This window comes from Miscanthus floridulus, chromosome 17, assembly GCF_019320115.1.
Source record: "Miscanthus floridulus cultivar M001 chromosome 17, ASM1932011v1, whole genome shotgun sequence".
Classification (NCBI taxonomy): domain Eukaryota; kingdom Viridiplantae; phylum Streptophyta; class Magnoliopsida; order Poales; family Poaceae; genus Miscanthus; species Miscanthus floridulus.
This window is the reverse complement of record NC_089596.1, coordinates 78,595,298-78,667,386: the sequence shown is the minus strand read 5'-3', so window position 1 is coordinate 78,667,386 and position 72,089 is coordinate 78,595,298. Positions and strand designations below refer to the sequence as shown.

General features: G+C 45.7%; 2 protein-coding genes and 1 pseudogene across 2 annotated transcripts; 1 reads left to right on the top strand and 2 right to left on the bottom strand.

The window, feature by feature from the left end:
* Window positions 1-11,072: 11,072 nt before the first annotated feature.
* LOC136515831 (protein FAR1-RELATED SEQUENCE 5-like) lies at window positions 11,073-13,699 on the bottom strand (annotated as a pseudogene).
* A 2,158-nt stretch (window positions 13,700-15,857) lies between these two features.
* On the top strand, window positions 15,858-19,055 carry LOC136517286 (protein NRT1/ PTR FAMILY 3.1-like). The gene is made up of 3 exons (XM_066510827.1): window positions 15,858-16,061; window positions 16,575-17,388; window positions 17,899-19,055. Exons 1-3 carry the CDS (start codon window positions 15,965-15,967, stop codon window positions 18,821-18,823), a joined length of 1,836 nt encoding a protein of 611 aa, XP_066366924.1. The 5' UTR covers window positions 15,858-15,964; the 3' UTR covers window positions 18,824-19,055.
* A 24,306-nt stretch (window positions 19,056-43,361) lies between these two features.
* On the bottom strand, window positions 43,362-47,495 carry LOC136518746 (protein NRT1/ PTR FAMILY 3.1-like). The gene is made up of 3 exons (XM_066512435.1): window positions 47,375-47,495; window positions 46,357-47,179; window positions 43,362-44,313 (listed from the first exon to the last, which is right to left on the bottom strand). Exons 1-3 carry the CDS (start codon window positions 47,466-47,468, stop codon window positions 43,407-43,409), a joined length of 1,824 nt encoding a protein of 607 aa, XP_066368532.1. The 5' UTR covers window positions 47,469-47,495; the 3' UTR covers window positions 43,362-43,406.
* Between the last annotated feature and the right edge of the window lie 24,594 nt (window positions 47,496-72,089).

Here is a 72,089-nt window from a genome sequence, read left to right as displayed (position 1 = left end):
AGGAAATTCTACTACCAACCCTCAAATCATTAATGATTTCGGTTAAGTTGCTCGAACTTGGAATACAATTCTTAGTCCTTGGTGTCACCCGAACCTTCTTAGCATAATTCTCCATGGCTAAGGGCATCGGCTACGATTTCTACTTCTCCAGGTGATAGCACTTCTCCAAGTCATAATTAATTTCATTTCAACGAAGATATCACAAGCTCAAGACCAACTTGGTGCAGATGTCCTATAGATTCTTGTGATCCTCCTAGATGTCACTCTTACTTGCAAGAAGATATTACTTCCATGCTCCATAATAGATAACTCCAGATAACATGTTAGGTAGTTTAACTCATGCTTCCTTAATTGACTTAATGAACAAGCCAATTCTTTTCTTCTCATATAAGGACACATTCCACACCTTGGCAAGGTGCATCATTATAGATATGAAGCTCTCATCCAGATCTGGCAAAGCTAATACATAGGTTTTACTTCAACCTATTCTTGAGCTTCTTCAGACACTTAGCTGAGGTTTCTTAATCCAACTAACTTAAAACCTCTTCCAGTAGCATTATCAATATCTTGATGATCTTGGTTAAACCTCTCTTGAACCTTTAATCAAACCTCATTGAGACTTTGAGTTTCTCTCACATCTTTGGGTACCACCACGCTTCCGCTGCGTAATCTAGAACGTAGGACACTTCACCTTGCAAATTCTTCAACTTGGCTACCCCCTTAAGAAAAGATAAACTAAGGGACACCAAGCATAGCTTGCACATTCTTTTAGATGAGCTAACTAGTATGAAGTCATTCTGACATCCCGATGGTACTCTTGTATATGGGCAAGGACAAGAAATTCTAAAATTCCTCATGAGCAGAAAAACAACAGCGTAGTCAAATAGCTGTAACTCACATTCTGTTAATCCAATGAAGTTGTAACTTATACCATTGGAAAGCTTATAAAATTATCCACAACTTCCTTATAGAACACGTTTCTAAATTCTACAGTTCAAGTAGTCGAAAAAAGTGCAAAATAGAAACTGTTCCAGGTTCCAAACAGCACAAATGCATCGCCTTGTGATTTTTGTATCTCCATAACCTAAATACCTATCAAGCTGATTCTTGCGCTCAGAGAAAGATATTGAAGTCTACTATTGTCTAGAATTTTCTCATGATTTTTTAGCATCTAAGATTAGAGGTATATGCTGAAGAGTGCAGGCTGCTCCGAAAAGACAGGATAGAGGAAGCAGAAGAATACCATAACCCAACTATTTATTTTACTAATTCTTATACCTTAGGCCTATAAACTAAATGAAATTATGAAAACACCCAACAAGATCATTGCAGTCATCACAAAGATATAAAATAATCATAAGCATAATAACAATTCAACAAGACAGTAAAGATGCACAATTCGATCATTGACTCAACTTGCGATACTATCGTCCTCATTGTACTAGGGTTAACAATCCTAAGACTTGTCTTTAGATTACACAAGAAGGTGGTGAGTTACAGTTTAAAAGTATATCAAATCAAGGAATGAAGATAAGAACAAAGGCTTAAAACAAGTATCAAGGAGGAGATAAATATCAAGGATAGATATATAGTAGAGAAGAAAATATCAAGATTTATAGAACAAGGATTTTATAGCAATTTCAAAACCTTAGGACGGCCAATTTCTAACTAGGCTTGTGTCCTACAGTCAGCATTGCTCTGATACCACTTTATAGCACTCGGTTTTAAGAACAAAACCAGATACACACTATATGTGAGCCCAGGAAGTCAAATCTCACATATAGCTACAAATAAAGGTAATATCAATAGATAATGCTTAAATACATAGCGTATTAGTGTAAGGAATATAACCTTAGATATCAAACAGCGGAAAGATAACTCCGATATTTGGGTCAAGATTCCAATTCCATAGGGACAACTGACTGGTTGATCACAAGCCTAATTCTTCCAAACTCTAGCAATTTGGTACCTATCTGGGATTTTTATCCAAATAATTGAAAAATAAAGCAAGCGTAAGTACATGTCATACTCAATAAATATAACATGGGGTTCATGAGGCTCAAAATGGTGACACTGGTTTAACTGTGATTAGCTTTTAATTGTCATAATTTTAGCAATTGAGTAGCAACAAGTTTATCACAAGCCCATATAAACACATGATCAGGTAAACATGAATAATGAATAGCATAAATAATTAACCATTAATGAGCATCTTCATCATCCATATCATTAGTATTCATCATCTATTTCGTAAATGTTCCAAGGCCACTCATGACCGTGAGCACGACTGCAATACTAGTTTTACACTCTGCAGAGGTTGTACACTTTCACTGTGAGTCGTGATTTACCCTTTCGCCCGAGGTGATCAGCCTCTCGACCCACTACCAAGGAAGGTCGGCAGGGTTCACTATGAAACCTTTCAAAGGTTCGTCTAATAAGTTAGTGTCATTAGATTCACTCGACAAACAGATATAGAACCCCCCCCATCGAATGGCACAATTCCATCACGGCTATACACATAAGAGTAGAGGCTGTCCTATACCCAATTCGGCAAGCCATTCTTATGCCAATAAAGGTAACAACTAGTAAGCTAGAAAAGATCCTTATACTGAGCTAAAGCTAGAGCCATATAGCTCTCACAGTTGTACTGTAAGTCCCGAATGATCACTTATAGATAAGTTCTTAGGGAGAGGAATCTAGAGCACCATAAAACAACCTAAAGCTCTAGCCCCCATGTTCCATGTTGCTAGAAAACATCTTTTAATGTTTATTGCATATTTCATTAGTCAAGTTACAAGATCATGGCTTTTAATTGAGCGCTAGCATCATACTACCCAATGCAATAACCCAAAGGTATCAAGATACAGGGTAACAAAGTACTAGAAAATCCTTAGTGGCAGTCAAGGTAGACACATGTATGAATTAAATGATTAAAGGTGTATAGGACAACAAGAAAGATCCCATACTATACTTGCCTTAAACTTAGATCCTTCTTCAAGTCCAAAACTTCAAAGATCTATTTCTTGATTCACCACGTATACCTCACCGACTGGACAAGATCATAAAGCACCACACAAGCATCCATGCAATCATACACGAAGCAAACAATAGAACTAAATCAGAACAGTACACCAACACATAAAAAATAAGTAAAAGAGTGTGAAATACGATTCTACGCATCGCTATGAATACACAGTCGTGAGCAATGTTTTCCTAAACGGTAAATGATCTTTACACGGTCGCCCTTCGTTTAGCGTTTAGGTTGTTTACACGGTGTTTAAACGAAGTTAAACGGTCTAAACGGTTTTATACTTTAAAAAATACATATAATTATATATGTATATGTAAAAAATCAAGTATTCTAGCATTTATATATATTTATCTAAGTAAAAATCAATTATTTTGGTATGTATATATATTTATGCATGTGAAAAGAACTAAATATAGATATTTATGCATGTAACATATCAAGTGTACACATTTATAAATATAATAAACTTAAGTATATAAATTTATCCATATAAAACTGAACTAGATTTACCTCGTGTTCGCCTAAACAGCCGTTTAAACAGCTATTTAGCCCATTTAATGCTGTTTATCTCCGTTCCGTTTAGGCCATTTAGACCGTTTTTTTTTATTTTTTGACCGTTTAAACGGTCAACCGTTTAATATCTGTTTACCCCCTAAACAAAATAGTTTACCACCGTTACCGTTTACTGGCCGTTTAAACGGTCGTTTAATCCGTTTAGGCGAACACTGATCGTGAGAAGCACTCTAATCGGAGCTACGGTTGAAAAGAAACGGCTACTGAAAGATTTACTTTAAAAATAAAACTATAGGCTTCATTTGTTTTAATAATTATATAAAACATGTATAAGATATTTCAAAGAAACTTCTAAATCAAATTAAGACAAATTTATATTTGAATTAGAAAACTAAAGTAAAATTAATCATATTTTATTTATAAACCAGATGCATAATCATTATTTAAGTTAGAATTTAAACCATAAAAATTCCAAAGCTAGAGACATGGTAAACATTGTTACTAACACGTAGATTATGTCGTAATGAATCTAACGTAACTTGAACAGGTCAAAACAAAGCTAAAACGTAGAAGATATGGTCTAAACAAGATAGTGGCAATTTTGCAAATACCTAGAATTTTATTTTCAGAATAAATCAAAATCTGATTTTAATCTCAGTCTGGACGGTGGGTGGAATGTGTAGGAAGCTGAGGGTCACCTTAGTAAAAAGGCCAGCGAAGGGTATCCTCTAATCTGAAGCGTCGATCTAAAAACGGAAGCCTCACGATGATTAGATGTATATGTGTATTTTCATTGTATTTCTGGATTTGTTTTTTAAAGGAAAACGGCCACAAAACATATACATGATGTCATGTGATGTCATCAAGCTAATCGGAACACCTAAGTGGAGCAGGGCATGGAGCACGCACGGTGCACGGCATCAAGAGCTTAACCAACATATAAAGGATATACATGCTTACATGGGGAACAGCACGTAACTTGCAACAGGTAAGATAGTGGTGAGCTTGCTTGTGTATGTGGTATAGAACATGGTTGGTATGTACTGATGTACAGGGGCATGCGAATATGTAGCGTAACTTTGGCAGTTGGATAGAAAGAAATGGCGGTCAGGGAGGCTTGCCGGAGAAACATAGACGATAGATGGAACAAGAGTGTTGCATAGGGCACTTACCGATGGCCGAGAAGCAGCGAGGATGACCGGGCTGGTCAACACGGCAGCTACTGCGACGGCGAGAGAAGGAGGAGAAAAATCTAATTTACTACATGAGGGATTTTCCAAACTAGGGGTTCCCCTTCTGATAGTTTTGGTGTGCTTTGCCCAAAAGGTTGGTACATATTTATTGAAAGAAAAACTTTTCACATCTACATCAATTAGCAATATGGTACTATTATCCAAAATTTTCTCATGATTTTTGGTCATCTAAGATTAGAGGTATATGCTGAAGAGTGCAGGCTGCTCTAAAAAGACAGGATAGAGGAAGCAGAAGAATACCATAACCCAACTATTTATTTTACTAATCCTTATACCTTAGGCCTATAAACTAAATGAAATTATGGAAACACCCAACAAGATCATTGCAGTCATCAGAAAGATACAAAACAATCACAAGCATAATGACAATTCAACAAGACAGTAAAGATGCATAATTCGATCATTGACTCAACTTGCGATACTATCGTCTCGTCTTCAGATTACACAAGAAGGTGGTGAGGAACAGTTTAAAAGTATATCAAATCAAGGAATGAAGATAAGAACAAAAGCTTAAAACAAGCATTAAGGAGGAGATAAATATCAAGGATAGATATATAGTAGAGAAGAAAATATCAAGATTTATAGAACAAGGATTTTATAGCAATTTCAAAACCTTAGGACGGTCAATTTCTAACTAGGCTTGCGTCCTACAGTCAGCATTGCTCTGATACCACTTTGTAGCACTCGGTTTTAAGAACAAAACCAAATACACACCATATGTGAGCCCAGGAAGTCAAATCTCACATATAGCTATAAATAAAGGTAATATCAATAGACAATGCTTAAATACATAGCGTATTAGTGTAAGGAATATAACCTTAGATATCAAACAGCGGAAAGACAACTCCGATCTTCGGGTCAAGACTCTAATTCCATAGGGACAACTGACTGGTCGATCACAAGCCTAATTCTTTTAAACTCTAGCAATCTGGTACCCATCCGGGATTTTTATCCAAATAATTAAAAAATAAAGCAAGCGTAAGTACATGTCGTACTCAACAAATATAACATGGGGTTCATGAGGCTCAAAATGGTGACACTGGTTTAACTGTGATTAGCTTTTAATTGTCATAATTTTAGCAATTGAGTAGCAACAAGTTTATCACAAGCCCATATAAACACATAATCAGGTAAACATGAATAATGAATAGCATAAACAATTAACCATTAATGAGCATCTTCATCATCCATATCATTAGTGTTCATCATCTATTCTGTAAATGTTCCAAGGCCGCTCGTGACCATGAGCACGACTACTATACTAGTTTTACACTCTGTAGAGGTTGTATACTTTCACTATGAGTCGTGATTTACCCTTTCGACCGAGGTGATCAGCATCTTGACCCCCTACCAAGGAAGGTCGGTAGGGTTCACTATGAAGCCTTTCAAAAGTTTGTCTAACAAGTTAGTGTCATTGGATTCACTCGGCAAACAGATATAGGAACCCCCTGTCGAATGGCACAATTCCATCATGGCTATACACATAAGAGTAGAGGCTATCCTATATCTAATTCGGCAAGCCATTCTTATGCCAATAAAGGTAACCACTAGTAAGCTAGAAAAGGTCCTCATACTGAGCTAAAGCTAGAGCCATATAGCCCTCACAGTTGTACTATAAGTCCCGGATGATCACTTATAGATAAGTTCTTAGGGAGAGGAATCTAGAGCACCATAAAACAACCCAATGCTCTAGCCCCCATGTTCCATGTTGCTAAAAACATCTTTTAATGTTTATTGTATATTCCATTAGTCAAGTTACAAGATCATGGCTTTTAATTGAGCGCTAGCATCATACTACCCAATGCAATAACCCAAAGGTATCAAGGTACAGGGTTACAAAGTACTAGAAAATCTTTAGTGGCAGTCAAGGTAGACACATTCAGTATGAATTAAATGATTAAAGGTGTATAGAACAATAAGGAAGATCCCATGCTATACTTGTCTTAAACTTAGATCCTTCTTCAAGTCCAAAACTTCAATGATCTGCTTCTTGATTCACCACGTATACCTCACCGACTAGACAAGATCATAAAGCAGCACACAAGCATCCATACAATCATATACGAAGCAAACAATAGAACTAAATCAGAATAGTACACCAAACATAAAAAAATAAGTAAAAGAGTGTGAAATACGATTCTACGCATCGTTACGAATACACAGTCGTGAGAAGCACTCTAATCGAAGCTACGGTTGTAAAGAAACGGCTATGGAAAGATTTACTTTAAAAAGAAAACTATAGGCTTCATTTGTTTTAATAATTATATAAAACATGTATAAGATATTTCAAAGAAACATCTAAATCGAATCGAGTCAAATTTATATTTGAATTAGAAAACTAAAGTAAAATTAATCATATTTTATGTATAAACCAGATGCATAATCATTGTTTAAGTTAGAATTTAAACCATAAAAATTCCAAAGCTAGAGACATGGTAAACATTGTTACTAACACGTAGATTATGTTGTAATGAATCTAACGCAACTTGAACGGGTCAAAATGGAGCTAAAACATAGAAGATATGGTCTAAACAAGATAGTGGCAGTTTTGTAAATACCTAGAATTTTATTTTCAGAATAAATCAAAATCTGATTTTAATCTTAGTCTGGATGGCGGGTGGAATATGTAGGAAGCTAAGGGTCTCCTTTGTAAAAAGGCCAGCGAAGGGTATCCTCTAATCTGAAGCGTCGATCTAAAAATGGAAGGCTCAGGATGATTGGATGTATATGTGTATTTCCATTGTATTTCTAGATTTGTTTTTTAAAGAAAAACAGCCACAAAACATATACGTGATGTCATCAAGCTAATCGGAACAGCTAATTGGAGCAGGGCACGGAGCACGCACGGTGCACGACATCAAGAGCTTAACCAAAATATAAAGGATATACATGCTTACATGGAGAATGACACTATGTAAGATAGTGGTGAGCTTGCTTGTGTATGCAATATAGAACATGGTTGGCATGCAAATATGTAGCGTAACTTTGGCAGTTGGATAGAAAGAAGCAACGGTCAGGGAGGCTTGCCGGAGAAAAGTAGAAGATAGATGGAACAAGAGTGTTACGTGGGGCACTTAGCGATGGCGAGAAGCAGCGAGGATGACCGGGCTAGTCAGCGCGGCGGCGAAGGCGGCAGCTAGAGAAGGAGGAGAAAAATATAATTTACTACATGAGGGATTTCTCAAAATAGAGGCTCCTCTTACGATAGTTTTGACGTGCTTTGCCCAAAAGGTTGGTATATATTTATTGGGAGAAAAACTCCCCACATCTACATCAATTAGTAATATGGTACTAATTGATGTTGCACCATCCACATTTACTAATTGGCCTAAATAATAATTAAAACTCATTAGTAAATAAATGCAAGGACTTTTATGATTTATTTGGATTATTGCACATGGGCTTTGAGCGTTGGAAAAAATGAGAGATTTATTATTTTTGGAATTAATTAATTTTGTGGATAAAATAATTCCAGAAAAGTCCAGAATTGATATTTAAGCCGTGAAAAATACTCCGAAAGCTTTGTAAATTCGGAGAAAATTCCTAGAGACATTATGGAACATTTGGAGCCCATGAAAAAATTATTGGGAACTTGTAACATAAAGATTAAGGTGAAGGAGGTAGGAATTAAATTCTAGAAAGAAGCTAAAAAATTCCTGGAGATAGATATTCGTCTCCTAAACGTATAAAAAACACACATTTTACACATAGAAACACGAGGTGCGACTATCATGAATGCAACAAACACGTTTCAACCTTATGATAAATTTTAAATTAATGAAAAATTTTATTTTCCTATGTTTTCATGAGCATAAAAATACAAAATTAAATCATTTTAGCTCTATTTCGAGAGAAGCAAATTTTAGGGTGTTATACGTCTAACTACGGCTAAGTGCTTCTCCTTAGCTGTCATTGGAGGGGAGTTAGTGGGAGGTGGAACCCACCGCTCGAAGTGCTCTCGTGGATGTCGCCCTCTCCACCAATCATTGAAAAGGAGGTACCTGGGATCAAACTTGTCTGCACCATCGATCCACTGAAAGAAAAAAGCACCTCTCATAGGCCTACACTACAAAATTCTAACAAAATATTAGTAACCTAGTAATACAAATGAAGAAAAAATATACGGAAACAATTACTTACATTAAAACGACTGCATGTGTAGAAGCAACGAGCCGCTATGTCCGGATGTCTCGATTGAAACACGTCGGTCGGACGACCACAGTCACAGTTAGGGATAGGGAGTTCAGGAGGGACGGGAGCATCTTTACTAGACTCGTCGGGATACAATTCTCTAGGACGACCCCGTTTTCGCCACAACTGCTCCCAAAACATGTCTTTCATCTAATAAAATGGTTCAAATTAAACATCAATCAAAACAACATAAATTAATGTAAAACATAATCATTTGCATTGCAACTAAAATAATATAACCAACACTTATAGCAACAAAAATATATATGGTAAACATACTTCTAACTAAATAATTAACCTTAACATTAACAAAATCAAACTAATATCTTTCTCCAAACCGTAACTCATAGTTCCAAACATAATTTTCCTCCTAACCTTAACTCCCATTCATAATATTCCTATCCACCATTTAAATAAAAATAAAAAGTGCGTCATTACCTTGAACGAGGACGAGGAGGGAGGGAGGCGGCCGGAGAATAGAAGGGAGGGAGGCGGCAACGGAGGCGGTCAGGCGCGGGCGGGCGTGGGCAGGCGGGACTGCCCGCGGGGCTTTTATTTGGCTCTGCCGCGCCAAGATCGGTGGCGCGGCAGGCCCTACCACGTCACCAGTCAGCATTTCCGGTCGTCGCCACATCAGCCACCCGCCGTGTCACCATGCATGGCGCGGCACAGGCTTTTCGCCGCTCGCATGGCAATAGATGCGCCCAAAAATATTAGTTTTGAAAAAAAACAGTGTTAGATTTAAAATTAGTTAAAAAATGTTAAAATTAAAAAAAATCACCACGCATGTGCTGTTGTGCACAGCACAGTGATAGTAACCATAGCTTAGCTATGAGTTGTTGTGTCCGCCTGCAGTCCGGTTCACGGTTCACACAGCCTAGCCAGTGCCGAAGGCACGCACGCGCCACCAGGCACCACCCTTCGCCGTGGCACGGCCTCCGCGCAGATTGCAAACGTCCAATTCGCTTCGTTTTCCTAGCGCAGCTGATGGGCAATTGGGCATGTTCCGGTTTGGTGCCTGTCTCTATAGTCTGTACGCGCTTCTTGCCTTCGCCTCCGCGGGAGCCTCAGGGCGGGATGGCAGGGCGGCGCTTTCGGGCGGTGTCAGCTCAGCGATGCCCAGAAAAGGGAACCTGCTGGCGGCCTGGCGCCATCAGCTGTCCGTCCGACATCGGGATGGGGAACGAAATCCTCTGCAATCGCTCCTACCGACGGCGCTGCGCAATCACCAAATCTCAGCCGATTGTTGCGGATCCAACGGCAGCCCCAATAAAGTTACGTAGCAGGCCAGTTTGAGCGGCCCATTACAGCCCACAACGCAGATAAATAGAAACGACCCTTTCTTTTCCCTTGTGCCGTCATCTCCGCCGTCGCAGCCGCAGATGCGCTCCGTCGCCGCCGTCGCCGCCACGGTGCTCCGACCCACACCATCCGCCTCCCTACCCTCGTCGCGGCACAGAGGTGTGGCCCTCCCAGAGGTCGGGGCTGCAGCTCATAGCCGACGCATCAGGTGCGCCCCCATGTAGGCCGTCATACACACGGCTGCTGCTCGTCGTCTGCCGTAGGAAGTGCTATGTTCGGGCCATGGTCGCTGGTGAGATGTCAACGCTCTACTCCATCACAGATAAGGTGAAGCCCCTTTGGCGCACAAGCTCTGGCAATGGAGATCGACTTGAGAGGCACGGTGCTCTTTAGCTATTTGTTCAGCGGCACCCATCTCAGAGTATTAGCACTTTGTGTTTGTAATACATAGCTGTGTAAGCGTCTTCTGTATTGGAAGCATGCAGGAAAAAATAGCAATTTTGTGTAGGAAATTTGTGCAAGAACTAGCAATATCGTGCAAGTATATTGTGTATAGAAACCAGGAAAAAAACAAGCAAGCTGTACAGACTGCAGTTGTGGAATAAATTATTCTCTTTTTGCAAGTTCAGACATGTTCAGAACAGAATATATTTCTGATCTTTGCAAGTTCAGAGGTTTGACAAAATATAGTACTGTTTTCTGGCATCTGTTACAATTGAACAGGCTGAACTTTACACTTCAAGCAAAATACCAAAAGCTATTCTCCGGAACTAGCTCTGTTACTAGAATTCAACATTAATATCACCAGTCATTGCTCCCTGCAAAATAAAAGAACAATAACTAAACTCTGTCCAGATGCTCCAGATCCTCACTAGAAAGATGGAAGATCATGGTTTTTAAATCTTACTGTCAATAACTGAGAGTAGCTATGAATGGTCATGTAAGATTCAGACATCCCTTCCTTGAGACAAGAAGTACTAGGACAAACATTTTCTGCAGAGTAAGGTTCAGACATCCCTTCCTTGGCTACACCATCATCGAACGCCACTTTGACAGTTTGTTGTTCCTTCTAATAACAGAAGAGTAAGATAACAGTTTTTCATTGATACAATTACGGTCTACAGAGAATGTAATATATTTTGTGATATAGTACATACCAATGAAACTTTCTCCTTTTTCTTGGTTCCCTTCTTTGTAAACTTGCGCTTCTTATCAAGCCAAGTTCTCTTGGGCTTTGAAGTTTTTGTTTCCATATCCTTTTTCTTTAAGCATGCTGTACTAACCAAATTACTTACAGGAGTAACATTTGTGGGAACAGTGACTTAATCCACAGTTGGGGTAGTGCAGCCATTGATTTCTTCTTCAATTTTCTTGCTAAGGATGTCAAGTGTGTCATGTACTATCAAGGAGCACCCTGGATGGCTAGCAGCTCGTTGTGCCAAGCTGAGATATTTGTGAGTCATAGATTTGTACCGAAGTGTCTCATCTAACCTTGGGTTCTCTATTATATTTCGACCTTGGTTATCTTGTACTGCTCCACTACGTGCTTCTTTTGTCCATCGCTTCAATACATATTGAGCAGGGAGAGATTTGATATTCATCAAATCAAGGACTTTTATAGCATGGCTGCACAATATTCCAATTCTATTGAATTGACCACAGCTGCATGTACTAGTTTGTTGTAGAGGATCACCAATGACTTTGTACTCCTTCCCATATCTAAAATCTTCATGATATATTGAGACAAGATATTCATTGTTGCCTTCCAACGCCGTAGTGCATGCTGCCATGGACCTTTCATATTCACCTTGAAAAGCTTCAAATATAATAGGTGTGTACAGCTTGCTAACTTGCAGTAACATAGGTGTCCTCATTTTGATTCTAGGTAATTTTTTTCTTGATTCAAATTCAGAATTCAATTCCTTATTTCTTTTACTTTCTACCACTCTTTCAAAATGTTTAAGAAATCGAATGATGCCAAAATCAGATTTGAAATGCCTCTTCAATTCACTATTCAAACTCTCACTTAATTGTGTACTTCTCATCCCTAATGTGAACACATCTTTCATATAACATTCAGCCCATTTTTCTTTCACCTTATATATACTATCCAACCAAGTTTGCTTCTTCACCTTTGTCCTCATGATGTCAAATGCATTTTTGAATGTTTCCTCATCTTCGTATTCATACATACATGCACTAAAATCTACGAGGATATTTGATTCTTCCTCGGTGCCCTCAACTACATCTTCAGAAGAAGTACTTGATTCATCTTTCTTGCGTTCAGCTAAATGTTTCACAGCATTTTGCATAATGTGAAAAGTACACAAACCATGCCATGTCTCTGAAAACACTTTGTGAACAGCTTTTCCCATCGCAGCATCCTGATCCGTGTAAATTATTTTAGGGTGCTTGCCATTATGTGCTTTCAGGAAGGTCTCAAATAGCCACTTAAAGGACTCAAATGTCTCATCATACAAGAGAGCAGCACCAAAAATCACAGTTTCCCTAAAATGATTGAACCCAACAAAAACACCAAAAGGTCTACTCTCCTTGTTTGTTCCAAAAGTAGTGTCGAAACTAACAACATCACCAAAATAAGCATAATCAGTGAGCATTTTAGCATCAACCCAAAATATATTTGCTATTTGTTCCTCCCGGTCCATATGCAATGCATATTGGAATGACGGGTTCTCAGTAATTTTATCTTGAAAATACATAAGCATGCTTTCTGCTTGACCATATGCCATCTCTCGTTAGCGCTTGCCCCTTAAATAGTTCTTGTGGTCACGGAGTGTGTAACTTAGATTAAGTGAGCCACCAACTTGGAGACTAGCCAATTCATGTGCAGCTTTAGGACCAATTCCAGCATCATCAGCAGTCTTAATTTCAAAACCTTGTAACTCTGAAATTTTTCTTTGAGACACCATCAAGTGCGAGGTTTCTGGCAAATGAAGGCTGTGATTGTGTTCCAAAATCAGATCAGACACCTTATAGTTTTCCTTCTCTCGATCCATTACAAGACCCATGCGAACTTTACAATCAGTTCTAGTTTTAGCTCTTGGACACTTTGTTACATGATCCCTTTTATCCTGTTTCCTATGACCCTCACTTGCATAAACAAATCTGTAGGACCGAACCTTCCCATCTGTCTTCCTTTTGTTTGCATACCTTTTTCTAACCTCAAAACCATTTTGACCTCCATAGCTAATCCAATACATCCAGGCATCATCTACAGTACTGAACTATATTCCAACTTGAGGTAATAAACTAGGAAGCAAACCCTCCCTGCTGCAGCAAAAAATAATTACGACATGCCTAATTGATTTGGTGGTAAAGGAACTGAAGTCTATCTAATTTTGTGGAGAACAAGAAACATCGGTCGCATTACAAACCTTTTTTCTTCCATGTCGAATATGCAGAATTGATTTCAACGTGGGCAAGTTGATCTCTCCTTCAATCTTCCATGTGAAATATGCAGATTTTATTTTGGTACAGGACAAAAGCAACCAAATTAGGACCCAACCCTTGCAATCTGGGAAAAATTGGTGAGAAGAAAAAAGAGGAGTGCACTTTGCAATCTGACACACAGAAACAAAATAGAATGAAGAGCGACACACCTGCTGCCATCGAAGGTGACTCCAGCTCCAGATGATCGCCCCCTAGGCTGTTCGTCGCACCAAAATACGAAAAAGGCGCGTACTGCCGCAGCCTCGCGCCAAAAACACTCGCTATAGTTCCAAAAACCCCGAGCAACGTGATGCTCTTGTTGGGCCGAGGCCCATCGCAGCTGACGAAGCGTGTCATGGAAGCTTGGTTGGAGCCCGCAGCTGTTGGATCCGCAACGATCGGCAGAGATTCGATGACTGCACGGCGCCGTCGTTCGGTGCGACTGCAGAGGATTTCGTTCCGGGGATGGAGCGGACGACAGCGATGGGAGAAATGAAGACGCAGGTTGAGTGGCTCCATGACCATGCAGCTTCAGGGCCGGCCGAGTTGGATTGGCTTGTCCTGGGCTCCTGGCTCGATTCTGATTGTCTGACCTACTTTTACTTTAGGATGTACATGTAAGAGCAAGGCTAATAATACAGTCGACTTGTTGGCTGTAAGGTTTCTTGTAGCCTTCTCTCAGCCCACTCATACAGTAGTTAGCTCTTTACAGTTAATACATGACCCACTTATTTCTCTCACAGACTTTTTTGGTTCTTATGCCCAAGCCGGCTGTAAGCTTACAGTCCGCTTCTCCTCTCTCCCCTCCACCTCAGCATTTAGTCGGCTTACAGCCTGCTATTATACTTGCTCTAAACAATAAAATTGACCGCCAGAGACAAGTGGCAAAACCTTGGTCTAACCCGATCTAGCACACCGCGAAGAAACCATGCGTTGCTTGCTTTTCTGTGCACCATATTGAGCATACTTTGGAGATGATTTGAAGAAAGGCACACCTTTAAAAAAGCCACATGCACTGGCATATCGAGAGCATTCTGGAAGCTCTGTTCCTAATTGCAGGGCGCCGAAAGAACTCGGCCAAGATAATAAGATAGTAACGCCCCTAAGCTAAAATCCGCTGAGAAAAAGATGTGAAACCACCGATAGGTTACTTGTATTCTGTGATGCCACTCCAATAAATCTTCTTTGCTGCAAATGACACATCCAGCAGTCCACTTGGTTGCAGAAATCGCCCTACTGCACATGCATGTGCCTAAGCGTAACCTATTCTACCCGTTTTTGCTATTGTGGAGCCATTCAAGGCCTTGTTAACCCAGTCAAGTTTATGAAAATTAACGTAAACTCTCTAACATGAGTCTCTGGATAGTACTCCCTCTAGTCACAAATGACTACCATTCTTGTCACCAAGACATTGGTTTGACCATTGCTTACTACTCCATCAAGTCTAAATTATAAGATGTTTTGAATTTTCTTGATCCATAGTTTTTGCAGTGCACTTAGATATACACTATATGTCTAGATACATAATAAAAATAATGTATCTAGAAAAGTTAAAACATCTTATAATTTAGAACTGATGGAGCATTATGCAATTTATGGAAATATATATAGCATTATAAAATTAAGAAACTATTATAGACTTACAATTTTGAAAAAGCCTCATTTGAATATTTAAATAGATATTGATGTTCAAAGTTTAAACTTTTGCTTATCATATAGCTTAAAACGACAATAGTTTATGACTGAGGGGAATAACTGTAAAATTGGGAGGACTAATCCCTAACAATGGAGGGCGTTTAGTGGTTAATGGTTGTATCCTCCCATTATAACGACGAAAAAAAAAAGAAAAGGAAAAACGGACCTGGGTGTGCCAACATTAACTGGCCACAAAGTAAAATTTCTAAATAATCCTAGGTGCAAATATAAAGCTAATATAAGTATAACCAATCATGATGCACTAAGTTCCTCAAAAAAGAAAAAGAAAAAGTTGCCGTCACACTTGTGGTCTGAACAGCTTAGCAGGTTTGGCTTGCCCCTCGGGCGCCGCTGAGGTGTTTGTCTCGGCGTGTCTATATATATGTGGCTCCATTCTCGCATCAAATGCAGGGGCATGTGAAGGTCGCAGTCGTTCCCCCAAGGCCTTGCTCTGATTGAGCATCAGCAACGCCTCACTCACTCACTCACCACAGGAACCAGCGAGTTCTCTGGCTCTCTGCAGCTTGCCATGATGGGGACCACAACGGCAGCAATGGACAGGAATGCAGATGGAGAGCAGGGTAGGAGGAAGAAGGGAGGCTTCAGGACCATGCCGCTCATACTAGGTGAGGAAATCGATATGCCTGCATCAGCTTATGTTGCAGTTGTTTACACCAATCTGTGGAGTTTGCACAAGTTAAGCACGGTTGTTTATTGTTTACATTTTGGTCGGTGTTTCAGTCCAAAGATGTAGAGCTCTACGCCTCTACTTAACCGGGTTCGCAATTTAATATGATTCCGTTGCAAGAAAACGTACGCCTTCCTGTTCTTGGAAATCTAGATCCGCGGTCATTCCGCTGCCAAAATGTTTGTCTTCTTGTTTTATTTTTTGTTTATTAATTGTTCCGTGCATTTTTCTTTTATTATTATGTCCTCGTCTAATTCTACTGTCAAACTGTAAACGTAGACTGAATGACATATACGGTAAATTTGGTAATAAGAAATTAATTGGTGAACAAACCAAGAAAGCTAAAGACAGATGATGACGATGCAACGAACACTTGGGTTGCAAGTGCAGTTCTTGGCTTGGTGATAGATGTTCTGATGACAGTCTCATGGCTTTGTCCATCGCATTGCAGCAAGCGAAGTCTGCGACCGGTTTGCCACGGCCGGCTTCAGCGCCAACCTGATCACGTACCTGACGCAGCAGCTGCACCTCCCCATGGTGGAGGCGTCCAACCTCCTCACCAACTTCAGCGGCACGTCCGCCTTCACGCCCATCCTAGGCGCGTTCGCCGCCGACTCCTTCGCCGGGCGCTTGTGGACCATCATCGCGGGCTCCGTAGTCTACCAGATCGGCATGATCGGCGTCGTCGTGTCCGCGCTCCTCCCTTCGCTCCGCCCGCCCCCGTGCAAACCACCGGCCACCCCGTGCCAACACGCCTCCGGGTGGCAGCTCGCCTTGCTATACCTGTCTCTGCTGTGCACGTCGCTGGGCTCCGGCGGGATCCGGCCGTGCGTCGTGGCGTTCGGCGCCGACCAGTTCGAGCAGCAGAAGCAGCAGCAGGACAGCAGCGCCGCCGAGGCGGCCAAGGCGGAGGCGGAGCGGAAGCGGCGCTACTTCAACCTCTACTTCTTCACCATGGGGTTCGCCGTGCTGCTGGCGCTCACGGTGGTGGTGTACATCCAGGAGAACGTCGGGTGGGGGTGGGGGTTCGGCATCCCGGCCATCGGCATGTTCATCTCCATCGTCGTGTTCCTGGTCGGCTACCCGCTCTACGTGCTGCTCAGGCCCGGCGGCAGCCCGTTCACGCGGCTCGTGCAGGTCGTTGCCGCCGCGTTCAAGAAGCGCCACGCCGCCGTGCCCGAGGACCCCGGCTTGCTGTACAAGGACAAGGAGCTCGACGCGCTCATCTCCACCAACGGCAGGCTCCTGCACACCAACCAGTTCACGTAAGTCTCCATTTGGTTTCCGGTCTCTTGTAAAAAACGAAAGTAATTGTCCAATATTAGACGGCCCCGGACATACACTCCCCAGGGCCACCAAAGCATATGCCAGTATGCCACCGTAACCTAACCGTAAGATAGCGTGCACGAAAAAAGATCCTGGTCAGTAAAAAAAATCGACTCTCTTGTAGTTGTAGTAAAAAAAGATCCTTGAGTTCCTCGACAAGTCTTGTCAGTAAAAGGCCCGCAACCTAACCGTAAGATAGCGTGCACGTGATGTGTGTCTTACAATGGCGCCTGCGTGCCGGAACGGTGATAGACCTGTGGGCAACTTTTTGTGGTATTAACATTATCAGTGCACAGAAAGGGGAAATGCAACCCCGCTAGCTTAAAGCAACATCGCTCACTGCTTTAAAATAAAATTACCTCCTTTCCGCATTCCTTTGATTGTACTCTAGATTCCTGTTCACTGCTCAGTGCTCGCTATTGATTTTTTTTCTCTGTTGATTAATTAAGGTTCTTCGACCGGGCAGCAATAGTGACGCCGGGCGACATCACCCCGTCCGGGCAACCAGACCCGTGGCGTCTGTCGACGGTGCACCGCGTGGAGGAGCTCAAGTCCATCGTCCGCCTGCTGCCCATCTGGTCGGCGGGCATCATGCTGGCCACCGCCGGCTCGCACAACTACACCTTCACCATCATGCAGGCGCGGACCATGGACCGGCACGTGGGGCCCGGCCACTTCCAGATCCCGCCGGCGACGCTGACCATCTTCTCGACGGCCGCCATGCTCGTCACCCTGGCCTTCTACGACCGCGTCTTCGTGCCGCTGGCGCGCCGCGTCACGGGCCTGCCGTCGGGGATCACCTACTTCCAGCGCATGGGCATCGGGCTGGCCATCTCCGTGCTCAGCGTCGCGTCGGCCGCGCTCGTGGAGACCAAGCGCCGTGACGCCGCGGCGCGGCACGGGCTCCTGGACAGCCCCGCCGCCGTCGTGCCCATCAGCGTGTTCTGGCTGGTGCCGCAGTTCGCCGTCCACGGCGTCGGCGACGCCTTCTCGTCGGTGGGGCACATGGAGTTCCTGTACGACCAGGCGCCCGAGAGCATGCGTAGCAGCGCCGTCGCGCTCTTCTGGCTCGCGGGCTCCATCGGGAGCTACATGGGCACGGTGCTCGTCACGGCGGTGCAGCGCGCCACGCGCGGGCGCGGCGAGTGGCTCCAGGACAACATCAACCGGGGCAGGCTCGACAACTATTACTGGCTCGTCACCTGCCTCGTGGTGCTCAACTTCGGCTACTACCTCGTCTGCTTCTACTTCTACACCATGAAGCCGCTGGAGGTGGCAGATGATGACAATGGTGGTGGTGACCATGACAAGGAGTTTGAGCTCTCGTCGTCTCTCCAGAAAAATGGCGGTGGCGGCACTGGTGGGATGGTGTAAGGTTGATCTATTTGAGGATAATTAACTAGAAGACTAGAAAGAGTGGTCTCTTGTTAATAACTACTCCTTCCGTTATAAATTATGCTGAAATTTGGTGGCACCCTGTTCGCTTATGCTCATACTCATGCTAAAATATTGTGAGAAAAAAACATTGTCCTATGGCTGAAAAGTAGCTCAAGCGAATAGGGTTTCGTTTGACTTTTTTTTTACCCAAAGTTTGACCACTTGTCTTATTCAAATAATCTGTGCAAACATAGTCAAATTTAAGTCATTCTTGAAGAACTTTTGTTAATAAAGCAAGCCACAGCAAAAGTGGTATTTTACACAAATTTTTGAATAAGACGAGTGGTCAAACTTGAGGTAAAGAAGTCAACAAATTATAATTTGGAACGGATTTAGTAGATATAATCAGCTACTGCACATGCACAAGGATTACAATTTACTATAGGGATCATATAATGGCGGACCCAGGATTTGAAACCAGAGTAGTCTTAGTAAAAAAATTTCATGTACAACACGACAAAATTCAAAGAAAATTTTGGTAAAATGGCTATAAATTAACCAAATTGTGATAATACAATTGAAAGGTTCAAAACTTATATAAATAGATCCAAAACTTGCACAAATAGATTATACATAAGATAAGGTATTACATAAATAAGAGATTACAATACAAGTTCTAGTTCAAGGTTTTTGCTTTGCGCTTTCTCATTGCCATGAAAGCATGAACTATGCCATCCTCGCTTACAGTGGAGAATATATCACGCTCAATAAAGGTAGCCAAACAATCATTCAATAACCCGTCACTCATACTATTTCTCACCTTATTCTTCACTAAACACAATGTAGAGAATACTCTTTCAACACTTGTTGTCGCCACTGGTAAGATCAATGCCAATTTAAGAACTAAATACACCAAACCATAAAATTCATGTTTCTTAGTGTCAACAAGCTTGTTAGAGAGCTCACCAAGGAATAGACAACTCTTCATCAACAGCTGGAATTGGTGGAGCACAAGTTGCAACTTTTTTTTGCCTCGTGCTTCTGAAAAAGAAATGCTATATTTGATTTCTTCATGCCTCAACTTCCTGGAAAATTACAACAATTTCCATTCAATTATAAGCTCACAGATGATAGATCTACAATCCCTAAGCCTTCTGAAAAATGACAAGAAATTTAATTTAATGAATTCTATGCTCTGATTTCATTCACAAGAACAAATCCCTAACCAAATTTACATTCCAGTGCTCACTGTCCAAACCTTTACAGTCCAATTTCCAATCTCCGACTGTAAACCTAAACTAACATTACTCAACCATTTAGTTGAAGAACATCAGACCTAATAACAGATTAAGAGCACAAGCACAACTCAGATTTGTTCCTCGAAGGACGAAGCATACTGAACCAAAGTTGACGACGGGCCAGCTCCAAGATTAAAGAGCTTGGGTTGCAAGAACCAGCATTGTCCAGACGATTTTAGTGTGAGAGATAACTTCATCGTCTACTAGGTCTAAATGTACCTAGAATCTCGCGCCAAGCAGCCACCGGAAAGGCTACTGTTACCGGCGGCGATCAATGCAGCGGCCAGGACGGATCTAAACCCCCAAAATCCAGACGGATCTCGGACCACGGACACCCAGCGAGCCTCCAAGTGAACAAATTGAGGAGGAAGAGAGATCTCCAGGACGGCAACTCACCAAGCAGTGCGTCCAGGACAGACATACACAGACTGTGCTGGCCGGCGTTGGCGCGCCACGGCCGGACTTTCGGAGAGGCGGAGCGGAGTGGCTGGCGCTGCCGCGCTGGACGCCTGGACGGCCGCTGGGCGCTGGCAAGGCGGGCCGGCGGGGTGGGGGCGGCGCCGCGGTGGCTCCGCGGCTGGCTCCTTGGTCGCGCGCGCGACGCGCCTAACTCGCGAGCGTCGGGAGGGAAGGGAGCGGAGTCGCGGAGACGGCTTCGCTCGGCCGCTCATGGTCTTGACCTGGAGAAAGAGGAGCAATGGGCCAATATGACACACGATCTGACACCCCTAAACTTTAACCCCTAGATTTAAACATCACCTCATTGGTGAAGACAATCAATAGAAAGCACGAGCGGTTTGAAAAGTAGGCTAATACTACAGTAGAACATATCATCCGTGCCTGTATATAGGGGGTATTTGGGATTACTCCGCAAACTCTGCGGCACAAACTCCACCGTGAAGCAGCTTCACAGAAAATTGGAGTTTGTAGACCACCTCTTTAGGTGTTCTCTAACTCCACCATTTTTTTCTCGAATAGAGTGCGTGGAGCCAAAACCGTTTGGCTAAAAAACATGGAGCGGAGCTAGAAACGTGTAGCGGAGAAGTCCCAAACACTCCCCATAAATGCTCAAAATACAATCGACAAGGATATACAATACTCCCTCCGGTCTATTTTATCTAGCGCACACGCATATCAAGATTCAAGCTTTAAAAACTTTAAACAATAATTAGGCTAATAAATTTTAATTATTACAATACAAACTTTATATGATTGGATTTGTAAGGAATTATACTATCTAATGATTATATGTTTATAAACATAAATAATATAATATAAAGCAAATGAATGGTCAAATTGTAATCTAGGAGACTGTGTGATTCTAACTTGTGCCAGATAAAATGGACCAGAGGGAGTATATCATTGAGTCTAGAGCCCATTCAGGGTCACGCAGTCCGGGCCGCACCTTTTAACTTTATAGAATTGGCTGCCAATTATTTGGTTTAGCACTGGTATAGATAAGTTTCATATCCTCTTAATAATGTTTTAAAAATATACGATTAAATAGTGTACTGGCTTTTTTACTCGAATCTGGCACGAGTAAGATGGCTATATGATGTAGACGCGGTCCAATCTTTCGATAGGTATCTGTCGACAGAATATCATCGGCAGTCCTCCGAGGGGTATCCCACGAAGGTAGATTGATCAGCAGAGGAGCGTGAGATCAAGAACAAAAAGGCAACAGAGACACACGAGTTAGACAGGTTTAGGCCATCAGTATGACGTAATACCCTACTCATGTGGTCTGTTGGTTTGTATTAGCTATCATATGATATTGCGTGTGTTTGGAGGGGGTCCCTGCCCGCCTTATATAGTCTAGGGAGCAAGGTTACAAGTCGGTTAGATCTGAGAGATAACCGAAAAGTAATAACTGATTACAGGAATCTTGGGATCATACATATCCTAACAGATCTCGTAGTATCTTCAGGATATCATCCAGATGTCTTGCGGAAGGCGCCGACCAGAGTCATGCCCCGCAACGCTTTGTCTTATAGGCTGGACCGCCCCTGAGGGCGTAGCCCATGTGGTCTGCCGTGGGTATCCAGGGTCGTACCTCCCATAGCTAGTCCCCGAGCGCCTTGTACCCGTAGTGCAACGCCATCTTGAGCTTGTCCGAGCAGGTGCAAACGAAGCCGAGTAGTCGAAACTCATCGTCCGACCACATTGAAGAGTTGCCGAGCAGTTGTTAGCAGTTGCCGAGCAGCGCATACTGTCACCGAGCAGCACAAACCGTAGCTGAGCAGCATAACCCAAGCACGGCTTGCCATAAGGGTGTAAGGAGTTCAACTTTAGAATCGAAAATTTCTTCGCAATGGAATAAGTGTGCCCACTTAGAGCCCGACCACGAGAAAATGAGATAGTCTTCTTCAACTTCAAGAGGCGTGGAGTCTTTCGGAATAAAGCAAGCACATTCACCGCGAGATGAAGTATGCCCACTTAGTTCCCGAGCCTGACAGTAGATGACGTAGTCATGTGGTGCTAGGGTCCAAAGTAGAAGAATAGTAAAAGACCAGCCACGCAGGCAGCCAGTCCTCGAGCGTAGCCCTAAAATAAGAGAGAGCACATTCACCACAAGGTGAAGTGTGCCCACTTAGTTCTCGAGCCTAATAGTAGGTGACGCAGTCACGTGGTGCTAGGGTCAGAAATAGAAACTAATTAAAAAAACCAGCCGAGCAGGCAGCCAGTCCCCGAGCCGTTTACGGAGATATCTGAAAAACCCAACCGTGGAGAAAAAAATGGAGTAATGGCTGTACAATAACTGTTACTGAGCCTCAATAAATGGCGGAGAAGTCGGCGATTATTCGGTAAGTAATAACCAACGGCGGTGATAAATGAGCGACATGGGTTGTGATTGCGTGAAAGCTCATGCTACGACCCATCAAGCCGCGTCAGAGAGTTCGGAGGGGTGCAAATTGTGGGAACGGTTTCCCAAAAACCCTCGAATGCGAAAGGATGGGGAAAGTGCTTTATAACTGTACCGCCGCATCCCGCGTTCATACCTTTGCCACTTTGCCATCCCGTCTTCATCCTTAGTCCTCACATTTCCATATTCAAATCCATGCAAGCTCCCGACGCTAGTCCCCATCCAGATATGAGAGATGGCGCCAAAGATGAGAGCTGTGAACCCGACGAAGGCGAGCCCAAAAAAAGCAAGAGCAGGAGCCAGTCGTGATAAAGAGTGGGTGCCGTCGCGCACGGGGGAAGCAGAGCTCGAGAGATTGGTGGAGGCGGGCGTGCTTCCTAACCGCGTCACCACCAGATGGTGCCCAGCCAGCGGTGTGCCGTTCCTGATGCCCAACACTGATGAAGCTGTAGTCTTTGAGGATTATTTCTAACGTGGGTTAGGGTTCCCTATTCATCCGTTCTTGCAGGATCTGCTGGAGCTCTGGGCGATTAGTCTGTGCAATCTCCACCCCAACACCATATTACACATCTCGATCTTTATCCATTTTTGTGAGACGTTTCTGGGGGTTCTGCCGCACTTCAACCTCTTCAGACACCTGTTTTGGTTGAAGAAGAAAGGCGGCGGTGGTTCCAAGGTGGTCAGTGGCATATATCTGCAGCTCCGGGATGGAATGGCCAGCGAGTGCATTAATGTACCACTGAACACTTCTCTGAAAGGGTGGAATTCCAAGTGGTTCTACATGAAATAGAGTCACCCTACAATCCGCTACGACGTCCACCATATCTCGGAGAACCAGAGGAGCTAGTTGGAGAAACCGAATAGTGCTGACATGGAACAAGTGAGGGAGCTCCTCGACCTGATTAGAGGCATGGAAATTACAGGCGAACTGGTGGCAACAAGCTTCATAGTGCGCCGCGTCTAGCCATGCAAGGAGAGGGCCCACCCGGGCTTTGACTATAGAGGTGATGACGATGGGACCTGAGAGAGAACGGAGCGGCTGACGAAGAAGAATGTCCTAGAGCGGGCCACAGAGCTGCTCACTCCCAACATTTCATTCATCTAGCCAAAGCAAACGAGGGCCTTCAATTGCACATATCCGCCTCCTTAGGTAACCATCTCGATTTTTTATTCTCGATACTTTTAATCCTGAAGCATTGCCGAGCAGTGAACTGATTCACTTATGCAAAGATCCATTCGTAGGAAAGAGCGGTGTATTTCTCTGGCATGCCTAGGGGTGATTGGCCGAGGGGGTAGATGCCCAGCCACTGGCTTGGCCTGAGGAAGATGCTGCCAGCGCCTCCTCAGAGTTCGGAGGCACCGATGTTGGTCGGACAGAGAGTTCACCCCCAGTGTTAGAGAAAGTCTAGGGGAAGAGGGCAGCGACAGACGAGCCAGCCTAGAAGAAGAGAAAGACGACGGCTGCCGCTCCCCTCAAATTGGGCGGCATCTCTATTGAAGGTGACCAGAGCACTCGAATGTGAAGGACCACGGTGATCGAGTGGTCTGATCACAATGAAACTCCAGTTGCTCCTTCTCTGAGCACACAGGCACCTCTGCGCAGCACACGCGTGGAGGAGCAATCAAGGGGAAGTGAAGAAGTCCCCGAGCAGTGGGCAAGTGGATTCCCCAAGCATCAGGCAAAGGAAATCCCCACGCAGTAGACGAAGGAAGTCCTCGCTGGGTGGGTGACAGGAGTCCCCAAGCAACAGGCGGAGGTAAACCTAGAGTGATGGGCGGGGGAAGTCCCAGAGCAGCAGTCGAAGCAGAGGTCGACTGTGGAGGAGGCGAGACCTCTACCCCAGTGCATAGGAGTTGACCCCACAGCCCCGTCTGGGGGCTTAGGCGGGCATCGCCGATTCAAAAAAATTTACCGACAGACCAAACGGTAAGTATCCTTGTGTTGGAGTTATTTTGCTGTCTTATCTTAACTTTTTTGGCGCTTTGACAAAATGATCTGTTGCAATGCAAGGCATACAGAAGGTTTGAACCCATTTGCCCAGACTGTCGAGCAGCCTCGGGTTGATCCCGGGGTGGAGGCAGCGCCGGCGGTTCCCGTATCGAAATCCCTGAGTGCTCGGTAGCCGGCAGAAGAGTCAACCACCACTAGGGGTGGACTTGGAGACGTCGAGAGGTCATCACCGAGGGGGGGGGGCTGGTCGTTGACAATACCTGAAGCAACGGCGGGTACTGCCGGACCCTTGGGAGCTGAAGCTGGAGTTGCCAGTGATGCACCAGAATCTGGGTCGGCGAATCTAGTGGCGTTCGAGGAGCCAACGGCGCCGCCTAAGGCGTCGCAGGGCATGGTCGGTCCCGCTATCCAGCCATAGAGCCCCCCGGCGGTGCCTCCAGCTACAGCGGAGGAGGACAAAGTGGAAGAGATCATTCATGACGAACCTCAAACCCAATCCGTCTGAATCCTCCACCAGAGCGGCGACAAAGTGGTAATTGTCGAAGAGGAGGACACCCCCAAGGAGATGAGAAGATTGAAATCCACCCTCGCCGGAGTAATAAAACAAATCGAGGTTAGTACTGAATCCTGAGTACTCGTCTTTGACGTTGGAGATCGAATTCCATCATTATCACTGTGCATTTTCAGGGGATAACTCGAACTGCCGAACACCGGCACTAGTTGATAAAGAGGATGGAGCCCCTCGTCGAGGAGAACCAAAAACTCAAGGAGATGATGAACTTCTCAGAGAAAAATTACCAAAGGGCCCGGTGTGAGCGAGACCTAGCTGAGTCCAATGCGCGGGACCTGGAACACTAGAGGGGGTCCTATCTGAGCAGCTGGCAGCTATGTTCAAACAGCTATGGAGCAAGTCCAAGCAGCTGGCCACTGCCTCCACACAACTAAAGGACGCTTCCAAGCAGTTGGAGCAGCTACAGAAAATCTTCAAGAAGAAGAAAGGTACGTGTGATCGGCAAAAGCACTTTGCATAGTTGGATATGCTTATTTTTGGTGACGACTGTTGTGCTTGTAGAGCAAGATGTGGAGCTCGGCCAGCTATGCCAGGTCCTCAAACAACTCCGAGAGGATAAGGCGAAGGAGATAGGGCGAGCGAACAAACTAGCCGAAGAGCTGAACGGTGAGTACTCCCTGGTCAGGGTTACTGCTGAAGTAATTTCCTTGCTTGATGGAACTTTGTAATGCTTGCAGACTACCGTCGGAGGGTCAAGGCATAGTTCGATGTGCTAGAGCAGGACGCCCGGACCCAGAGGGACAAGTTTGATGCCGTAGTTGCCGACATCAAACTAGTACTCGATTGCGTCGACCCAGAAGTGGTTCCTCAGCCCAACGGTAGGCCGCTGCGCCCGGACATCATCATCGAAAGGTGCATGACGGCGTGGGAGAGCTTCAAGAGCTTCAATCGCAACACCGTTGTTTCCACCTCTACCCACACCCTTGCTGTGGTTCGGTCCCCCTATCCATCCATGGACCTTTAGGTGATAGGGGCCGAATTCACCGAAGGGTTGGACGAGGCGGAGACTCAGCAGCTAGAAGACTAGGTGGAGGATGCGGTGAAAAAGCTAGACGGTGACATCGACCTATTTGGTGAGACAGATGGCGATGGTGGAGCTCAGTGATCTGCTCGGATGGTATCATCTGTAACATCTAGATGGGGTAGTTAGAACGCGTGAAAGCACAAAAAACACTTATGTATATGATAAATGTTATAAGGTGCATGTGTATGCAGTTCGCTTATATTTCGGCGAAAAAATCTTCGTAGTTTTAACCATAACGCAATTATACATAGTACAAGTAGCATCCAAGCAGTTGGTTCGCTACTGACCCCCATGGATTCGGCTAGCCCATAGTCCATAACGTCGAGCGTGGAGCCCATGCACGTATAGGAGGAATAGACGTGACCAAGGAACCATAGCCAACCACCCATAACGCAGAGCGCGGAGCCTGTGGCACATGTAGGGAGAGATCGGAGACTGGGTCTTCTCCATAGAGAAATAGAGCGGAACGTATGCTGCTTGGCGGTTATTGAAATAACTTGGAGATATAGATAGTATAAGCGGCGTCCGAGCAATTAGTTCTATGTTTAGCTCTCGGCCTTGGCTAGCCCATAGTCCATAACATTGAGCGCGGAGCCCGTGGACGTGTAGGAGGAACAGGTGTGACCAAGGAACCACAGCCGACCACCCATAACGTAGAGCGTGGAGCCCGTGGCACGTGTAGGGAGAGATCGGAGACTGGGTCTTCTCCTAAGAAAACAGAAAAGAAAGTATGCTGCTCGCTGATCGGCGAAAAATCTTGGAGATTTGGAGCAAAGTGTTCGGTGATTTGGAGAAAACATGTGGCGAAATACGTTAGTGATTTGGAGAAACGTGGTCATCGCAGTTATGGCGATTTCGTATTGGAGTTCGCTATGGAGTAGCATGGAGCTCGACGACCATAAGTGGAGATTAAACCATAATGGAGAAAAAGTGGAGACAATTTATGGAGACTAAAACTTTGTTCATAATAAAGTGGAGAGTACATATCTGGGGCGTTTCAAGGATAGAAACGTATGAGGTGCTTGATGTGCCATGAGTTGGGAACATCGATTCTTTCTAAGTCATATAGGCGATAAGACCCTGGTCGGGTGACCTCTTTGACGATGTAAGGCCCTTCCCAAGGGGAGGAGAGCTTGTGCATCCCTTTGGTTTTTTGTTTTCTGCGGAGAACGAGGTCGCCGACAGCAAATGAATAACCTTTGATGTTGCGGTTGTAGTACCTCCACAAGCCTTCCAGATATTTGGCTATGCAGACGCAGGTGATTAGGCGTTCTTCATCAGCCCTGTCGATGTCCTCTGTCCGAACAGCTGCGGCCTGCTCTTCATCATAGTTTTCCACCCTAGGTGCTAGGAAGGCAATATCCGCTGGTAGTATGGCTTCTGAGCCATAGACCAAGAAGTATGGAGACACACTGATGCTGTGACTAGCTTGAGTATACAGTCCCTAGACTACAGCTGGTAGCTCCTTGATCCATCTGCCCAGGTGCTTTTCTTCTTTCTGATATAGTCTCTTTTTAAGGGCATCAAGGATCATGCCGTTCGCCCGTTCGACCTGGCCATTGGCTCTAGGATGAGCAACGAAGACATATTTGACGGAGATGCAACGGTCTTCGTAGAAGTCCCAAAAGTGATGTCTAGTAAATGTAGTTTCGAGGTCGGTGATGATGCTGTTCGGGAGACCAAATCTATGGATGATATCTTCGAAGAGCTCGACTGCTTTCTTTGCAGTAGTCGAGACGAGCGGTTTATACTCAATCCACTTGGAGAACTTATCAATGGCAACGTATACATACCGGAAGCCACCTGGTGCTGGCTTAAAAGGGCCAATCATGTCCAGTCCCTAGCATGCAAAGGGCCAGGAAGCTAGAATGGTCTGTAGCTCTTGTGTCGGCATGTGTATTTGCTTGGCAAAAAATTGGCATCCTTCACAACGTCGGACAAGGTCTTCTGGATCGGAGATGGCCGTGGGCTAGTAAAAACTAGCTCGGAAAGCTTTGCCGATCAGTGTTCTCGAAGCTACGTGGTTGCCGTAGGAACCAGAGTGAATTTCGAGAAGTAACTTCACTCCATCTTCTTGGGTGATGCATTTTTGCAGAATCCCTTCCTTAGCACTTTTCCTCATCAAGTTGTTGTCCACCAGCATATAATGTTTGCTTCGATGGATTAGGCGTTCAATTTCAGTCTTATTGGTGGGTACATCAGCGCTGGTGAGGTACTTGATGAATTGTTCCCTCCAATCGGCGGCCGACGAAGGTACCACCAGTACCAGCTGCTCGGCGAGGGGAACTTCCTGAACTTCCTTATCTTCTTTAATGGATGGCACCAAGAGATCTTGAACGAAGACCCCTAGTGGGATCGTGGTGTGTGAAGAACCCAACTTGGATAAATGGTTAGCGAGCTGATTCTAGTCGCGTACCATGTGGTGGTACTCGATGCCATAGAATTTTCCTTCAAGCTTCCTGATTTTGGCGCAATATGCATCCATCTTCTCGTTGGAGCAAGACTAGTCTTTGTTAAACTGGTTGATGACCAGCGCGGAGTACCTGTATACCATGAGGCATTTGATGCCGAGCTCAACGGCTATACGAAGTCCATGGAGACATGCTCCGTATTCGGTGGTGTTGTTGGAGGCCGAAAAGTGTATTCAGAGAACGTATCAGAGCTTATCCTTGGTCGGTGTAATGAACAAAATGCCAGCACCAGCACCATTGATGTTAAGGGCACCATCGAAGTACATCACCCAGTGCTCGGGGCAGGTGGCAGCGATGGGCTCTTGGATCTCGGTCCACTCAGCGACAAAATCAGCAAGCGTCTGAGACTTGATCGTAGGCTTGCTTCTGAATTCAATGGAGTAAGTGCTGAGCTTGATAGCCCATTTGATGATATGACCATTGGCCTCTTTGTTACGGAGGATGTCCCCTAGAGGGAACTCGGTGACCACGGCGATCCTGTAATACTTGAAGTAGTGGCGGAGCTTACGCGATGTAATCAGGATGGTGTATAGCAGCTTTTGGACCTAATGATAATGAGTTTTGGGCTCGTTAAGGACCTCACTGATGAAGTATACCAGACATTGCACCTTATAGGTGTGCCTAGCCTCCTCGCGTTCGACCATGATGGCTGTGCTGACGACGCGAGAAGTAGCGGCAATGTAGATCAGGAGAGTTTCGTCTGGCCATGGTGCCGTCATGATCGGAGGCTTTGTTACAAAACAACTTGAGTGGCTTGAAAGCCGTATCTGCCTCCTTCGACTAGGAAAAACGCTTGGAGGCCTTGAGGAGTTTGAAGAACGGTAGCCCTTTTTCATCGAGGCGCGATATGAAGCGGCTTAAAGCAGCCATGCAGCCTATAAGCTTCTGTATATCCTTAACGCATGTTGGCCATTTCATGTTGGTGATGGTCGAGACCTTGTCAGGGTTGGGTTTGATGCCACAAGCACTGACGATGTAGCCCAGTAGTATTCCGGATGGAACTCCAAAGATGCATTTTGAAGGGTTCAACTTCCATCGGTACTTTTTTAGGTTGGCGAACGTTTCTTCGAGGTCGGCAATAAGATTATCGGCGGTCCTGGACTTGACGACCACATCATCGATGTAAGCTTTGACATTGCGGTCGATCTGTTGATCAAGGCACATCTGGATGGCCCTTTGATAGGTTGCCTCGGTGTTCTTGAGTCTGAAGGACATGGTGGTGTAGCAGTATGCACCGAAGGGCGTGATGAACGGTGTCTTGATCTGGTCTTCTTCCTTGAGGGATATCTAGTGATAGCCAATGTAATAATCAAGGAAGGAGAGCAGTTCACAGCTGGCGGTGGAGTCTACAACCTCATCTATCTGAGGCAAACCAAAGGGGTCTTTAGGGCAGTGTTTGTTAAGATCAGTGTAATCAACGTACATTCTCCATTCTTTATTCTTTTTTTGAACAAGAATAGGGTTTGCCAACCACTCAGGATGATACACTTCTTTTATAAATCCGGCAGCTAAGAGCCATTTTATTTCTACCCTAATAGCCTCCTTCTTATCTGGCATGAATCATCGGAGTTTCTGCTTGATCGGTTTGGCGGTCGGCGAGACATTCAAGGAGTGCTTGATCTTCTCTTGTGGTACCCCCGGCATGTCTGCAGGTTTCCAAGCAAACATGTCGGCGTTGGCATGTAGGAAGGAGATGAGTGCGCTTTCCTATTTGGGGTCAAGGTGAGCCCCAATCTTCATGGTCTTGGAGGGGTCGTCGAGGCCAAGGCTGACCTCCTTTATTTCCTTGGACTTGGCTGAGGCACGAGGAGGCTCTAGCTCTAGGATCTCCATGTCATCGGCGGGCAACGTCTTGGCTTCGGTGACCATGCTGGCCATCTAGATAGAGAGGTTGGTGGCTTCGGCGAGAGCAAGACTCTCTATCTCACAGGCATAGGCGATGGAGAGGTTGGCCCACAGGGCCAGAACTCCTGTAGGCGAAGGCATCTTCAGCACTAGATACGCGTAGTGTGGTACAACCATGAACTTGGCCAGAGCTGGCCGACCAAGTATGGCGTGATAGGCAGTGTTGAAGTCAGCGATGTAGAAGTTGATGTGTTCAACACGATAGTTGCTTGCTGTGCTGAACTATACTGGTAGGGTGATCTCTCCAAGCGGTTTGGAGGCCCTACCAGGTACCACACCCCAAAAGGAGGAGTCGGAGGGTGTGAGATCTGATAACCCGAGGCCCAGCTCCTTTAGGGTTTCGGCGAAGAGGAGATTCATAGCGCTCCCACCGTCAATGAGCACCTTTATGAAAAGCACCTTCTGGACGGTTGTGTCGAGGATGAGGGGGAAACGCCCTATGTAGGGGATGTCCACCCACTGGTCGGCCCTACTGAAGGTGATGGGTACCTCAGACCATGGGCGATAACTGGGGTTGGCGGTGGTGTCTTCCGTAGCGACGGAGAGCACCCGCCGTGCAGCGAGCTTTCGTTCTCTTCTACTTTCTGTGGAGGCGAGCCCCTCGAAGATGGTGGCAACCACCTTGTCATGGTCCTAGAAGGTATTGTTGTTGCCCCTAGGTGGTCGGCGGCCTCCGACTCCGTCGTTGGCATCGTCTTCTAGCTTTTTGGCATGAAACTCCTTAGCCAAGCTGAGGCAGTTCTTCATCTTGTGCTTGGCATTCTTGTGAAGAGGGCACAGGCTATCGAGGATCTTTTGGTACTGCTCATCATAGTTGCACTTGGCGTGAGGTTGACCGACGGCGACGATGATGTGGTCTGGCTGGCGACGACAATTTTGGCCAGATTTGGGTCCTTCTGCTTGATCACGGCCGCTATCACGATAGTAACTGCGGTCATTGAAGCGGCGGTCATTGTGGCGTCGGTCGTCGGGGCGGTCATCATAGCGGCGAGGTGGGCGATGAGTGCCCGCATCCTCGTTGAAGCACACCTCGGCTTCCTCAGCATCGGCGTATTGGTTGGTAGTAGTGATCATCTCGCTAATGCCTGTGGGCGTCTTGCGGTTGAACTTGGAGCGAAGCTCGTGATGGTGGAGTCCTCGGGTGAAGGCGGTGATGACCTCAGCTTTCGTGATGTTGGGAATAGAATTCCACATCTCAAAAAAGCGTCGGATGTAACTGCGGAGGAGCTTGGATGGCTTCTGGTTGATGCGGTTGAGATCATGCTTGGTGCCCCGCCGAGTACACGTAGCCATATAATTATCGGTGAAGACTTTTTTTAGCTCTTCCTAGGATCCGATGGAGTCTAGGGCAAGGCTAGTAAACCAGCTCATGGCAGGTGGCGTGAGCATGACGGGGAGATAGTTCGCCATGACACTAGTGTCTCCTTCGGCGGCGCAGACAATGGTGGCGTAAGCCTGTAGCCACTATGTTGGATTCATCCTTCCCTCGTAGGGCTCGACCCCAGTGATCTTGAAACCATGTGGCCACTAAAGTGTTCGGAGCACCCTTGTAAACGCTAGGGGCCCTTCGGGGTTGTGGTCGGTATCGGCCGTAGCGTTGCCGACATTGATTGGCTCGAGAGCTGAGTCTGGGTTTCCATACTCCTGCTCGTACTCCTGGTGGTGGCGTACTTCATCTTCGTGGTGACCGAAGTGACGTTGCTTGATATGCCGTCGTGCATCCTGGAGGTTGCTGAGGTGCACTCGAGCGTCCTATTTGACCTCCTGGTCGTGTTGGCGATGGTGTTCGGCGTGGTGGCCCTTGGCTCCCCCCTAGAGAGGCAGTGACTGGTCGGTAAAATGGCTTTGACTGGGGCGGTGATTGGATCTCAGCACAGCTGATCAACGAATCATGCTCGTAGAGCACGAAGGTATCTTATCCTCATGGATCTCATTAACCTAATAGTGTGCCGCTTTAAGCATGGCGGCGACCTTGGCGAACTTGGGCGTCTGCGGGAGGTGGGCGAGCTCGTTAGCGGCCACTGCCAGATTAGCGCTTGGAGTCTTAAAGATGTCATGGCCATCAACGCAGAGAAATTCTTCGTCGAGGTCGTGGTGGAGCGGGAGTGGCCTTCCTTATGAGTCGAGCCGATTATTTCGAGCAGCCTCAGCACTCGCAATGGCTGCCTCATTTTCTTGGTGCTGCGCGTGATTGATGTTCTGGTTCTCATGAGCGACACGTTCCTCCTCGGTTTAACCATTCCGAGGAGGGCTGTCGACGCTGACGTTGAAGATCGCGCCACCTCAGAAGGGTGGGAGAAGGAGTTGCTCGGTGAAGGTTTCAGCGAGGGTCTCTATAGAGCCCTGAGACTTAGAGCCTAAGTTTTCCTCTAGGATGGTCTAGAGGGACACCCCGAGGCACCGGCCTATGTGTAGCATGTTGATGGCTGGTGGAGGCTAGACGGTGAGCTGGTCGGTGAGTGGATGGGTGTCTTCCACCTGGTTGGCGAATTTTCCCCTCAGGGTGTCTTGGTAAGTAGCGGCAACGTTGGTTAGCCCGATGGGCATAGCCGCAACTCCTAGAGTTTTTTTGAGCAGCCTTCGATAGATTTGGATCAGAGGGTGGTCGGCGCTGAACCAAAGTGTCCAAGGCCGATTCAGCGATGGAGAGGCAATCGGCAAGCTTTAGACCAACCCGATCGATGGACTCGACCAGATCATCGTTGTTGATTTGCCTCCTCTAGTAGCAAGGAGGCGGGCAGCGAGTTGCTGATGAAGGCAACATCGGAGGTGGTTTCAAGATCGGATCTATAGTCGCAGGTGCGGGGATGATCGACGCATAAACGATCTACGTTGACTCGAGGAGCTCTCCGACTCTATCAGCGTTGATGATCCAAGAGATTGATTCGATCGTGAAGATCTAGCCGGGCTATGGGAGGGATGAAGAGCCTGTGGAAAAAACCATCTTGTTCGATAAGGAAACAGCATGCAGTCCCCTACCTGGCGCGCCAACTGTCGACAGAATATCATCGGCAGTCCTCTGAGGGGTATCCCACGAAGGTAGATTGATCGGTAGAGGAGCGTGAGATCAAGAACAAGAAGGCAACAGAGACACACGAGTTAGACAGGTTCAGGCCATCAGTATGACATAATACCTTACTCCTGTGGTCTATTGGTTTGTATTAGCTATCGTATGATATTGCATGTGTTTAGAGGGGGTCCCTGCCCGCCTTATATAGTCTGGAGAGCAGGGTTATAAGTCGGTTAGATTTGAGAGATAACCGTAAAGTAATAACTGATTACAGCAATCTTGGGATCATACATATCCTAACAGATCTCGTAGTATCTTCAGGATATCGTCCAGATGTCTTGCGGAAGGCGCCGACCAGAGTCGTGCCCCGTAAGGCTTCGTCTTGTGGGCTGGGCCGCCCCTGAGGGCGCATCCCATATGGTCTGCCGTGGGTATCCGAGGTCGTACCCCCCCACAGTATCACTAGTAGAATTTGCACATCTATGACAAAAATCTTAATGACGAATTAAAAATGATCATAGAAGATCGATTTTTATGACGATTTTTTTTGTTTCATCATGGATCATTGGTGATGGTCCTCTGACCTCGCCTATTTATGATGAAATCAGATATCATCACAAAAATTAATAATCTAGGTTTCAAACCAAATTTGATTCGAACCCCGCCAACTGTTACACTACAGCTCCTTTGGTTATCAACCACGCACAACACGATTGACCTCACTAAAAGGTCCTAGTTTGGTTTTGGTGATTTAGTGATAACCTTAAGTGGACTAATATCGGTTATATTGAGATACACGAGTATTTAGTCCACATGTACAATAGTGTGAGCAATACTTGAAGGCCATGATGGAAAAGTGGCTTGGTTATGTTGCAAGTGCTTAACTAGTGTTTTGGAGGAGCTCATTGCATATCAACCATGGCATGATGTCATGTGCCTAGGTGGAGAAGATCAAGAGACATGGCTTGACTAAGAATGACTGGGTTGCTAGTGTGAAGGACAAGTCAGAGGCCTATGTGATGGACCATCGAGGCAGTGAAGCTAGAGCGGAGGACTTGGTGCCGATGGACTGGGTGCAATGGGTGAAGAGCAAGAGGTTGCGATCGATGAACCAATAAGGCCATGTGATGTCACAAAGTGGGACATATCATCTACAAGGTATCAAGCCATAGAAGACTTGCGTTGATTACAAGTGGCTTGATGGAGGTTGGATCTTGTGTGGCATCATGAAGATGTAGATCAAATGGAATGCGCAAGGCAAATGTATATTTGTAGGGCATTTCACTTTATTGGTCTATGGTTGAGTAGAAAAGTACTTGCCCAGGTTTAGGATAGATGGCCATACTATCAAGAGTTGCAAATTTGTTTGCATATCGGTCATCTAGTGCCACTTGAGCGATCTAACTTTGCATGTGTTTCTAGGATCAAGCGGGGATTGAAAATGAGTTTGAAAACCATTATGAAAATAATTTTGAAAATGCTAACATAAACTTAATATAAGGTGGTGCTTGTCTTATTTGACAACACTTGAGGTTAGCATGTTTGGAAAAGGTTTGCAAAATGTCATGAGAACGGTGACGAAGACGGTGGAGAGAAAGGAGGCGACGGCTCTACAGTGCTTCATTCTGGACAGCGGTGGATTGTCGAACCCCAAGGTGGAAATTGTCCATGGGCATCAGATTGGTCTGATGCTTGCTAAGGTTTAGTTCTGAACACTGTGGGTGCATTGTTCTCGAGCAAGCAAGTCATTGGTGAACAGTCTGACCCTATAGTTACGGACTGTCTGGTGGCTAATTTTTTGAGGAGCGAAGTTGATGGAGAAATTTTGTCCATGTTGTTGAGGTTGAACGTCGGACTGTCTTGGCCCTAAGGGATGGACTATCTATGGTGACCGTTTCAGCACATAAGATCTAGTTTTGGAATAAGGGCGGACTATCTGGTCTTATAAGGGCGGACTGTGTGGGTTGATAATTTCAGCACACCCCAAATGGCTAGTCGGAGGCCTCCCTTTATAAGTAGAGAGGGTGGCGGGGTATTTAGGGTGCTTAGCACCTTAGGGGAGTGTGCTGGAGCCCTCTAACTCATATATGCTTAGTGGTATATGCATTCGATTGTTTGAGAGCAATTCTAGTGTAGTGCATGAGAGATTGCAAGTGTGGACACTTGGTGATCTTGTTGCAAGCTAGTGTGCTTGTTACTCCTGAAGGTTGCCACCTCCTAGATGGCTTGGAAGCTTGTGGACTCCATGTAGCACGCCTGGAGTTGGTGCGGTGCTCTGAAGGAGATTGCATTGTTGAGGGGTGTTGTGCTCCCCCCCGTGGGAGATCGTAAAGAACAGCTCTAGTAGAAGCGAGGAGCGAAGAGCATCAAGTGGTCTGGCCGAATCGAAGTAATAGAGTTCTTGTGTGGGCACACCTTAAGGGGTGAGAGTGAGCTTGTGAGCACATCGTGAGGGGTGAGCGAAGAGCTCTTGTGTGAGCACACCTTGAGGTGTTTGTCTTCTGTGACAACACTTGAGGTTAGCATGTTTGAAAAAGTTTTGCAAGATGTCTAGAGAACGGTGGCGAAGATGGTGGAGAGAAAGGAGGTGAAGCGCTTTGTAATGCTGGTTTCTAGACAGCGGTGGACTCTCTGGCCCTAAGGCGGTGAATTGTCCGTGGGCATCAGATTGGTCTAATGCTTGCTATGGTTTAGTACCGGACTGCGGGTGCACTATTCTCGGGCTGACAAGTCACTGGCCGACTGTCTGGCCCTATAGTTGCGGATCAGACTATGGACGACTAACTTTCTGAGGAGCAAAGTTGCTGGATAGATTCTGTCTATGTTGTCGCGGTTGAATGGCGGATTGTTCGGGCCTTAGGGGCGGATTGTCCAGTGTAACTGTTTGAACCCAACGGCTAGTTTTGAGTGGACTACACGGTTGACTTGGTTGTCAGCTTGTGTGGCACCGACGCGGCAGCCACATTAGCTACACTGACTGGGCCAGTTGACCTCATTGACCGGCAAAAGTTGATCAGATCTAGGCTGTTAGAGAAGGGTTAGACGATTGTGGGTCGCTCAGGGCGATTGATCCGGGCCGCGTCGGTGGAACGCGGTGGTACAGGATGGAGCACGGTGGAGCTTCATGTAACACCTCGGGTGTTAGCCTTGCATAACTTGACTTGCATAGCATGAGCATGATCATAAAGCATTCATATATAAGCTTTAACACTTGAAACATTGGATTGAAACATCTGCAATGTTTGCTTATTATCGCATGTTTCTTAAACATATGGAACTTTTCTCGTTATTTCATGTCTCCATGTGTCTATGCATATGATCATGAGTGGACACATGTACTTGGTGGATGTGAGTCACACAAACATGTAGCAACACCTAGGGTAGTAAATAGGACCTTATTCATGGTTGCATTTCATGAACCAACACTTAAGCTTTCTTGTGATTACACTAACTAGCCCTATGAGTGACTACTACATGAAATGATTGAATGGCCTTGCAAATTGCTTAAACATGTTTAGAGTATCTTTATGAACAACTTTGATATTCATGGTTAGGGGTAAAAAGGTCATTAAGCCATGCTTTGATGTGTATCATCATGTAAATGTGACATGTTTGACCAAGTTTGAACTAGGTGTTAGAGACCTTGCATGGAGGAGATCACTACAGCAAAGTTGTAGTATTTGACATAAGGAACAACTTTTATTTTTAGGTCATTGACTGATTTAGCTTCTAATCTGCTTGAATTGGTCCCATAAAAGTCAGAAGAATCAAGATTTCAACACTTAACAAAATTTTTCTAAGTCTTGATCACTGACAGTGCTGACAGCCCGACTTTGGATTGATTTTACTCGATGTTGGTTGGGAATTAGAACACGATTATTGAACAATAGTTGAAGCTGGTACATAGGTCTACCAATTCGGTTTAGGATGTTTGCACAACGGAGCCACGGATTCTCAGTTAACTCGATTGCAAAACTCGTCGTTAGGCTCAGCCTTGCTTAACTGAACCGACTGAATCAAAATCTTCAGTGGCCGACACCGGCAGGAACCGCACGCCGCGTGGAGGTCGCGATGGCCGCGCATCGCCGTTGCCCTGACCGCGTAGGCCACGACGTGCCTGAGCGTGGCATTATCACGCCAGCACCTGCCCGCTCCTGTCCGCGCCCTCATTTCGCATTTCTCGGCTCTCCTTCGTCACTGGCAGCACCCGCAGTAATAGCCGAGCATATCCTCGCCTCCGCCGTCGCCATAGCTGTGTGCAAGCTCGCGCCGAGCTGCCCAATCGTCACCGCAGCAGCACCACTAGCTCCCCAGCAACCCACTGCCTCCTCCCGTGCCCGCTGATAGCACTTGGTAAGCCACCGTGCCATGCAAAGCCTCGCCAGAGCTCCGCCGCTAGCCCCGTCACCGTGGCCATGTCGCCACCGACCATCCCAAGCCACGATAGGGTGCTAGCTAGGTCCACCGTAGCTCGGTGATGCTCGGCATAGCGTTTGATTGAGCCGCCGTAGCTTCCACTGGCGTCTCGCCATCGGCCCGCACCTCCGCTCTGCCATGGCCGCCGCCGTCGTCACTGGCGTCGACGATAGGGCCGGCCAAGTGGTTCAATCGATGCGCTAGGTCGAGTAGGTCACGCCGTGAAGATGTTACCGCTGGCAAGTTCGCCGTCGGCGAGCTCTGGCCGCGTCCGTAGAGTAGCGCCGCCGGCTCTGTTTCCATCTCAATGACAGGTGGGGTCAACTGACCAGTGGGTCCCGCTTGTCAGCGACTCCGTGTATTAAAGCCAGTTCATTTTGAATGCAGATTTCATATGTTTTGTAATTTTTGTATCTTCAGTTTGGTAGCTTCAAAAATTGTGAAATAAATTTGTTAGTGTTCCTTAGGAAGTGTAGTATTTAGGAAAAATATGTTCTTGACATTTACAGTAGAAATTTTTGGAGATTTAAATAGGGATTTGAAATATGCTTTTGAATGCATTCAAATTTGTTTATTTTATATCTATAGTTCCTGTGCTCCAAAAATTATGAAATTTTTGTGGTAAGCTAGTCTTAGCAGATATGAGCTCTAGTAAAAATTTAAAGATGAGTGCACGTGTAGAATTGTAGTTATAGATTTTTCTTTTATAATTAGGAGATCCTTGTGTAAATTTTTATAAATTATTTAGGAATCCAATACTCATAAAATTTGTTGGAGGGTATACTAGTAGTATACGGATGCTAAGAAAAATAGGGAATCTGTTGCTTGACACTTTTCAATAGGGTTTTCTAATTATGCTATTTCAAGCATTGCTGCCTTGTCATTTTTGTATAGGATGTTCTACTTGGCAAAATGACATGAAATTTTTATAGTAGTCCTTTGATAGCATTAGAAGGACACTATAAAATTTTAAGAATTTTTGATGCACATTTGATATATATTTATTAATTAACCTATGTATCCAAATAAAATAATAAAGTCATATATAAAGAAATAGTTTAGGCTTCACCATTATGTTATCTTAAATGTATTTGGTATGCTTCAACTGTTGGTAGATTTTATGTTGTCAAATTTTGACTGATTTCATGAAGTAGAAGTATTGTTACTTTGTATTGCAAATTGAATAGTTTCCGGACAGATTCTGGGGTTTGATGAGTTGCATGTTGAAAACGATGTGTACTGTAAAAATAGTTAATAATAAAGTTGTAGAGAATTTGATAAGCTTTCCAGAAAGTCTAGGATCACTATATTTGGATTAGTAGAACTCCAGTTATGAGTGAAACAAGTAGCTACTATTTTGTGGCATAGTCGATGCATTGTGGAAGTAGATGATTAAATAATCGAGAAGAGATATGAACCTACTCAATAAACATGATGCACTTGTTAACTTATATGCATTCGTAATACTTATGCCATATTCATGCATCTAGGATCGGAGGAAGAGATAACGTTGCTGGAATTCGAAGAAGCAGATGAAGGGGACCAGCAGGAGAATCCGCAAGCCGCTGCTCCCAAAGGCGTGGAGCAGAACCCTGAAGAGCTTTCGGAGTGTCCTGACCACCGCCCTACTTCCTTTCTGCGAGGTAAGCCCCGGAGCATTCTAAGTCTCCCAGTAATTTACAACTGTTTACTTAAGTACTTATGATTGATGCATTAGGTTATAAGAGTTGAATGGAACCACTTGATGCATGTACATTCCTTGTCCAGATATTACACCTTTAACCGGTATAGGTCCAGGATCGAATATATGCTTAGCCATGCTTAGACCGGTAGAAGCCAGGTGATGTCCTATCACCTGCGAGATATAGGTGGATACCGGAGCACGGTTGGCTATATTTGCTATCATGGAACAGAACCATGAGGTAAAAGTAAATCAAGACCGGACGAGAGGTCGATAGAGAAGCAACAAGACATGGAGGTCTTGGGTGTGGATCTATCCCCGTCTGTGTCGATCAAGGACCGTATCGTTGTTGGAACTTCTGACAAGATTGAACGCATGCCTCTCACTTAGCTGGCCGGATAACTCATTCCGACCACGAAGCCGAGTAATTCAACTCAGGCCGGGACCCGTTCTGTTGTGCGCTCCTTCCGAGGAACGACCAGACTGAGCCCAAGGGCAGGCTTGGCCTGAGCATCCTGGCATCTGGTGTTCCAGATTGTGCGGCGCAGTATGGACCCGCGAAATGTGTACCTGAGTTGTACCAAAGGTGACCTAAGGCTATCGTGGCTAGTAGACCTAGGTTTGTGTTAGGAATAAATTCCCAGCTGGTTGAAATCGATTCGAATCGCCGTCTCTCCCGGATAGTGAGAAACTTGACTAGCTCCAACATCGTAGTAACTGTGTTATGAAACATGATGGTTCAGATGAATATGGAATTACAATACTTGCTATGGTTACTATTGTATGCTTCTAAATGATATACCACATGTTTGGCACAGGATAGTTGCTAATCTAGAAAGGGATAGTTATAATTAACTTGATAAAGGAATTATAATTGTACAATGGGTCAATTGCCTTTTACGCAAAATGTTATCAAGTTACGTCCATTTATACAGCCTTGCATAATCCTTGGAGTCATTTTATTTCTGGTTCATGACGGGTAAGTCTAGCTGAGTACCTTCTCGTACTCAGGGTTTATTTTCCCATTGTTGCAGATGGCACTGTGTACCATGGTTATTGCAAGAGTTGCTTCTATCCCGCCGTGGATGAGGAGTAAGCCTTGGGCAAGCTTCTTTTTTAATTCCTATCCTTGCTTTTGTGGACCGTGATCCGACTTGGCACTGTATCAAACTATGTTGGAAACTTTATTTTCGAACTTAATTGCTTCCGCTTTATTTATCAAACTCGGTTTGTAATAACTTTTATTCGTACTCTGATGATGAAATGTATCTGTGAACTTTATGTAATATGTGGCATGTATGTTGAATCCTATACGATCTTGGTTGTTGTAAATCGTTTATCGAGACCCATCGTGGTACTCGACGGACTACCGGGTTTATATGGGTTCAAGTATGACCGTGCGACCGCTTGCGGGCTGCCATTATACTTGTACTCTTATAAATTGGTCGGTTCTGCGACACTTCATTGGAAAACGTCAGTGCTGGCGATCTGGGCCACTGCTGGGCATGGGGTTGGCACTAGCGCATAGAAATCGATGGCGCGGACTTGATTGGAGTGTCCAAGACGGCAGACGACGGCCAGAGATGATGAAGGACGTGGTGAGGCAGGCCAACCTGGGGCGCTAGATACGGCGAGTGCACATACGCAACAGAGAGGGAGAGAGCGGTCGGGGAAGGTACCGGTGGGTTCGTCACCTTCGCACAATGGCGTTCGTGTATGTCTCGCTGTCGGGCACGTTGTAGGGGAGGAGATCGACGTTGGTGGGATTGTCCCGGGGCAGTGGCAATGGCAGTTGCGTGCGGGAGCTTCGAAGAGCTAGAGCTAGGGCTAGGGGCGGCTAGGGTTTCGAAGGTAGTGCAGCGCACTGGGCTAGACCCTTTATAGGCAGCTGTCATCGTCAAACTGCGCGTGGGCCATGAGGACGAGCGGCGGTGATGGTGTCCGCGCCCGGCAGATGCGGAGTGCTTGGGAAGAAGGACCGCTCCCACTGACGCGTGGGCCCAGGCGGTCAACGGCTCTGCATGGCCTGGTGAGCATGGCCCAGATGGCAGCAGCACAGGGGCGGGGGTGCCGCTGGGCTGGAAAGCACGCTGCTGAGCACGTTGATGGGCCGCGGCACCGGGCTGGGCCCACACTACGCGAGGGCGAGCGTGGAAAGGAGCTATGGCAGGTTGGGGCGGGGCGCAAGAGCTGGGCCGGTGGAGCGCAGGAGGCGGCAGAGCCTGCTGGGCCTTAGAAGGCCAGAAGGGGATGCAGGCCGAATACAAAGAGAGAAAAAGAAAAGGGTTTTCTTTTTATTAAAAGGATTCAAACCACTTTTCCAAAAAAAAGTTTTAAAACTAAAATTTGATTCATATTTTGAGATTATTTTTGGAATGTGGTTGTAAACTATTTTCAAAGTTAAAAATACTTTTCTTTTAAACACACTTAGAAAGCACTCTTAAATACATTTCAAAGTCAAATTTTGAGCTTACTTTTAAAACTGATTTTGAGGCAAAATTTTGAAGCTTGTTTTTTTTTAAAAAAGAAGAGAGTCTATTCGTGGTTGATTGTGTTTTAGAAATTCAGTTTTTGCACAACAAAGCCAAAGCAAAGGCATGAATGCAACAAATACACTTTCATTAACTTTGTAAAAATTGTATAAACCACATTTGCACGCTTTGTATTGGCAACAAATAAATAAATCTTGGAAAATTTTAGAAAAACATTAAATCCTTTATTTCATTTAGTATTTTCTATCACAACCCAAAATGGAAAATTTTGCATGTGACAAAACCCCTAGACGCACCCCCTTATGAGCTCTAAGACGATAAACGGCTCAATGGACCAAAAGACGATGTTGCAGTACCTTGGCAGATTCTGAATGCTAACTTGTTTTGATGATTCCCATTGACTTCGGAAAAATTTTGACATCAAACAAAAGTCATTTGTTAGCTAATGAAATTATCTTTCCATGCACTGTGGATCATCAGAAACAGAGTTCGTATGCATCCTAGGCATCAATTTTACCCATGCTGCTCCTGCAATCCAAAATGGACTCCTACTTGAGTCGGACTGGGCCTCCGCCATGACTTTAATGAGTGGGACGCCCATGCTGGTCATCTTCGTCTCTATAGCTTGTATCCGAACTCCGAAGGAGTGATGTCCTCATCACTACATGTATAAAAACACTGCTGCCCTGCGGCTTCCATTATGCTCCCATATTCACGAAATGCATGATAATCGCCGTGTTAAAATACCCATGATAACATTGTCCATTGTCGCAACCAAAATTGAAAATATTGCAATCAGTGTCTTTGCAATGCAGAGAGTGGCGTTAACCTTATAGTGCTATCTAATCAATATATCAACAACTAACGCCCACCCTAATTAATTACCTGCACATCAACCTTACACCACACCTCCAGCACTGGTGCCATTTTTCTGGACAGCGGAGAGCTCACACTCGGCGTCATGATCGTCCTTTTCGTCTGCCATTTCCAGTGGCTTCATGGTGTAGAATTGGAAGCAGATGAGGTAGTAGCCAAGATTTAGCACCATGAGGCAGGTGACCAGCCAGTAGTAGTTGTCGATCCTGCCACGGTTGATGTTGTCCTGGAGCCAGTCGTTGCCGTGGGCGCGCGTGGTGCGCTGCACCACCGTGACCAGCACCGTGCTCAGGTAGTGCCCGATGGAGCTGGAGAGGCAGAAGAGCGCGGCGGCAGTACTGCGCATGCTCTCGGGCGACTGGTCGTACAGGAACTCCATGTGCGCCACTGACGAGAAGGCGCCGGCGACGCCGTTTACAGCGAACTGCGGCACCAGCCAGAACACGCTGAGCGGGACGACGGCGGTAGGTTTGTCCAGGAGCCCGTGGTCGGCCGCGGCGTGGCGGCGCTTGGTCTCTACGAGCGCGGCCGTGGCGACGCCGAGGATGTGGATGGCGAGCCCGATGCCCATGCGCTGGAAGTAGGTGATCCCGGACTGCAGGCCCGTGACGCGGCGTGCCAGGGGCACGAACGCGCGGTCGTAGAGCGCCAGGCTGACGAGGAAGGTCATAGTCCCAAAGATGGACATAGTCGCTGCTGGTATCTCGAAGCGCCGGGTGATGTGCCGGTCCATGCTGCGCGCCTGCAAGATGGTGAAGGGACCGTGCGCTTCAACGGTGGCCAGTATGATCCCGGCTGACCAGATGGGCAACAAGCGGACGATGGACTTGAGCTCCTCCACGCGGTGCACCGTCGACAGACGCCACAGGTCCGGCTGCCCGGAAGCGGAGATGTCGCCCGGCATCACTATCGCTGCCCGGTCCAAGAACCTTAATTCACAGAGGAAAAGACAAATCTGAAATCAACACGCTGTCTCATCTCAATGTTACCATGGTAGTGGAAAGTGGAATTTTGGAGTGTGACAGATTTAAAAAAACGAAAATGAGCTGTAAGCAACAGCGAGGGACCTGCGGCAAAAAAGAATCGTGAACCATAGTTAAATGCTAAAGTCATGCATACTTTTGCTTTAGAAGACAACACGAAGATTGTGGATTTTTGACAGCTGGTCAAACCCATATTGCTGGATTGCTACAATCTAAGGGTTACACTGTTGTAATATGCAATATGCATTCTAGGTATTTCGGCCCGCTTAGAATGCAAGAATTTCATAAGAATCATACAGAAATTTTATGAATGAATCAGCTTAATTTTTCTGTTTGTGAACGAGGGAATTTTTCTAAATCCTACATTTCTCCTGTAAAATTAAATTGATTGATTTGAAATTCGAAAGATGCCCTAAACACCAAAATTTCTATGAAGTTCATGGGTTAGACAAGGAGAAGAGCGCAACCAACGTCCGCTGCAGGAAGATGAGCATGGCAAGGTGAGGTGAGAAGCACAAGCGATAGAAAGCTCCAAGATCTGTGAGGGAGGCAGAGCTACCCAAACGAGGTGACGGAGAGGGACAGAAAGAGCGACGAAGAAGAGCATGAGGGCGGTTTGGAATTGTGACGGAGAAGCGATGGAGAAATCCGAATCAAGAGCACAACATGGGGAATGAGGGCCCGTTTGGTAGGGCTCCGGCTCCTCCAAAAACAGCTTCGGTTCCGGTTCCTATGAAGGAGCAGCTTCTCTTAGGGAGTTAAATCCATTTTTGTGGACCGTTTGGTAAAACAACTTCTCCAGATAAGCAAAAGAGTAAAAGGTCCATAATACCCTTATGTTTTCCTTTTTTTTCTTTTCTTTTCCCTTCTTTTCTTTACCTTATCCGTTGCCCAGCCACCGTGACCCATCATTTCTCCTCCTCTCCCCTTCCTTCTTTTCTCCCTCCTCATCCTCTCCGGCTCTCCCCAACCTCTCGACCTCATCCTCTCATCCTCTCCGGCGACCCTGCCCCCAGCGGCCGTGTGTGCGGGCGCTCGGCGGCCCCAGCGAGCTTGCGGTCGGGCACCCGACGGCGCCGGCGAGTGCACCTAGCGGCCCCGCGGGACCCCGCTAGCCGACCCCTGCGCTGTCTCCGCCAGGGGCCACTAGCGCCGTCCGCCAGCCTGGCCACCTGCTTCGTCTCCGCCAGCAGCCACCACGCTGTGTCCGCCAGCCGGCCACCGCGCCGTCTCCGCCAGCGGCCCCGTGCGACTCCGCCACCGCGCCCGCCGGCCACCGCGCCGTCTCCGCCGTGCCTCCACCTCCATGGGCAAATCCGACTAGAGTCCGCCATGGGGGCCCATGTGAGTCAGACGGAGCCGGTGGAAGCTACAATTTTTGGCTCCAACTGACCGCACTCGCACCAAGAGAGCGTAAAACCCAGGGCTCCTTCGTCGGAGCACCTCCCTTTCTACCCGTTTGGCAGTGGGAGCTAAAAAACAACTCCTGTAGCTGGTTGAGAATACCTACCAAAGGGGTTCTGAGTTTTTCCGACTCCCTACCCCATGTTGAAAACGAGGAATCAATTCGTGTCAATTCACCCATGAAGCTGGCTGGAGCGGACTTGTCTAGTAGCACTCTTCAGCATCTCACGTGGAACGAAGTGGAAAGAGGCCTACCAAACAGTCCTTTGGCTTTACTTTGGGTCTATTTGTTTGGTTGCAGCTGTGGCTATAACCAGCCTGTTCGCTGGTTGGTTTCTGGGCTGATAACCTGGCTAGTGCTGGTTTGTTATAAGAGAAAAATGCTGTTGAGTGACTGATAACCGCTGAAGCGAAAGGGGGCGTTTGGTTTTTCTACGAAACCTTGCTTCACCTCGCCCAATGAGAAGCACTGCTGCCTTGGTTTCTGCACAAGCGAGCTTTTCCTCGCTGGTTTACGGGGTGTAGGTGTGTATAGAACACGTCGAAGCATACAGAGCACGACAAATTAGAGAGAGACGGGCTTACGTGAGCTGGTTGGTGTGCAGCAGCCTGCCATTGGTGGAGATGAGGACGTCGAGCTCCTTGTCCTGGTACAGCATGCCCGTGTCCTCCGGTACGGCGACGTTGCGCTTCTTGTACGCGGCGGCGGCGACCTGCGCGAGCCGCGTGAACGGGCTGCCCCCGGGCTTGAGCCGGACGTACAGCGGGTACCCGATCAGGAACACGACGATGGAGACGAACATGGCGATGGCCGGGATCCCGAACCCCCACCCCCACCCCACGTGGTCCTGGATGTACACCACCCCCGTCAGCGCCAGCATCGACGCTACTCCACCGGCGAAGAAGTAGAGGTTGAAGTAGCGCCGTTTCCGCTCCGCCGCCGCCTCGGCTGCCTCGGCGGTGACCTGCTGCTGCTCCGCCCCGGGCTCATGGTCGAACTGGTCGGTGCCGAACATCACGACGCAGGGCCGGAGCCCGCCGGTGCCGACGGACTTGCACAGAAGTGAGAGATACAGCACGGTGAGCTGCAACCCGGAGGCGCGCTGGCATCCGGGGCCGCTGGGAGGAGCCGAGCACGGCGAGGGGCGTAGCGAAGGGAGGAGCGCGGACACGAGGACGCCGAGCATGCCGAGCTGGTAGAAGACGGAGCCGACGATGATGGTCCAGAAGCGTCCTGCGAAGGAGTCGGCGGCGATCGCGCCAAGGATAGGCGTGAGGCTGGACGTGCCGCCGAAGTTGGTCAGGAGGTTGGACGCCTCCACCATCGGCATGTGCAGCTGCACCGTCAGGTACGTGATAAAGTTGGCGCCGAAGCCGGTCGAGGCGAACTTGTCGCAGATGTCGTTCCCTGCATCGGAATCGGCGAGCGAAGCCATTAGACGGACGGCCATCAAACTGCCAAACAAGGCAAGGACTGCGCCGGCCGCCACCACTCGTTGCATGCATCGTCTTGATTTCTCGCCCATTGCTTGTTCAAAATCCTCGCTTGGCCGCAAATATGCTGGCTCATCTATTATATCGTTGGCTTAAGCTAGCTACTCACCAAGTATGAATGGCATGGTCTTGAAGCCTCCCTTCTCCCTCCTCTTCTGCTCTCCTTCTCCATTCCTACCATCAGCCGTCGTCGTGGTTGCCATGGCTGGATGCAGGTAGGTCTCGCTCCTTGTTATGGCCAGTGATTGATGCGTGTGGTGCTCAAGCAGAGCAGGGCATGCGACAGTGAGACTGAGCTATGGCCCTCACATGCATGCGAGGATGGAAGTATGGAACCACGTACATATTCATATACATAGACACGAGGGCCTGTTCGTTTCGCTAAAATTTGGCTTATGCTACTATTTATACTGATTTGTTGTGAGACAATAACTACTATTCGTTCGCTGAAAATTACTGGTGAAGTAGTGCTGAAGAACAGAGCATTAGACGTGTTAGGTGTTTACAGCCGTGACACCGAGCTAACCCCAGCCAATAGCGCACCTCCTTAAGAATTAAGAATCGTCGTGGCAGTGAATGCCGGAAGAGGGTACAGAGGCCGACGACGTACCGGCGCCGAACCCTAATGCACCCGCGCGCGACATCAACATTATTGACGAGAAAATTGAGTGAATTGTTTTAGGACGGATGGGGACGCGCGGCCGCTGTACGTTTGTCGTCTTCATGTGCAGCGGGGGTGGGGGCCGTATCACGGACTCACGGGGAGGAAGGCTCAAGGCTGATGGAGTGGCGGTGCTGGTCTGCTGGAGCTATACTCATTGGTGCTAGCGAGGGATGAAAACGGTACGGAATATTTTCTGACTGTATTTGAAACCGAATGCGTTTAGAGGGGTTGAGATCTGTCCGTATCTGAGTCCGGATATCTAACATCCGATACCGTATCCATATCCGAATACTCAAATCGTATATTTATGATGTCGATATCCAATCGTATCCTATCCGGACATAGTTGACACTATCCGTATTCGAATTCCGAATCCGGACAGAAATATAAAATAAATATAATATCGATGATATCCGTCCGTATCCGATCCGTTTTCATCCCTAGTGCTGGCCCTGCTGCTTGTCACTTGTGCTAGGCTGTCCTGCGTGAACCGGAAAAAGCACACAACAGCTAACGCGGCTAAGATAAGTCTAGCTTGCAGCTACAAGGATGAGGGGAAAATCCACTCTGGTCTGGTGGTACCATCTCTGCGCACTGACTGTGGTTATGATTGCAAATAACGCCAGACAGCCAACAATCAAACCAGGAAAGGACGAGCGGGAAAGCTCCGGAACAGTAACATCGATCATAGATGATTGGTTATGCACAGGTCGCACCAAAGCCTTGAACTTATAGCATTGAAAAATCAAACGACAGCATGAGAGCCTTCAGGTTAAAAATATCGTTCTCACTCTTCGGCCACATGTAAAATAATAAGACGCTTTCGGCTGTTTTTTTTTCCATGAGCTTGTCCTTATCACACGTGTTTCATTAAGCAGAAGTAGAATGCCAAGGTTACATCATTCCTGAGCAAACCTAGAATTACTAAGGAAGGGTGGTGTCACGGGGTCGGAACCGCGGTAAGCATTGTTGTTCGAGTCGGTCTCAGAGTACGGGTCTCCGGTGGCTTGGGTGGACTCAAGAACACAAGAATCACAGAGAGAACGCAACGGTTTATCCTGGTTCGGGCCAATCGGTGCCCTACGTCCAACAGCTGATGATCCTTATACTCAAAAGCACCCAAAATTGGGAGTTACAACAGGGTTGTAGAGAGAGATTTGGTAGGGGGTTAACTCGGTGCTAATCCTAAGGTTGCCTCGCCGCCAGTGGTGCATTCCCCTCGTCGAAGAGGAGGAAGACGACGGGATACGGTGGAGTAGCTCTCGGTGCCCCTCGGTGGGTTGCCTTGCTCTTGATGCTGAGCCGAGGCCAAGGAATGGAAACGATCTATCTTCTTCTGATTGTTCCCTCCGTTCCCCTCTCCTAGGTCCGACCTTATACCTTATATAACGAGATAGGTCAGGTACATGGCGGTTTGGGGGAAACTAGTCTATGGTCTACATGCGTAGGAGTCTAGAAGAGCCTTGCAGCGACGCGCTACGGACTGTGGCAGTGTCGTGGAGCCAAAGAAGCCTTGGACGCTGTCCGGCTGCTCTGTTCTGACACTCGGCATGTCAGGCTATGTCGGCTTGGACCGGCCTCCCCCAGGTGGACCTTCTGGAGTCTTCTTGGCGGTGAAGGAGGTCGGCTTCAAGGGCTGATGCGCGGGCCCGAGGGCCTCCGAGCCCTTGGAGGCCGTGGGAAAGCTTTGTCTTGTGTCATGCCCGTGCGTGACCTTGTCAGGAAAGTGGCCGGCAATGCCGTGCCCAAGGGGCAGCGCCGGGGAGCCCCCGTGCCTCGGTAGCTCGGGGCGTGTCTTCTTATGCCCAGGCCTTGCCTGGCGTCGTTGGCCGAGTAGCAGCCAAGGGCCAGGCCAGATTATCGTCGTAGATCAGGAGCCTAGGGGCTCGGACGAGCCCTCGAGCCCCAAGTGGAGGTCACGTCGTAGTCAGCCTCGGCAGGGTTTCTTCTCTAGTGGGTGCGCGTGAGTGTACCCAATGGGTATGGCCCTCGAGCCTTTGGGCAATCCTGGAGGGGTTAGTCGGGGGGTCTTCTTCGTTCGGGAACCACTGGACCCAAGGCATAACATACTCATATGTTACGATCTCGTCAGGAGCCCCCGAGCCCTTCGTGGCCTCACTCGGTGTGATGGCGATGAAGGGTTGAATTCTATCTTCTAGTGACCGAACCCTCCTTGATGGAGATGGCTTCCACTGACAAGGGTGTTGTGCCCTGCTTGGGGCCTTCTTTTCTAATGCGATGGGCGTTGCTCGGCTGTCGGGGCGAAGCGATGATGGTGCTGATCCTTTTGTGGGTTTATGTCGCAAAGGTCTCTGACTCGAGCGAGGGCTCGGTGAACTTGTCTAGGAGTTGCCGATCTTGAGCCTGGAGGTGCCCTTCATTTTGATCGGAGCCTGCCGTGGGTCTATTGATCGAGAGCGTCTGGGCTCTGGCTTGGGGCCATCTGATCATCCGGAGCACCATGCCCTTCTAAGGGCTACGGTAGCAGGTCCTGATCCTCTCGAGCTAGCCTTCTAGGGCTGACCTTCTACAGCCATGTAGGGTCAAGATGGCGGACTAGAGGGGGTGAATAGTCCCTTCTAAAACTTAATCGTGTAGGCTAACAAATGCGGAATTAAAACTATCGGTCTAGTCAAGACTACACCCCTATATCTAAGTTCACAAGCACCTTATAAAGATTCTAAAGAGACAACAAAGGTGTCGGGCTAGCTAGTGCTCACCTATCCAATTCTAGCTTGCAAGGTCACACAAACCTATGCATCTAGTACTTCAAGCAAACCAGGGAGCACCTACATAACTAGTGAAGCAAAAGCACAAAGCAACCTAAGCTCACTAGCAATGCTCAATAACATGGCTACACAAGCTAAAGTATAGAGCATGTATTACTTAGCTACACAAACTAAGCAATGTGACTAACAAGGTTACTAGAACCAAATTAGCCATGCAAGGGAGCTACTTCTATGCTACACAAGCAAGAAGGCAACTAGCAAGCTACTAAAGCTAAACTAGTCACAAGAGCAACTACACAAGCACAATGTAAATGAAAGTAATACAAGCTTGTGTTTCACGGAATGCAAACCACTGAGAAGATGATGAAGATAATGTTGACATAGTGATTTTCTCACGAGGTTCACTTGGTTGCCACCAAGCTATGTTCCCATTATGTTGACCGCTCACTTGGTGGTTCGGCAGCTAATTGGCATCACCCGCCAAGCCCACACGTCGGGCACCGCAAGAACCTACCCCAAAAGTGAGAGTAGCTCAATGACACGCTGAACTAGAGTTGCTCTTCACGATCCCCGTGGGGTGAGCACAATCCACCTCACAAATCCTTGTCCGGAGCACCGCACAATCTTATCACGTGCTTCAACAGAGTCACAAGCCACCAAGCCATCTAGGAGGTGGCAACCTCCAAGAGTAACAAGCACCACTGGCTTGCAACACAATCACCTAGTGCCACTCGATGCAACCTCACGATGCAATCGCACTAGACTCGCTCACTCACTCAATCGGATGAACATTATCAAGCAAGAGTGAGTTAGAGGGCTCCCAAGAACCACCACATAAGCCACCAAGGCTCTAGTGTGCTCAGCAACTGGCCAAAGGCCGGCCAACACTTCTATTTATAACCCCATGGGCTAAACTTGCCGTTACCCCTTCACTAGGCTTCCTGCGACGTGATGGGACGCACATATCACCTAGACCGAACGCACCTGGCCAGCGTCAGGTCACAATCCACCATCCACGTGTCAGCCTGGATTCAACCGTGCATGTTGATCTTCAACGGTCAGTAGCTGCACGCCAATGGTCATGTGATGACCGGACACACTGAGCCCTGACCTGATGTTGCCGCGGTGCGTCAGATCGCGCGTGCCAGCGCTCGTCCACCATCTGACCGGATGCACCAACGCGCCACCTAATGCTGCCCCACCACCTAAGTCAGGTCGACTCCAGAGAGCTCCTAGAGCCTCTAAACTATGACTGAACGTGTCAGGTTGGTCGCAATCGGACACAGCACATGAGTCCGATCCTTCAACGCCTGCCACGTGTCACTGCTGCTCCTCACACCAAGACATCAATGTACATCATGAGCCTCAGTGCGTTAGGTCACCTCTTCAAGCTAGCGTCTGGTCACATGACCAAGACCGTGCCCTCTCTAGAACACATGACTAGACGCGTAGGTCCATGCGAGGACTGCGTCTGGTCACCTCCAGTGACCTGTTTCGCCTTCGTTTCTTCGCCGAGTTGATCCGTTTGGACTCCAACTTCTTCTCCTTTGCAAATGTGCTAACACCACCAAGTTTACACCACCATGTGTATGTGTGTTAGCATTTTCACAATCATTTTAAAGGAGTTAATCACTCAACTTGCCACGCCACTCGATCCTAGTAATGATGTAAAGTTAGATCACTCGAGTGGCACTAGATGACCGATATGCAAACAAGCTTGCCCCTCTTGATAGTATGGCCATCTATTCTAAACCCAGTCATCAACTTCTCTATACACCTATGACCGGTGAAATGAAATGCCTTAGGTTATACCTCTGCCTTGCGTATTCCATTCCATCTCCTTAAATGTCGATGCAACACATGCACCAACATGATCAACAATAATATGATCCACTCCATATTATCATGTGACTGTATTGGATCAAATATATTGATCTGGGTCCCTAGGAATGGGCTCGATGTGATAGCATCGTCCTTTGTAATGATCAAGACTGGTAAGTCCATCAGTCCAAACAGTTGTCCATGTACCAGTAGAAGATTCCGCAGCTACTATAGCTCCTGCTTCTTCAGGCGGAACCCTGAGCTGAGGAGTTACTCGGAATGCAGCAAAATTCTTTTATTTTAGATAGAGGAAATGTTTCTTCTATCTAAAATAAAAGAATGTACCCTTCTATCCAAATCCAATTTGCATCGATAAAATAAATCCAAATTCCAGATTCCAGCAGTAGATGAATAATTGCAAATTTTTGTGTGTACGAGATTAGAATAACTTAAAAATAACTGACATAATTTTTTGACCTCACTTGCTCTTCACCATTGCTTCGGTCCATCGATGCCAAGTCATCACTCAACTTGCCCTTCACACTTACAACCGGTCCATCGAGCCAAGTCATGTCTTGATCTTCTCAACCTTGATCACATGACTCAATGTCATGTCTCATGTGCAATGAGATCCTTCATCATCACATGTGTGAGCTTTGCAACATCTTCGAGCCATCTTCATCGTCATGGCATATGTTGCTCACACACATGTACATGTGGACTAATCATCTGTGTATCTCACTCAAACACATATTAGTCCACCTAAGGTTGTCACTCAATTACCAAAACCAAACAAGGACCTTTCAATCTCCTCCTTTTTGGTAATTGATGACAACTCTACAAAGATAAGGAAATAAAACACTTTTGGATCATGTTGCTTGCCCAAGCAATTTTACCATGTGTAAATGATTTTGGACAAGTACCACAAACCCGAATTGGTAGTATTAACTCCCCCTACATGTGTGCTAGAGTATTTGGTTTGAAGCTCGCACATAAGTAAAGATTGGAATTGTGGGAGAGTAATTACTACCAAAGATGCTAAAGTGTAAAAAATTAACCTTTGAAGCGTGATACCAATCGAAGTTGCACTATTAACACCATCCTTAGCACCATGAATAGCTAGACAACAAAAATACTAGAAACCCTGTAAGATTAACATTATAAGCAAGGTTCTAGTACCACATGTAGAAACACAAGTCTAGCTAGAATCCTATACATGCTAGTTTTCATTTCATCAATCAAATTCTATAACTAGCATACACCACACAAGCATTCATATCAAATTTAAAAACTTATGCAATGCAAGCAAGCACATGAATATGCACATATCAAATGGAATCAAAGTTGATGAGCTTGCTCCCCCTACTTGTGTGCTTCTCTTTGTCCAAGAATTTTGATCCTTCTCAATTCCTCAATGTTGCTCCCTCTTTGTCCATGTCCATGTCCAACCTCTACTTCTTTGTCTCAATCTTTCCCAAAGCTTTCATATCTTTGTACAATCTCTCCCTCTTTGTCACTAATTTCCATAAAAGGCGTGCTCCTTTTTTATGCAAAGGCTTGCATTTGGGGTAGATGGTTGATACTTGAATCTTGCATTTTTTATGGACACCACTTGTATAGCTCTTTAGACACCATGTGTAGGATCTTGTGACCTTGATACCAATTGTAGTGGGACTCCTCCCCCTATGTCCAAACATGGGTCATGACACTTGAGAATCTTGAACTCTTGTAGATGAGGAAAGCATCTTTCACTTGATGATCACTTAAGGTTGAGGATCACTTGTGGAACCACCATCTTGTATGAATGATATCATATGTAGAGATGTGATACCACGTGTGTGATTGATTTGTCAATAAAAATCATTTCTTGAACATTTGCTATCTTCATGAGTACCACTTGTAGGATATCACTTGTAAGTTGATCTAGACATCACTTGTAGAGTCTTGATGAAAGATAATTTGAGTCTAGATACTACTTGAAATAACCAAACTAGATATCCATTTGCATTGTTGTCTTGTGCTTGTACTCTTGCCACTTATCATGAGCTTCTAAGTTGACTTGAACTAAATTGATTTGCCTAAGCTTCCAAGTCTGGTTTGAACCCTCTTTAAGATTCTTCACACTCATTTGGAGGTTATCTTATCGAGGTTGTACTTGTCACTTGTTGGCAATCCAAATTAAATCAAGTACTTGGGTTCACTAGCTCATGAACAAATTCATATACTAACCATTAGATCAATTAATCATTCAAGCAATAGTGGTAGGCTATGAATTTAAAACTTTCATTTGTTATACACGATTCTATGAAGTATGAACTATATGCACTAACCGCATACTAGTAAGGAATGAAATGATCTTGCATATTACAATGATACCTTTTCTATGTTGGAGTAGAGGATCGTTATATAGGTTCCAATTCATTACTCCAATAGCAATGTTTAGTTGAATTCAACAGCTTGGTGAAGACCAATCATCAATATAAAATCCATTCTTCACCCATATGAAATGAGAACCACTAATATGATTAAGTGCATGTGGGGGGTATAACCCTAGGTACCTATGGCAATGAACATGGGCCACACCACTAGGGGAGGTCCAACCCATAAGATCAAGGCCTACGGTGCACGGCTCTGGTCCGCATGCACCGCAAGACAATCAGAAGACATCTTGGCGATGAAGGAAGATATGTTCGGATATGATAGATATCATATTCCTTGTAAATACTAACCATATAGCCAAATAGATCTAGACCTAAACTAACCTATTACCCTACCCTCCAGAGTATATAAGGCGGGTAGGGACCCCCCACGAATTTTTTCATATTCAATACAATACACCAAAGACATAGGATGTAGGGTATTACGTCAATCAGATGTCCTAAACTTGTCTACATCATTGTCTTTGCACTTGTGTCACCATTCGGTTCCTATCACGCGCACCTCCACCAATTCATCTACTACCATGGGTATACCCCTCGGTAGACTGCGACTAGATTTCATCGACAGTGGCACGCCAGGTAGGGGTGTGCATGCTGATCCCATGGTGGGCCAGATGGTTCGCTTCCCGAGCTCCATGATCCTTCTCGAGCCATGATAGACCTTCACGGTCGAATATATGACCTAGGTCATCGGCGCCAACAGCATCGAGGAAATTGTGGAGGCGGTGCAGAATCACCCTGCGTCGATCATGCCAACATCTACAACAACATCTCGAATCCCGACACCTTGTCGCTGGGTAAGGAGATCCATCAGTAATGATGATCTGATCGCATCCATCGATCGGGTCACAGACCGCTTAGTGGAATGTCAACTCCTCGTGGATTCGGTCTTAGATCAATCTAGAGTGAGCGACAAATTTCCCATACTCCAAGATCACCAAGCTGCTACAACCGAGCGACCTGCTCGGCCACATCGTTCAAGGCGGCCAGATTCCGATATGGTGATCATGGCAACTCGGGAAGGGCGTACCGTTCAACACCGACCACTCTCCACCCCGACAGATAGCATGCCGAAGCCCTATTCTTTTAGGCTGGTGGGTGCAAGTATGATCTATTGGGGGGCCTGCACCATCTTTTCGTTGACCATGCCAAGCACAGCTAATGGTAAACATGGTGCAAATCTGAATAGATGTTTCAGATGACATGCTCCATATAATCTTGAAGGAAAGCCCCGAGCCATACTCTAAAGGCTCTACCAGCACCTGCCCACCTTTCCCTCTAGGCTTTGGGAGAGAGCTCTTCATGGTTAGCCACGATAGCATCGCTATCGATGGAGAAACCAGTGTCCAGCACCGTGAGCACTAAACTAGGAATGCTGATCACTAGCAACTTCACAACGAAGAAGCAGAAAACACCGTCCAAGCTGCCATAGGTGACTCACCGCCTCTCACTCATAATCTTCAACAAGAGTTCCTCATGGTGGACAACCAGCAAGTGGAGCAGACACTGAGCGCCAATCTGGCTATAGCCACCCATGAGTTGGCTAGACTCCCACCAACACCGGAGATACTCAAGATTCAAGCGCTGCTTAAAGCAGCTCAGGTCTAGGTCAATGACATTCGGAACCCAGCCCTGTCTTTTTTGATAGCGACCGCATGTAGTCATAACCCCCGTGGTTCTCACTGTGATGCGGGGGAGTCATTACCATAGTGGCTAGATCATCCAAGGGGGGTCTAGGGGCAATGTTGCCATCAATCCCTGATCACAAGGACCACAAAATCAGTGTGGCTGACCAGCTCATGACGCCAAACAGGAGGTTAATCAACCCCTGCGCGGTGACTCCCACGACCGTATCAACACCAATCTCGATGCCCGCAATCACATCAAGCATAGTCATGCCTATCTACATCAGGTAGAGCTCCAACACCGGTAGGAGTATGACGACCAACACGGTGACCCCGTTGGCCTCTGACCACTCCAAGCTATCGAGCCAATAGGACCCTACCCCTTCGTAGTAAGGCTGCGAGCTGTATAGTGGCCCATTGGTTTCAAGATCTTTGGGGTCGATCCTTACGACGGTAAGGCTAACCCCGAGCAGTGGATGCAGCTCTATGAGATGGCCGTACGTGCAGCTGGAGGAAACACCGATGTGATGGCAAACTATTTGCCTATCATGCTATCCCAATCAGCCAACAATTGGCTTATGGGCCTAAGAGAGGACTCCATTGAATCTTGGGATGATCTCAAGAAAGTCTTCGTAAAAAATTATATGGCAAGGTGCCAGCAGCCTAGCACAAAATATGATCTAGAAAAACTCCATTAGACCTCTGGGGAACCTCTACGAAGCTACATTAGGCGTTTCTTCGAAACAAGGAACACCGTTCCCTACATTGGGGACAACGAGGCCATCTCCGCTTTCACTAGAGGACTCCATCACCATCAGGAGCTGCGCTCCAAACTTTACCGCAAGAGGCCCTAGACCATCGGCGAACTCCTCAAGGATGCAAACTCATACGTAGATTCTAAAGAAGCTGATCGGTAGTTCAAGGACGATGTTGCTCATGCTTCCCATTTGCATATCCACCCACATCATGATGTTGATAGCCACGAAGAACGATGTTATGAAGATCACGACAGGCATTACGATGATCGTGAACGCCAGCATAATGATCATCTAGAGGGATCAAGGACTGCACAGCCACATCGCCGCCGACCAAAAAACTTCATCAACAACATAGAGCAGCCACGCGCTAAGCGCAATTTTATTGCTGCCTACAAAAAGCTCTTTGACGGTCCATGCCTAATTCACAAGAACATCAAGCACACCATGCGGCAATGCTATGGCATGGCCAAAACTTTCCGCAATGAACATAAAAAATAGCAGACGTGCAAGGACGACGAGTCCAATGATGGCAAGGAGGAGGAGCATCCTAAGGATGCACAGCTTGCTTTTCAAGATGCCAACAAGATGGTCGCCATTATCTTTGGAAGATGTGCCACCTCTGAGAGCAAACGCCAGTAGAAGGTCACCGCTCGGTAGGTCATGTTGATCACCAAGTACGACACGGTCGCCGATCCTAAATATCTGGACTGGTCGGAGCATCCTATCACATTCAGTAGGGCCGACTAGTGGTCAGATATCCCATACCCTAGGTGATGAGGACATCACTCCTTTGGATGTACCAGCTGATCCTTCAACCATCATGCAAGGTCCAATGACCCGGGCTCGAATGCGTTAACTCAATTTACAGGTGAGCTCGTTCTTAAGCGATCATTTTCATACTTTTGAGAATAGACTACTACCTAATGATGTTATCTTGCTTAGGAACATTGGAGAGGGTCAAGAGGGACTAAGAGGACGTGGAGGAGGTGATGATAACCAGCAAGGACGTCCAACACAAGCCGGAGGCCCAGTCCAACACGAATTCGAGTCTGCCTCGGCCTCCAGGACCAGTCTGCCTTAAACTGGTCGCCCAGGACGCATCCAGACTCCGTTTTCGATGATCCACATATGGATGGAAAGCTAATTTGATAAGAAAGCCAATCCAAGTGGTTTCACGTCAAAAGATGTTCGGAATCAACAGGAATTGTTGAAACAAGTCAGTGTCCAGAATCTGCCAGGGTGCTGCGACACCGTCTTTTGGTCCGTTGGACCATGTATCGAGTTTGGGCCCATTAGGGGCGCATCCAGGGGTCTTGCACAACCCTAGAGTCTTCATAAACAGCCGCCGCCCCTCCATTAGGGTTTGGGTTTTGCTTAGATTATTCTGTCAAGAAACAGTTTCGCCGTTCTTCGGTTTGTGAGACCCCAACTCGTGAGATTAATCATACATTTGCAATTTGGTTGCGATCTTTCTTGTTCTTGCTTGTGTTCTTCGTTGCATAGGTAGGGATTAGCCTTCTTGGCAAGGTCAACCTGGTCCATGACTTGGTTGATAACCAGAGGAGCTGTGGTGCTAAGATTGCAGGGTTCGATCTTTCGATCTGAAGCCGGATCGGTGTGTCATTCTCCGCCACAACGATAGTTACCATCACCTGACAGAAGATCGGGATCCCCGTCTACATTAAGTGGTAATCAGAGCTAAGGTATACCATCAGGTTCACATTTATTCCCTCATTTGAGTGTTTCGCATTCGTCCCATAGTCCAGTGCCATACTTGTTTTTCCTATCCTAGAACCTTCCGCGCCATAGCCTTTGCATATTTCAGTTTTAGAGTCCATTGTGTTGAGTTTGTATCCTGGTCGAGGTCTTGTTGCTAGTTAGGTCGTGTTAGAGTCCAGTTCGTGTGTTTCCCCCCATCGTTTCCATCAAATCTTGGCTGTTGTGACCAATTTTGCACACATTGTTCCCGTTTTGTCCTCTAATTCGGAGCCAATTCTTAAAACTGGTCTAGTTTTCGCATACGAACTCCGTTTTCGACGTTCCATATATGCAAATTGATCAGAAAAAAAATTCGGATCCGTCCATCCCTTGCTATGTTGAGGTTCGGAATTTTTAGATTGGCCAAAAAGTGGTCACAAGATCCTCGTTTCATAGTCACAAGGTTTTTGTCAATTTTCATCTAGTTTTCTGAAAATTCCACAGGCCACGTCTTACACTTGTTTGAGCTCATATTTTCTATGGTTACTGCTTTTGTACTCCTAAGTAAAGGAAAAATATCAAAAAAATAAAATAAAAAAGTTGAAATTTCCCAAAAAAGAACGACAGCCAAAAAAATAGAAAAAAGAGAGGGGCAAAAGAGGAACAATATCTAGAGGAGCACATAGAGAAGCCCAAAGTGAGCTGTGTTTGCGTGTGCTATCTGGTTCCTTGTTTGTGTTGCTGTTTCCATCCACCATACTTGTTTTTCTCATACCTATCACCTTGCTATCCACCATACTTTTGTCACAACCTGGTACTTGCAACACTTTAGACCAGCAACGAGAACAAGTACTTTGGACTATAATTCAGCATTACTTTCTGTTACTGACTTGTGTGCCAGATATACATATTACTCTTTGTTTTGCCTTTCAAGCTCCACAAATTCTTCAGATCAGTACAGACAAAGGACCTTGCAATCTCGGTACCACTACCTCACAGGTATCATGAACCAGCCACCGGTTGTACCGCCCACTGCTTGCGTTGGTAAGAACTTGGTAAGAGCTTGGTAAGACGCTTTCACTTGCTGTGAAAAGTGACACCACTACAACCACGTAGTCATTTGGTAGGGATAACTTTCACCTATTTGTTCCTATTTTTGTGTTTTCAATGGTAGGAGGTGAATAGACTGCAGATAACAATCCTAAGGGTTTCAGCGAGTGTGTCAGCCAAGAGCAACTACAAGCTGTTGTAGAGGATGCCCAAAAAAGGATGAATGAGGCCATTAGGAAGGCCGTCACTGACGCACTCATTGAACTCAACATTGGCAATAGCATGGAGAGATTGGACAAGCGAATTTCCACGCTAACCGATGAGGTTACTGAGTTGGAAACCTTCATGGCGGGCAACAATGACGTTTCCGGAAGCAACACCGATGGTCAAGACACGGTGCATGATGCCGCTAGAAACATGGGTCGAGCAGCTATCCGATAAGAGAGATTATGGCAACGTCTACGCTGCAACACGATAGGTATGGGTGGTGTCCACCACCACCATTGTCAAGGTAATAATCACCGTGTGCCCGATGATCCTTATGCTAAGATTAAGTTCATAATACCATCTTTTTCGGGGCACTATGATGCTGAGGGATATCTTGATTGGGAGATGATGGTAGAACAAAAGTTTAGTGCCCACCTTGTACCTGAGCAGCATAGAGTTAGACAATCTACTAGTGAGTTTAAGGATTTTGCCATTATTTGGTGGAATGGGCTAGCTGCACAGGATGCTTTACCTGGTACATGGGAAGAACTTAAGGTAGCTATGCGTGATCATTTTATTCCTCCTTCTTATCATAGAGACTTGCGTAAGAAATTGATGCGTTTAGAACAAGGAGATAAATCTGTATAGGATTACTATGGTGAGCTCCAAAAGGGATTGATGCGCTGTAGTGTTGTAGAGGGAAACGAAGATGCCATTTGTTGTTTTTATTCTGGTTTGAGGTGTGACATTCAGGACATTGTTGATTATAAAGAATTTAACACTATTAACCAGTTGTTTTAGTTTGCTATGCTTGCAGAAAAGGAATTGCAGGGGCGTGAACAGTAGGGCAAGAGCAAGGTCAGCACCAGCACATACACGCCACGTTCGGCACCATCTTCGGGGCTGACCAAGCCAACCACTTTTCAGACGCCTCCACCAGCGAGCAAGCGACCAACAGCCTCTGGAGTTTCCGCTACACCTAAGACACCTCCCACACGACCTTCAGATTCAGGTAAAAATTCTTTGCAGGTGCCTACCAAGAGTTCCTCATCCGTTGCATCGACGGGACGCACTTCGGGTATTCAGTGCCACCGCTGCCATGGCATTGGCCATGTGCAGAAGGACTGCCCAAGTCATCGGGCATATATTGCTATAGAAGATGGTTACATCAGCACCTCTGACATTGAGGATGAAGAAGACCAAGATGCAGATGAGGAGGACGGTGAAGTCCTTGGTGATGAGGCCACGGCATCCTATAGGAGCATTATTGTACAGCGGGTGCTCAGCTCACAAGTCCAGCAGCCTGAGAAGCTACAACACCATAACTTGTTCCAGATTTTCTTCGTCATCAGTGACCATCGAGCATGTGTCATTATTGATGGAGGTAGTTGCAACAATTTGGTGAGTTCTGATTTGGTCAAGAAGCTTAGCTTGACCACACGCCCACGCCCACATCCATATCATATTCAGTGGCTAAATGATTCTGGTAAAGCAAAGGTAACACAAACTTGCAGAGTTTCATTTTCCATTGGTTCTTATGCTGATTCTATTGATTGTGATGTGGTACCTATGCAAGCTTGTTCACTTTTATTGGGTCGTCCTTGGGAATATGATAATGATGCTACACACCATGGTAGAAGTAATAAATACACTTTTGTGCATAAAGGAAAGAAAATTACTTTGGTACCTTTGACCCCTGCTCAAATTGTACAAGCTGATAGAGAACGCGCTGCTAGTTTGAATGATGTTCAATCTGAAAATCAGCAAGTTGATAATTCTATTTTCCCACCTAAAAAGGATAAGTCTACATCTATTTCTAAGGCTGAGGGGATTAAATTGAAGGGTGGTGTTATGCTTGCAACAAAATGTGACTTTGCTGAAATTTCTGTTGATGATATTTGCTATGCTTTGGTATGCAAACGAGCTATGTTTTCATTTGATGATATTGTTAGCTTGGTACCTCCTGCTATCACTAACCTTTTGCAGGAGTATGAGGACATTTTTCCAGCTAAGATACCCCCGAGGCTGCCACCTATGAGAGGGATAGAGCATCAAATCGATTTGATTCTGGGAGCGACCTTGCCCAACCGAGTTGCATATCGAACCAACCCTGAGGAGACTAAGGAAATTCAGTGGCAAGTAAGAAAGGGAAGGATAATGTGATTGCTGATGCTTTGTCTAGAAGATATACATTGCTGTCTCAACTTGATTGCCGGATTTTTGGTCTTCAATCCATTAAAGAACAATATGCGCTTGATCCTAATTTTAAGGATGTGTTGCTTAATTGTAGAGAGGGACGCACATGGAATAAGTTTATGATCAGCGATGGGTTTTTGTTTAGAGCTAACCGCCTATGCATTCCAGTTGGTTCCGTTCGTCTTTTGTTGTTGCAGGAGGCACATGGAGGCGGATTGATGGGACATTTTGGTGCCAAGAAGACGGAGGAGGTGCTGTCCACACACTTCTTTTGGCCTAGGATGAGGCGTGATGTGGAGCGGTACGTGGCTCGATGTGCCACATGTCAAAAAGCTAAGTCACGATTGAACCCACATGGTTTGTATATGCCTCTTCCTATTCCTTCTATTCCTTGGGCAGATATATCTATGGATTTTGTGTTGGGATTGCCAAGGACTAAGAGGGGGAGGGATAGTATTTTTGTGGTGGTTGATCATTTTTCTAAGATGGCACATTTTATTCCTTGTCATAAGAGCGACGATGCTGTTCATATTGCTAACCTTTTCTTTCAAGAAATTGTTAACTTGCATGATATGCCTTCTACTATTGTTTCAGATCGTGATGCAAAATTCTTGAGTCATTTTTGGCGCACATTGTGGAATAAATTGGGGACCAAGCTGCTGTTTTCTACAACATGTCATCCCCAAACTGATGGGCAAACTAAGGTTGTGAATCGAACATTGTCTACCATGTTGAGAGCCATTTTGAAGCACAATTTGAAGATGTGGGAAGAGTGTTTACCACATGTGGAGTTTGCATATAACAGGGCGGAACATTCCACCACCAAGGTAAGTCCTTTTTAGGTAGTGTATGGTTTTTACCCCCGTGCTCCTATTGATCTTTTGCCTTTACCTACCACTGAGAGAATACATAGTGATGCTAGAGAGCGTGCTGATTTTATTCGTAAGTTGCATGAAACAACTAAAGCAAATATTGAAAGCATGAATGAAAAGTATAGAATTGCTGGTAGTAAAGGTAGAAAAGAGATTAAACTTGAACTGGGTGATTTGGTTTGGTTACATTTAAGAAAAGATAGATTTCCTGAGCTACGTAAGTCTAAATTAATGCCAAGAGCAGCTGGTCCTTATAAGATTATTGAGAAAATAAATGATAATGCATACAAACTTGAGTTGCCACCCGAGTTCGGGGTTAGTCCCACATTTAACATTGTAGATTTGAAACCTTATTTGGGAGAAGAAGATGAGCTTGAGTCGAGGATGACTCCAATTCAAGAGGGGGAGGATGATGAGGACATCACTCCTTTAGATGTACCAGCTGATCCTCCAACCATCATGCAAGGTCCAATGACCTGGGCTCGAATGCGTCAACTCAATTTATAGGTGAGCTCGTTCTTAAGCGATCCTTTTCATACTTTTGAGAATAGACTACTACCTAATGATGTTATCTTACTTAGGAACATTGGAGAGGGTCAAGAGGGACTAAGAGGACGTGGAGGAGGTGATGATGACCAGCAAGGACGTCCAACACAAGCCGGAGGCCCAGTCCAACACGAATTCGAGTCTGCCTCGGCCTCCAGGACCAGTCTGCCTTAAACTGGTCGCCCAGGACGCATCCGGACTCCGTTTTCAATGATCCACATATGGATGGAAAGCTAATTTGATAAGGAAGCCAATACAAGTGGTTTCACGTCAAAAGCTATTCGGAATCAACGGGAATCATCAAAACAAGTCAGCATCCAGAATCTGCCAGGGTGCTGCGACACCGTCTTTTGGTCCGTTGGACCATGTATCGAGTTTGGGCCCATTAGGGGCGCGTCCAGGGGTCTTGCACAACCCTAGAGTCTTCATAAACAGCCACCGCCCCTCTATTAGGGTTTGGGTTTTGCTTAGATTATTCTGTCAAGAAACAGTTTCGCCGTTCTTCGGTTTGTGAGACCTCAACTCGTGAGATTAATCATACATTTGCAATTTAGTTGCGATCTTTCTTGTTCTTGCTTGTGTTCTTCGTTGCGCAGGCAGGGATTAGCCTTCTTGGTAAGGTCAACCTGGTCTGTGACTTGGTTGATAACTAGAGGAGCTGTGGTGCTAAGATTGCAGGGTTCGATCTTTCGATCTGAAGCCGGATCGGTGTGTCATTCTCCGCCACAACGATAGTTACCATCACCTGACGGAAGATCGGGATCCCCGTCTACATTACTAGGTGTTTCCCACTCGAGCTGGATCCAACCATCCGCAATGTGCAGTTCAAGAAGGTCCTCATTGATGGCGGGAGTGCTCTCAACATCCTCTTCATTGGAGCCCTAATTGAGTTAGGACTCATGAAGGACGATCTCGTTCCTGTTGGTTCTCAATTCTAGGGTATTGTACCTAGCAGAGTGTACCAACCTTTGGGGTAGATCACCTTGCCAGTCCAGTTTGGCACTGCCAACCACATTCGCACTGAGTTCGTGAACTTCTTTGTGGTAGACTTTGACACCGCCTACCACGCCATCCTTGGCCGACCAGCTCTCCCCAAGTTCATGGCCGTGCCCCATTATGTCTATCTGGTGTTGAAGATTCCAACGGAGTAGGGCGTTCTCACCCTGCGCGCCAATGTCTCCACCGCCTACGACTGCGAAAGAGAAGGACTCACCATCGCTGAAGCAATGGACATCTTAGCTAGAATGGAGGCTTGCATCACTGACTCCAAGAAGGTCCATACATCATCAAGGCTGTGACGCAACCAGGGTCATATAAGGCTCTGTGATCAAGACAGTGTTGACAACCCTAATTCCTAGCACATTGAACACCTTAGGCGGTTCTATCCTTGAGATGTTCTACAAAAGATATGTACCTTTTTATGTATATATGCATTTCAATAATTATTTTATCCGTGATATTTTCTCCATTTGTTTTCCATAATTTTTCTGCAAATGACTTTTCTCCATGCTAAGCATCTTTAAGATGATGCATACTATCGCATTCAAATCAGACTGCGCCCTTGCCTCAGTCAGACATGCTCAAGGGCTTCGCCTCCCCATGCGAATTGACTCTGTCAGGCTCTGATTATGCCGTTTGCCTATGACTCCGCATAGCCGCTTGAGCCGCTGAGCTGCTCGAGCCACCGAGCCACCAAGCGAGCTACTAAAGGAGCCACCTGAGTTGTAAGCAAGTCACGCTGCGCCATGATGATGATCACCACGAAGAACGGCGTTATAATGACCATGACCGTTGTCATGACGATAGGCTAGAAAGCTCGAGGGCTAGGTAATTTCATCGCCGCCGACCAGTCATGTTCTGATTTGTGTTATCCAGAAGTAGCCCTATCCTCGACTTAGCACCTAAATGTGCACGAGCAGCAGTGCTCTACGTCATGGGTGATCGGTAGCGGCTCCTCGATGATGCCTATGCTCCTAAGTGTGCACAAGAGCTAAGTTCTTTATGGTTCAATGGGCTTCAAAGCATACTAATTGGCTAGGCCAGTTTTCGTCGGGTTATCTCTCCATGTTCTCCAATTTTGTCACGGTATAGTGCTAAGCACTCTCCATGTTCTCCAATTTTGCCATGGTATAGTGCTAAGCACTCTCCATGTTCTCCATGTTCTCCATGGCATAGTGCTAAGCACTCTCCAAATTTTGTCATGGTCAAGTGCTAAGCACTCTCCATGTTCTCCAAATTTTGCCACGATATAGTGCTAAGCACTCTCCATGTTCTCCAATTTTGCCATGGTATATTGCTAAGCACTCTCATGTTCTCCATGTTCTCCATGGCATGGTGCTAAGTGCTCTCCAAATTTCGCCATGGTCAAGTGCTAAGCACTCTCCATGTTCTCAAAAATTTTCCATGTTCTCCAAATTTCACCACGTTCTCCAAATTTTGCCATGGTATAGTGCTAAGCACTCTCAACATTCTCCAAATTTTGCCACGTTCTCCAATTTTGCCCTGGTATAGTGCTAAGCACTCTCCACGTTCTCTAAAATTCGCCACGTTCTCCAATTTTGCCACGGTATAGTGCTATGCACTCTCCATGTTCTCCAATTTCACCATGGTATAGTGCTAAGCACTCTCCATGTTCTCCAATTTTGCTACAGCATAGTGCTAAGCCCTCTCCAAATTTTGTCATGGTCAAGTACTAAGCACTCTCCAAATTTCGCCATGGTCAAGTGCTAAGCACTCTCCAAATTTTGCCATGGTCAAGTGCTAAGCACTCTCCATGTTCTCCAATCATAAAGTGCTTAGCACTCTCCATTTTTCTCCTTTTTTAAGTGCTCAGCACTCTCCAAATTTTACTCCAATGTCCAGTGCTAAGCACGAGGATTTTGTCCTTTTTACTTGTTTCCTTACAAGATGTTGCTCTATCTTACAGTAGGCTCAGGGACTAAGTGTGTACACTTCACCTAGCGGTGAGTGTACTATTTTTCCTCTTACTAGTCTTTAGCTAAGCTAGGGACTGGCTATGTACTCGGCTAAGCTGGGACTCAGTTATTCTGACTAAGTGATCATTGTAATTTTTTGATCCTGACACCAGATGCATTCTTCACCTACTATCAGGCTCGGGGACTACAAGGTATACATTGCACCTTGTGGCGCATGTATCAATACTAACATCCTCTTTGACTAAGTCATAGATGATGATCATCTGACTTCACCAACGAAGCCTAAGTGTCTACACCTAAGGTCGATGTCTCTAGCAAGCTCTGCCACTGCTTTCTCCACTGATCAACTAGTCAGACCGCTAGGTTCATGGACTTTGTTGTCGACTAGTTAGTTGGACTATTCGACATTTACTTCTACTCGGTGCTCACTTCATCGCCACCCAGTTGGTTGGGCTACTCGGTGCTCGATTCTTTGCCAACCAACTGGTCAGATTGTCCGTCGTTTCATCATCAGCCATGCTTGGGGCTCGCCAACTAAGCTAGGGACTCCCTGGTGTTCAGATTCTTTGTGCAAGCATCGCCAGCTAAGCTGGGGACTCGTCAGCGTTCGACAGTGTTTGGATTCCTCATGCAAGAGTCGTCAGCTAAGATGGGGACTCCCTTGGCGGTCGGATCTTGCTTTATCTCATCGGTGTGCTATCAGCTTGCTCCATGTTGTTTGGATCAGGGTGCTGATCTTGGGCAGCACGTCTGGGTCTTGATACGCACATGTTAGATGATGTCAACAAGCTTTCAGATTTATTTTCTTTGACCCTGCTATAAGATTCATTCTTCATCTTCCAGCAGGATCGGGGACTAAGTGGCTACACTTCACCTGGCGGTGAATGTAGTGCTCTTTTCTTGATTTACCCTTCTTATTGACTAAATTATGAATGATTTCTCGCAAAAGGAGTCTAAGTGGCTACACTTTGCCTAAGGTGGAGAGTTTTCAAATTTTTATCTTGAGCCCCTTACATCCTTCTGGCAAGCCTTACTTGGCTAAGTCCGAGATCTGCGTGCCAGTTAAACCAGTTGGTTTCAACTTTCACCGCTCAGTTCACTAGTTAAATTGGTCGGCTTCGACTTCCACCACTCAGATCACCGGTTAAACTGATCGGCTTCACGTCAAACTGCTCGGACCTGCTCAAGATGACATTGCTCAGCGGATACAAGGCACTCGAGAACTAGCTGTGGGGGTATAACCCCAGGTACCCACGACAATGAACATGGGATGCACCACTAGGGGAGGTCTAGCCCATAAGATCAAGGCCTATGGTGCTTGGCTCTGGTCGGCATGCACCGCAAGGCAATCAGAAGGCATCTTGGTGATGAAGAAAGATCTGTTTGGATATGATAGATATCGTATTCCTTTTAAATACTAACCATATAGCCAAATAGATCTAGACCTAAACTGACCTATAACCCTACCCTCTAGACTATATAAGGCGAGTAGGGACCCCCTCAATTTTTTTCATATTCAATATAATACACCAAAGACACAGGACGTAGGGTATTATGTCGATCAGATGGCCTAAACCTGTCTAAATCGTTGTCTCTACGCTTGTGTCACTATCCGGTTCCTATCACGTGCACCTCCACCGATTCATCTACTACCATGGGTATACCCCTCGGTAGACTGCTGACTAGATTTTGTCGACAGTGCACTATCATGATGTGGTTGACTTGCTTCATTCTTTGATCAATGCTTGCATGAGAGAACTATTTGGAATACCACTTGAATTTCCATGACTAGCTCTCTTTTGGGTGTTGCTTGCTTTTCTTGATCAACCCTTTTGATTGCTTCAACTAAGCATCTCAAATGCTCCTTGGATCACCACTTCCATGTTAGCCTTCCAAGTACCACACTTGGTTTTACCTACACATAGGCGGCAATCCCTACACTAGGGAGAAGTCACCTCTCTCCAAAAAACCATTCTAGATACTAACTTGAATTGACTTTGTTTGATTGATCCAAGTGATGGACTTAACTTGTTAAGTAACCATGAATCCTTCTTTAAATCCTTTTCTTTCTACTTGTTTAAGTCCTTTTCTTTCTACTAAATGATCTCCAACGATCACTAGAACTTAAACTTCATCTTTATCTTGAGCTTGGTCTTGATCTTCAATTTGAATACCAAATATGTGCCAAGTACACTCCACAATCAAATAGCCTTGTACTCTTTGCTTGTCATGCTTCTAGATCATTTCAAAATCAAACTTAAGTACCTCAAACATTTATAAACATGATTCCAACTTGAGGACCTTTGAATCAAAGTGACTCTTAATCAATCCAATAAATATCACTTTTCTAGCAGATTCTGTACTCTTCAAAGAAAAATCTATATCTCCTAATGTACAGATCCAAATATCACAAAATTTGGTCAAGATGTGGCTCACTAAGTAATCTAGCAGCTATAAAATTTGGGCTTGCTACCAAATTTTAATTCTTCCACCACTGCTACATGCTAAAAACTGCTACACTATGGCTAACAAGATCCACTACAAACCGAATCATCTCTTATCCAATTCTCATGAAATTTGTACATAATCTTATACAATAAGTCTAGAGCATGTACACCAATTTTTATGCCAATCCAATCATTCTTAATCACTCAAACATAGCTAAGATGACAGCTCACTCAAATTTTCAATATAGGACAGATTTCAATCACTTGAGCTATATTTCATCAAATGTGAATTAAACTTGAAACTATCTTGTTTGAATACTTTCACAAGACATATATCCATTCAATCCACTAACTAAATGTAATCTTATGAATTTATCCAACACAAATCATTCCAAACTTGATTACTAAGCATTTATCCAATCAATCATTTCATAGCAAGCAACATATGCATATTTATCCAATTCAACCAACTCATATGCACCCAAATGAAATGATCAATAAGAGATATACCTTGGTTAGCTCATGATCATCTAATTAGCAAGCTTCAACTCATATCATTGCAAGCCATCAAATATATCAATGAATCATCCATAACTTGAATATGACACTTGTATGTTGTAGCACATTTGGACTTCACTATCTTGTCATGGCATTGGGATAATAATCATCACTTGTCAATACTTGGCTCAATCACATGATTGACACAATGAATACCACTTGAACCAAGCCTCCAATACCCATGGTACCTATAATCAATCATCCATTTTTTGATGGTACCCAAAAAAGTTTGGGTCCTCTCAAGTTAGGAGCAACATACTTTGGCAATGCCTTAGTATGAGTAGTGGAACGTTTTGCAATTGCAACCAATGAGGTACCATTGCCATCCTTCCTAAACATAGTATTTGCATCAATTGAAATGGGCTTAGGAGAGCTACCTAGGGGACATAAATGATCCATGTGTCCCCTTTCCCGGCATGAGTAGCACTTTCTCTTTGATTGAGCCTTCTCTTCATTGCTCATGTTGTGCTTCCCATTGCCTTGCCTCTCATGAGTTGCTTGATCCTTCTTCTCAAGCTTGGTAGGACACTTCGAGGCAAAGTATCCCATATCTTCACACTTGAAGCACTTGATGTGAGCATACACCTTTCTTCTCATCTTTACACTTGCTTATCATCTTGGCATCTTGAATTTACATTGGATGCCTTGCCTTCCCACCCCTTTTTGTCTTCCTCCTCTTCTTCTTCATCAAGTCACCATGATTTTCATGGTTGATCTTAATTTGTGCTTGGGGTGTCTTCTCTTGCTCATCTTGTAGCTTTGGTTGAGGATCTTCTTGTTGCTTCACTAATTTCTTGGTTGGGCACATTGAGATAAGATGACCCCAAGTGTGGCACTTGAAGCACTTCACATACTTGAGCCTCTCTTCTTCTTTCATCTTCTTGAGCTTCTCAATGTTTGGGCAACCATTTGCAAGGTGTCCCATTTCATGACACCGGTAGCACATTGAGTGAGACAACTTCAATTGTAGTTGCTTCTTCATCTTCTATGCCCTTTTTCTTTCGCCATTTGTCATCTTCCTTTTGAAGCCAAGGCCACTCTTGTCACTGAAGTTTCTTTGAGTCTTCAATATGTGCTCAAAGGTGACTTTTGAGTTATAGCACCTCTCTAACTTGTTGCTCAATTTCTTTACTTCATTCTTGAGCTAATTGTTCTCCTTCAAAAGGTTAGTCTCACAAGACAAGGAAGTAGAACTAGCATCTATATGTGAAGAGCATGGTATTTCTAATAAATCATCACATGAGGTGGATACATGCTTCTTTCCTACATCACAAGAGTTAGTCACATGTTGCAATTGATCACTTGACTTATGTGATGAGCTCTCATTCTTTTTAATTTTCTTTGAAAATACCTTAATAAGAGAAGCATGTTGTTCCAATAATTCTTCATGAGATGCAAGTAGTGTCTTATGATTCAACTTTAGCTCACCATGTGAAGATTTAAGAACATCAAGTAAGTGCTTATGTTCTTCACATGAGTTCTTTAGAAATGAGTTTTCTTTTTCTAATTTCAATGTTTTAGTTTGCTCATTTTCTAAAGACATGGTCATGCTAGCAAGTCTACTAACAAGCTCATCATATGAATCAACATGATCAACCGCATTAGCATTTTGTACCTTTGTCTCACCTTGTGACATGAAGCAATGTAGTGATGCAGAGCTTGTAGAAGCATCACTCTCATAGCCCGAGCATGAACCATCATCATCACCATCAAGTGTGCATGGGGTAGCATCATCATTTGCATCACTTATGACATCATCATCAATCTTGTCAAGTGATCTAGTGGTATGGTCATCATCATCATCACTTGACCATGAGGTGGAGCAATCTTCCACAATCACCAAATCATGGTCATGCTCAACACACTCATGCACCTTCTCCTTGTGATCATCATCGGAGACCGCCCCATATTTTTCATTGAGATAAATCCAAATCTCATGGGCAGACTTCATGTCCATGATCTCACCAAATATGTTATCTTTCATAGATTGATAGAAAATGTTAGTAGCTTGGCAATCGAGATGTAGGCATTTCTTTTGCGCTTGAGTTGCATTCTTTCTATCAATCACATGAGAAAAGCCCACATCTATGATTCACCACATTTGAGGGCAAATAAACTTAAAATTGCAAGTCATCCAATTTTTCCACCATGTAAAGTGTGTGCCATAAAAAATGTGTGGACACTCAACATCTAGCCCATAAGTCGCCATCCTCTCAAGTCGGTGAAGACCACAAATAAGAGACCTTGCTTCGATACTACTAGTAGGGTCGAGATGACGG

What these genes read in the sequence shown, in the direction of transcription:
- LOC136518746 (XM_066512435.1), bottom strand. Translation starts at nt 47,468, where the DNA reads ATGGCAACCACGACGACGGCTGATGGTAGGAATGGAGAAGGAGAGCAG. An exon ending in GACCATGCCATTCATACTTG is followed by an intron (nt 47,180 to 47,374) that starts GTGAGTAGCTAG and finishes ATTCCGATGCAG; the next exon opens with GGAACGACATCTGCGACAAG. An exon ending in CTGCACACCAACCAGCTCAC is followed by an intron (nt 44,314 to 46,356) that starts GTAAGCCCGTCT and finishes CTGTGAATTAAG; the next exon opens with GTTCTTGGACCGGGCAGCGA.
- LOC136517286 (XM_066510827.1), top strand. Translation starts at nt 15,965, where the DNA reads ATGATGGGGACCACAACGGCAGCAATGGACAGGAATGCAGATGGAGAG. An exon ending in GACCATGCCGCTCATACTAG is followed by an intron (nt 16,062 to 16,574) that starts GTGAGGAAATCG and finishes ATCGCATTGCAG; the next exon opens with CAAGCGAAGTCTGCGACCGG. An exon ending in CTGCACACCAACCAGTTCAC is followed by an intron (nt 17,389 to 17,898) that starts GTAAGTCTCCAT and finishes TGATTAATTAAG; the next exon opens with GTTCTTCGACCGGGCAGCAA.